At 38.4% G+C, this 72,089-nt stretch overlaps 1 protein-coding gene across 2 annotated transcripts; it reads right to left on the bottom strand.

The window, feature by feature from the left end:
- Nucleotides 1-40,975: 40,975 nt before the first annotated feature.
- Slc35b3 (solute carrier family 35 member B3) lies at nt 40,976-70,643 on the bottom strand. Of its 2 annotated transcripts, none has more exons than XM_042687151.1 (10): nt 70,536-70,643; nt 65,854-66,147; nt 63,102-63,223; nt 58,587-58,741; nt 56,491-56,598; nt 55,118-55,215; nt 44,675-44,767; nt 44,153-44,264; nt 42,871-42,940; nt 40,976-41,570 (listed from the first exon to the last, which is right to left on the bottom strand). In XM_042687151.1, exons 1-10 carry the CDS (start codon nt 70,608-70,610, stop codon nt 41,420-41,422), a joined length of 1,278 nt encoding a protein of 425 aa, XP_042543085.1. In that variant the 5' UTR covers nt 70,611-70,643; the 3' UTR covers nt 40,976-41,419. The 2 variants fall into 2 exon arrangements, with proteins under 2 accessions (XP_042543085.1, XP_042543086.1); XM_042687152.1 differs by having other exon boundaries at nt 41,481-42,654.
- Nucleotides 70,644-72,089: the final 1,446 nt, after the last annotated feature.

The following is a 72,089-nucleotide window of genomic DNA, read 5'->3' as shown; positions in this document are numbered from 1 at the left end:
AATGTCATTGATGTCAAAGGGCAGCTCCTTTAGGGACCCCAAGTCCTGTGAAAATTACTGACCAAATCCTTTAAGGGTCACATTTACACTTATCTAAGTATTGTCAATAGTAAAGTCGCACTGGGTTCTTCATTTGCTAGCCAGATCACAGAGACCAGAAGCAAGGAGCCTTGATCAGGCCATTTTTGTTAGAAGAAAATACTTACTGCACATCATGCATATGCTTAACTAAGATAAATTGTAACCAAGGTGGCAAGGCAAGTTATGATTCCCAGAGTGGGTCAGAGTTAAGCATGAATTATTGCATCGCAATCCTGGAGGGCAGGTGGGCAAGCCAGAGAGCAAGACTCTAGTTTCTGCATGTGGGGAGGGGTTCATCATGGAATTTCAGGCATGAGAACCCTGGACATCATCAAAGGCTTGCAGTTACCTGATTTGAAAATAAAATGGAATCTAGCTCCCCTCTCCAGGCACCTTTTTACAGAACGCTGCTTTGTTCCTTCTTGCTTTTTATAACAATGGAAGGTGTCAAAATGAATGATGTTGAAGTAGTTATTGGAAAAGTGCCATGTAGTACATTTGCGTGGTATTGTTAAAATGTAAATCAAGTCAACTTCATTACAATGCTTAGTCGTTTCAAAGCCAGGCCATTCCTAGGCTCAGATCCCAGCTGGAAGAGTAGCCTCTCTGCACAGCTGTCCCTTTGCCTCCTGGCTGGAAGCAGAGATGGCATTTGAATAGAGATTTGAATATATTGAGCAACTGACAACAATTCTCAGTACACATCTTATGTCAGTTTCCACATTAGGAAAATAAATTTTGTTCATTCAACTGACCTTGATAATCATATAAACTCTTGCTGCACGGGGTACTAGGGAAACATGAAATGGCACTGCTGTTCTCACCAATTATGGCCGTGTCACCATGGCCTTGGGTTTCAATTAGGCAGAGCAGTGAGCCCTGGGGCCAGGCAGCCTTAGGTGCAGTGCATGCTACAGAGGGAGGCCAGGCTATACTTCCCACTTGGCTGGAACTGCTTGAGCACAAGCTATCCATGGAGCAGTCCAGCATTGCCAGGATCCAGTCGTGAGCTGCAACTTGCCTTACAAAAATATCTCTAGCTTGATTGGCAGCAGGTCCGTAGTAGAAATTTGGGCTAATAGCTGGAGATATAACTTCCCCACACTTCTACCCACCCTTCCCCCCCACACAAAGGAATTGGTAAATGAGACAGAAAAGGGCAGGGAAAAGAAGAGGTAGGCTAACCAGGTTGATTTCATAACAAGAAAGTAGGGCCTAAAATGGAAAGGATGATCCTTGGTAACAAGGACTATACAATGCCAAGGTGTAGAAAACATTTGATTGCATTTGTCAATGAAGACATCACGGGTGACTTTAAAACAGGTGACCCATGGCTGGCTCCTGTCTTTGTATGGTGCAGAAGAACGGCCTTTATCAGTTTAATTATAAAGTGTTTAGTCGTGATCAGAGAGTAGCTACAAGATGGAAATCCCTCCTGGTCTGAAAGCCTGAAACATTGACAGTCTGGCCATTTACAGAACAAAGTTGGCTTCTGCTTGCTCTAAAGAGTGAAGGGCGAAGTGAAGTGGAAGAATCTAGAGGAACTTACCTCATTCCCCTCCATGCTTAGGGATGGGACTCAGGCTTCTTTACCATGGTGACAAGTGAGAAACTCTTGGAGAGTTTTTCCCCCCCTCTCCATCTCTGAATGTTTTGATCTTGATCTAAGAGTACTTCTAGTTTATTAACTGGTTGATCTGCGGTAGAATGTGGCATTGGTATTTGTTTTAAAGGCAGCAAACAGGGTAGAGGATAAAATGTGTAATGCTCCTAATGGAGCATTGTGTCAAGTCATCTAGAGTTGAATGAAAGGATTTTGGAGTAAATCTTTCTGGATCATCAGGAGAGTTTTACTACTTCTCCATCAACGTATAGTAAGGAGATGAGAGGTCAGACCGTCACTCAACAACTGTTTATTGAGTATCTCTATTAGATAGAGTACAAACAATGAATATTTGGATTGCATATGATTTTGACTGCTGTGAATAATCTATGAATACACATAAATTTTTTGTGTATGCCAATACTGGAGTTTGAACTCAGAGCCTGAATGCTGTCCTTTACCGTGTCTGCTTAAGGCTGGTGCTCTACCACTTGAGCCACACCTCCATTTCTGGCATTTTGGCGTTTAATTGGACTGTACCAGCTGGCTTTGAACTGTGATCCTCAGATATCAGCCTCCTGAGTAGCTAGGATTACAGGCATGAGCCACTAGCTCCTGGCTGAATGTATTACTCTTTTTTTTTTTTTTTGCCAGTCCTGGGGCTTGAACTCGGGGCCTGGGCTCTGTCCCTAAGCCTCTCTGTGCTCAAGGCTAGTGCTCTACCACTTGAGTCAGAGCATCACTTCCGGCTTTTTCTGTTTATGTGGCACTGAGGAATTGAACCCAGGGCTTCAGGCATGCTAGGCAGGCATTCTACCACTAAGCCACATTCCTAGTCTGAACGTATTACTCTTAAGGGGGAAGAGGAGAGGAAGGGAACAGGTATAATGTTACAGTTTAACTTTTTTTTTTTGGGGGGGGGATCTGGTTGTGTGGCCTGAACTCTGAGCCTGGGCACTGTCCCTCAGCTCTTCAGCTCAAGGCTAGCGCTCTACCATTTGAGCCACAGCGCCACTTCCGCCTTTTTTTTTTTTTTTGCTTATGTGGTACTGAGGAATCGAACCCAGGGCCTCATGCATGCAAGGCAAGCACTCTACCACTGAGCCACCTTCCCTGCCCTAAGTTTAACTTTTTAAATAAACTACTGAACTATTTTTCAAAGTGACTATGATATCTTATACTTTTCATCAGCAAGGTATGACAACCCTAAAGACATAGTTTTCAAAGTTCGAAAGAGAAAGAAGATCTTATACTATGTAAATGTAAGTGCTAAATTTCTATTCTCTGATACCAATGGTCTTCTATGATTCCCTTTTAAGGAAAAGATAAGGGGAGAATTCTTTGCCTGCCTTAAAGATTTCGTATTCCTGCATTTTACTGTTGGATAGGATGGTCCTCTCTTACCTCATTCAGTTCTGCTAATCCTGGGAAAGAAATCATGGGCTTATTCTTTCCTCATCACCTTAAAAGACCACCTAAAAGTGAAAAAAAGAACATATAATAAATAGAAATTCTCTCCTGAGGTCTGGAAAGAGAAGAGTTAATGCAGTTTGCAGCAATTATTGACTACAAGATCTGCAAATGATTGCATAAAATTTCTAAAATATGCCTGCAAGCTTCTATTATTGATGTGGTGCCCCCAGGGGTGCACGTATGGGTTTAAGTGTCTAAACTGTTTTATTAATTAAATTGCTATGATTTACCTCTCCCAAGCTAGCATTTACAGTTTATGAAACAGCCCTGTAATTAGAAAATGATGTACCAGTGTTTCTTGTTTACTTTGTGGGAAAATATTATATATGTGTGTATGTGTATATAAATATAAATATATACACACACATTCACATAGAAGCTGTATTTTCCCTGACCAACCCTCACAGGCTCCTTTATTTCTAATCCAATTAATAGGCAGCCTCCAGTGGTGCATTAAATTGCTTTTTAAGGGGAGGGGGTGATAGCTGAGAGGTTCATTATTCCTGCTGAGGTGTGTGATGGCATGTTTGTTTATTTGTTTTCCCTCTGTAGACAGAAAATTGAAACAGTAAAATTTTAGTTAAAAGAATCTGCTTAGAATAGCCTCGAGAAGCCTAGCAAATCCTAAAATTGTAGGCCTATTTTCTTGTACAGTATCTTACAATCTTCAACCTCCATTTGGAAGGTATGTTCAGGAATAGGTAGTACCAATGGCTTATACTATATAAACAATATCTAGAGTCCTCTACAAACTATAGACTTGTGCTGAACCCAGTGCTGGATAATCTATCAATTTTCTCAGTTGTGGGAAATATCCAACTTTTAACTTTGTCAGATTTTGACATGTCTCGTTCAAACATGTCAGAGGATACTGAACCTTAATGGGTTCAATGTTGCTCCCTTAGGGATATTTCTCATATTTAGGTAACGTTTTTGTGCTCTGCATGAATCAGCCATCATTGCCATTTCACATCTCTTTATAAGGACATAATGAATGCAATGGACCCTTCCTTATCTTGGGGCAATATTTTCTAAGACCCCCTGGAGATGCCTAAAACCATGAGTAGACCCCATCCCTATAGGTAATATGGTTTTCCTATATATAGACACACCTATGATAAATGCAGCAGTGATACTCACTGGACACTATGTTGAAAATGAACTATACAACCTGTGGGTGGGGGGTGAGAGGGAAAAACTGGGAGAAGGTAAAGGAAGCTGTGACATTGTCTAAAAGGAAATGTACTCCTCACATGACTTACGTAACCGTAAACCATCTGTACATCATTATGATAACAACACTAAAAATAAAAATAAACAATAATATTAAATGCTTGATAAGAAATGTACTCATTATCTTGCTCATATAATTGCAACCCCTCTGCACAGTATTTTCAGAATAAAAAAAAATAAAATAGAAGAACTATAGCCATCGTCTGTAACAAAAATGATTTGGAAACATGACTTTTTTACTTTTACAAAATTTTCACTTAATATTCTTTGACTCTGGTTGACTATAGGTTTCTGAAACTACCAAAATCAAAAGTACACATGAGAGGCTGTCACTTAGAACGTCTTTTCCAATCACTCCAGAATGGTTGGGTCTACCCACTTGAGTCTTCAACTCATGAGCCTTTTAGGGATACTTTATACACGATGCAAATTGCCATTATCCTGTGTTATTGAGGGAACCATGCCAAAAAGGATGTCTGTTAAATGGTGAAAGATTGATCCAGTATAAAGAGAAACCAAAGTATTTTTGGCATTCTGGGATTTGAATTCAGAGCCTTATGCTTGTTAGGAAAGTCCTCTATCATTTGAACTACACACTGAGCCCTAAAAGTCTATGAATATTCAGTACAAATGTTTTTTTTTTCTCTCATCTGGTTGAATCCCCAACTGTGGAACCTACAGGTATAAAGTACTAAACTGTATATACAAAAACAAACATGGAGGGAAACCATATATAACTGACATCTCTCTCTCTATCTCCTTTCCCCCTCACTCCTGTATGTAGGGGGTGAGAATTTGGAAAAAGGATAGGGGTGGAAAAGTGCCTTTTCACTTGTATGCACAGATAATTTTATGGGCTCAAAAAATCATCTTCTGTCATCATGCAGGTTCTGATTTTGCAGGTGTGGAACAGAGCTTGAAGGTTCTTCCTTTCTGAAAAACATTGTTTCCTCATTCATTTTTTTTTGTTGGTCATGGGGCCTGAACTCTGGGCCTGGGGGCTGTCCCTCAGCTCTTCAGCTCAAGGCTAGCACTCTACCACTTGAGCCACAGTACCACTTATGGCTTTTTCTGTTTATGTGATGTTGAGGAGTCGGACCCAGAGCCTCATGCATGCAAGGTAAGCACTCTACCACTAAGCTACCTTCCCAGCCCAAGTTTCCTCATTCTTAGTATCTAACAATGGGGACTGAATTTCAATGAGATTTTAGAAGGGACAATCCAAATTCAGCCCACCATAACAAATTTACCATCACCAAGTGAAAAAGTTTTTCACAACTGTTCACTTTTCTCACTTCAACTAACCAACAGAAGGCCCTAATATGTCTCATAAATTTTGCAAGGATCCCAACTGGATAACCTAGATGACCTTGTCGAAACAAGTCAAGATTAAATACTTCCATTAAATCCTTTCTGCTTACACCCAATGTCATAGTTCTTTGCTATATCTCAAAGGCCTTGTGTGACATGCCTACATCATCATAAGTCATTCTGCCTCATCTAATATCCTGGTCCCCTGTCTGCCTGCTTAGAGGTGGCTATCCTGTTTACCTCTGTCCTCTGGGTTTCAACTTAGGTGACCTCTCATCAACTATATCAGACCTGCAAAAAAAGGAAAAAGTCTCCCTATTTTTCATAGATTTTCATTTTTCATAGATTTCCTGCATAACATCAAGCACAGTGTAAGGAAATCAGTATTTCTGTCTGTAATTCTGAGTCTACTGCTACCTCCTCCAGGGACTTACCACATGGCTCCTTGCCTGACAAGAAGTATCTATTCCATGATACTCTATACCATAAAGACAGAAATGGTATCTGCCAGCATATGGCACATAGTAGCCATTCACAAAATGGTTAAAATTTACTGCGTGCTGTGTATGCTCAAACTCTGGGAACTGAATATGAATATTAGCTTTGAAATCTTACTAGTGCCACCTGGAGATGCAAACAGAGCAGCTGTGAGCTGCTAGGTATATTTGTTTTGCTGGTTTCCTCCAATGGAAGCATCACCTTGTGGGTCCTCTATCTCTTTTCCTCTGGAGTTCATAAGATACTTGGTCCTCCAAGGATACTGATGTGCTCCCTTGGAAATCAGCTGGAAAGATTGGGAGAGTTTTAGATTTTGCTTTCCTGTGTGAAAGCCATGCATTAGAAGCCAGATGGCCAGTCTTCTGACATTGAATTTAGAAGAACACAAAATTTGGGAGCTCATTTCCTCATGAATGACTTTCTTCCCTACCAGTAAAAAAGCCTATTTAAGAACATGTATTAGTTACACCTCCTAATTTCTCAATCTTAGTAAGACAAGGACTGAGGCCCTGCGTAGTTTCAAGTCACCAGCATGCAGACATACTTATTGTTTCCCAGCCTTCAGCTCCAAAAGGTCAGGCTACTCAGAGGTCAGGTTGCCAGTCTTGGTTTTGCAAATAAATAAACACAAAGCAAGATGAAAGTTGGCTCGTTTAACTACCAAAATAATATAAGTATGAGGGAAAACCTATCTTTGGTAAAGTAGACAGATATTTATTGCTGAGAAAAAATGGAAGTCTTAGCTTCTTAAACATGACTAGGATCATGCTGGCCTAGAACTGTCTAGCAGTTCATACCTCCACCATGTATGGTGATTGCAGATGCTCCATCCACACAGATTGGCTGAATGTAGCTTTGCCAGTGCATCTCAAAAATGGCAGAAGTCTACAACCAGAGAAATCTTGTGAACTGTTCTTGTGACAACTTTCCCATAGCAGAACATTTAGTAACTATATCTGATATCTAATTATAACTAGACATTTTTTGGATCCTTTATCTGATTAAGAAGTCCTGCATTTGGGAAAAAAATAAACCTAAAAGATCTCCTTGCTGGTAGAACCTGAAAAGAATGACCTTTTTCTTTCTGCTGCTATATGTAGGTGGAGCCTAGTGTGTTGCTTAATGAAATACAATTTCCTCCCTTCTCTGGGATCAGGATTAACATATGCAACCTATTTTTCCAAGACATACTGCAAGCTGGGTTTTTGGCCCTCAGCTCATACTGTGGACATTAATCACGTATGTGAGTGGACTCAATTAAAATTAGTAGGTCAGGAAAGTAAATGAGAAACTTGGCCAGTGGCTCTCTGTGGTACCAAGAAGGGGTTGCATAGATGATGTGAATTCCCCTGAAACTTGGGCCATGGATGTGTCATTGCACATGAGCAGAGCAGCCACGAAGGTAGGGGAGGAGAGCTTCTTGTTCGCTTACCTAATTAGGAGTTGTGACTGGGATGGATATCAACCACTATTCAGCTTTCCCCAATTTAGTTCGTGTCTTTAATGTTTTCTACCTATGCTTTAACTGTTAAACACTGGCAAGCTGGCCTATCGCTCTATCTGCCAGTTTCTTCTGACATCTTTCTCACCTCTCCACAACATAGTTTTACTCATTTAAAATTGTTCTGAAAGCTTAAAAGCAAAGGAAAATTGCTTTTCCTTGACATTAAAGTCACTAATTCTAAAGGTCAGGTACCTGAACAATGCATTATTCATATTCCACTAGCTTTGACAAAGATGACACTTCTGATGTGTGGGTGAAGGTGACAATGGTATCCTGGATTACTTTCAGGGACTTGATCCTGTGCAGAAATCTGATTGGTGATTTATTGGTGTCAGAGGCCTCAAAATGCCACTCCAGAAAATGCTAATAACCATTTATGAATATGTGTCCCATGAAAAGCCACACAACTGATTACACATACACAGACCACTGCTCAATTCCATTATATGTATTATGTTCTGTCATATACATGTGTGTGTGTGTGTGTGTGTGTGTGTGTGTGTAGTGGAATTTTACTCATTCATCAGGAAAGAATGACTTCATGTCATTGTTGGAAGTAGATGGACCTGGAAAAAAATTATGTTAAGTAAATCAAGATCAGAAAGACAAAAGATGCATGTTTCCTCTCATGGAAGTTAGCTCTAAGGCATGGTATACGCAGGGAAGGATTCCAATGCTGTAACTCCTTTGAACAACTAACTTACAGTTTAACAAAACGAATACCAGGAGATTAAAACATTTGTGGTTAGGGAGTGAGGTCAAGGGGAGGAGGGCAGATGGATGGAGAGGAAGGGTGGACAAATATAGTCATAATATTTAATGTATATATGTGAAAATGGAACCAGGTTAATTGAGGTGATAAGTGGGGTTGGAGGGATGGGGGAGGGGGAGGGAAGGGTGACATTGAGCAAAGTGCATTGTACTCACACACAGACATGCTGAATTTAAATCTCTTGGTACAATTAAAAGCTAATAAAAAAAAGGAATTAAAGCACCAAAATTATGGAAAGGGTATAGGTAAGAAAGTAGAAGGAATTATACCATTAATAGTACTTGCCTCTTGTCTCTTATTTCAATTCCTTCTGTTTCAATTATCGATAGTCACTGATATCTGAAAACATTATCACAGTACAATGAGAAATTAAGATGGCGAGAGAAAGACCACATTCCTATGATGTTTATTACAGAGTTTAGTTATAATTGTCCCATTTTATTATTAGTTCTTGCTAATTTCTTATGTGGCTAATCTATAAATTAAATATTATTATAGTTTTGTGGATGTAGGAAAAACATTGTGTATGTAGGATGGGGGTGTTATTTTCAGATTCAGGCATCCATGGCGGGGGGTACTTAGAATTAATTCCCTTCAGATAAGTCAGACTGTTGTTCTCACAATGCAACAAGATAGAAATTTTTTTTCTTATGGGTTATGAGGTTATGAGGGCCTGGGTGCTGTCCCTGAGCTCTTCAGCTCAAGGCTAGTGCTCTACCACTTGAGCCACAGTGCCACTTCCAACTTTCTGGGAGTTAATTGGACATCAGAGTATTGTGGACTTTTCTGCCCTGGCTGGCTTTGAACTGTGGTCCTCCGATCTCAGCTTCCTGGGTAGTTAGGATTACAGGCGTGAGCCACCGACTCCCGGCTAAGATAGACAATTTTTATGTTAGCTGTATTGCAGTGTCCTGTTGTCTTAAGAATTTTAAAGCACTTTCCCTCATTTCTAGCTGTGGCATTCATTTCCAGACAAACTTGGTGACCATCTGGCTGAGGTTAAGTAAGGAGGTGACAATTGTGAGCTATTGTGACAGACTGTGTTTCTTCAGCATCATTGTTATATGGTCCTTTGTGTTCGGCTGCCAGTGGGAGCAGACACCAGACACTGGCCTGAGACTCCTTCAAAGGATATTAGCAGGATCTTGTCTGAGCCTGGAGAGGGATTCTTGGAGGTGTCAAGGCAGTTCAGAAAAGGGAGAAGGGCTTCCTCACAAATGGCCACCTGTGAGAAATGCACCCCTCCCCCATTCCCTGGCTGGTGGAAAGAAGTAAAGAAGGCTGTAACAAGAATGTTTTCACTTCTGAAATGCAGAAAGGTAAATTTCCCAGGGACTATAAAACGACTCTTGTCTCCTATATTGATATTTTCCTCTGAAAAATAAATGTCTTTTTGCATTATTTAAATAGCACATAATTAAGTACTAGGGGCTCTCTGTTCCTTGTACCCAGAGCACAAGCACTGAGGTATGAAGGCCTAGAGGGCTATGGAAAGACATCATCTCTCTCAGAAAGGGAGAGAAAAGAAAAAAAAAACAATAAGAGAGAAAGAGACAGAGACCCAGGGCGGGAGGAGAAGAAGGAAATGTTTAACATTCAGAATTTGTCCACAGCTGATAATTTATTGGAACTCATCTGTAACAAGGCCTGGCACTGATTTATAAGTTGATTTGAAAAATAAATAAAAGTGATAGAAACCTGCATTTGGTTTTAATGATAGACTGTTGCAGCGTGAAAAGTAAGGATATGAAACATTGCAAGGAAATTAGATATTATGCCCTGAAGACAATTGCAGCTACCAGCCCATTAATTGTTAGATATTTATTATTAAAAATTTCTTTTCATGAGTGACTGCAGAATATTTGTGCTACTCAAGCTGTTGAATTCTGACATGAATGAAGTGTAGGGAGCTCATTTGTTTCTGTGTGTGTATGTGTGTGTGTGTGTGTGTGTGTGTGTGTGTGTGTGTGTGTGTGTGTGTGTGTGAAAGAGAGAGAGAGAGAGAGAGAGAGAGAGAGAGAGCACAGTTGACCAAAATAGGTTATAGATATTTTCACAGCATAACACCAACAGAATGCTGTCTCTTAAACAACTCAGCGTAGAGCAATGGTACCAGAGTACAAATCATATCTGAAGCCATCATCATCATCATCATCATCATCATCATCACTACAACCATCATCATCACTATCACCATCACCACCACTATTACAACAGCATCATCACTATTGTCCTAGTGAATAGGATGCTATTAGTATAGCATCATCCTCATCCTCACCAGCATCACCATCATCTTTACTAACTAACACCATTACCACCACCATCATCACCACCATCAGCGCTATTATCATTATTAACTCAAGTATAACTCCAAGTTTATGCACAAGTTAGATCTTTTGACATCAGAAAGCAATTCAGAAGACACTGACGATAGCATCCCTGAAAGACCTTATGTATTAAGAAAGCAACCTTGTTATCTCCTCTGTATTTAATTGATGATGTTTCAAGTTTGTTGGGGAACATCCAGAACATTGCCACCACCACGTATAATGGCTTAGATCACTGCACGTAATGAATATGCCCCCAGATAAGTATATAGCCCCCCTGAAGGATATACAGTGCCCAAAACTACTTCCTTTTAAAAAGGAACAGATCTTGTAATGTCTTTATTTTCCTATTGACGAAGAGTAGAGAGGGGGATTCCGTTAACTGAAAAATACTCATCGTTATAGACTAATACTATAAATGCTTCTCATTTCTTTCTCTTTCATTTTGTGAGGGAAGGGTTGAGGGACTGCTGGGGAGTCTTACTTTGTAGTTCAATTCTCCTGCTTGTGCCTCTTGAGTGCCTATGCCTGCAGGCATATGTCATCATGCCCATATAAATATACATAGTATATAACATAATATACACCCATAGAAATATATATCATAGATAATATCATATTTAATATATGCTTGTGTGTGCGGGTGCCAAAACAGAGACTTGAACTCAGGGCCTTCAGTTCTTTGCTTGTTTAGGGCTGTCTTGGCTCTTGAGCCAGGCGTCTAGTCCAGGGCATTTGGTTAATTAATCGGTGATGCAGCTTTTGAGGACTCTTCAGCCTAGGCTGGCTTCAAAAGTTTACTCCCAGATCTCAGCTACCTGAATAGTTAAGATTACATGTGTGAAACACTGGTACTTGGCTTGTCAGCCTCCTAAGTAGCAAGGATCACAGGCAGGAGCTATAAGCACCCCATGCCATTGACCTTTAATTGTGTTCTCTTATGTTTAAAGACTTCTTTGTGTATATCTCTGGGTTTCCACTTGCATTAAAAGTAAAGATGATGGTGGCTTCTAAAATAGCAAATGCTCTAGCATTCATTTCTCTGTTCTTAGCTGGTGATTGGTTAGTTTGCTTACTCTGAAGACTTTGTTTTTCTGGGCCTGAAAAATCAATCAAGAGGCATTTGCTGAATCCCTTTTCTCCTCCTTCTCCAAGGAAAAAAGAATTTCAGCTATTGCTGCACAAACCAAGCCCAGGGTTGCATCCTGTGTGGATGGCCTGGCCCAAGAGCTCTGTCAGCTGCTCTGCTCTTTCATTCCCTTAAGCTTCACCATTCCCTTCCTCATGGATCATTGCACCTGTCATTTCATTTAATTTCTTTGATATCATTCGACTATTCCTATCACCTCCAGTTTACTTTTCTTTTTCTTTTTTGTGTTGGTACCAGGGTTTGAACTCAGGGCCTGGGCTCTGAGCCTTAGCTCTGCTGCTCAAGGCTGGTGCTCTACCATTTGGGCCACAGTTCCATTTCTGTTTTTTTGCTGGACATGAGTCTCACTGACTTTGCTGACTAGGCTGGCTTGGAACTATAATCCTCAAATATCACCCTCCTGGGATTGCAGGGGTAAGCCACCAGCGGTTGGCCTTCTAGTTTTCTTTATATTTCCTTTCTTCTTTCTCCCGTCTCAGAGGAAAAAGAGTCTGCCTTCCGTAATTAGTTTATCTTCATTGGTATTGATTTTGTCCTAATTTTCTATGTCATTTCTCTCTTTTTCATGTCATTTCTTTCTTTTCATGTCTCTCTATTAGTTTCTGTATTTCCCTGCACACTTCAAGCTAACTCAAGTATCTCCACCATAGACTGGTATCTCCACGATAGAATGCTTATATAAACAGATTCTACTTTAAGCTGCCACCACAGTAAATCCACTTCTACAAAATAAACCAGTCCATGTTGTTGCCTCTCCCTCTTTACCATTCCTAGTTATTTTGAAATTTATCTCACAGCACAATATCAAGAAATCAGGTGGGCCAGATACCAGTGGCTCACACCTGTAATACGAGCTACTTAAGAGGCTGAGCTCTGAGTATTGCTGTTCTAAGCCAGCCAAGTCAGGAAAGTCTGTGATATTCTTATACCCAATTAATCACTCAAAAGCTGGAAGTGGAGCTGTGGCTTAAGTGGTAGGGCACTAGCCTTGAGAGAAAAAGCTGCAGGAGAGTGCATATGCCCTGAGTTCAACCCCTCCAGACTAGCACAAAGTAACAATCTGATGGGCTTTACAGTTTTTCTCCCAATACTTCTTGCATACTAACCAAGGACAAAGTTCTTCTATCCTTCTATTTATTTGTCTGCAACCAAACCCTACAATATTTCCCCACAATGCTTTGCCCTCTGATTATGCCCCCCTCCATGGCATACTTTTGTAACTACCATTTTTCTGTGAGTGACTCTAAAATATTTATATCTGCTCCCAGGAGTACCATATTTTCTTTATCCAGATCAGTTATCACATTGTTCCATAACCAAGCTACCTTTCTCACTTTTCTATTCGTTTATGGCATTACCATATGTCTGCACACACCTGGACTAGAAATATCACAAAAGTGTAAGCAGCATGGGTGTACTTCTCCCATCCTGTATTTTGGCAGCTTCTTAAATGCCTGAAATAATCAACTGACAAAGTAAAAAGATTTATTTTGACTTCTGATTTGGGTGGATTGGTCCACAATTAACTGGCCCTCCTGCTTTTGACTTGTGGCAAAGAGAAATTGCTCATTCATCATCAGAAAGAGAAAGAGAAGAGGAGGAAGCACAGGACAAAGAGGAGGAGGAGAAGGAAGAAATAGAAGAAGAGCAGAAGGAAGAGGAGGAGGAGGGGAGGAGGAAAAAGAGAAGGAAGTATTTTCTCCTATTTTTTTCTACTACCATATTTTTTTTGGCAGGGAGGGGGTCCAGTCGTGGGCCTGAACTCTGGGCCTGGGTGTTGTCCCTCAGCTCGTCAGCTCAAGGCTAGTGCTCTACCACTTGAGCTACAGTGCCACTTCTGGCTTTTTTTCTGCTTATGTGGTGCTGAGGAATCAGACCCAGGGTCTCAGGCATGCAAGGCAAGTGCTCTACCACTGGCCACCTTCCCAGCCCTACTATCATAAATTTTAAAAGCCTTTCCTTGGGGGCATTCAAGGTAGCATGACTCTGCTGATCTCTGATATACAAATTCCACCATGGCTCATTTGCTAATTATTGGCCCATAAAAGTGGTGGAACTTTAGCTATGGTGAAAACTAGTTCAAACAGAATCTTCAGAGGAATTCATTTGTTTAAAAAAATGCTGGGTTAAATTTATAAAGAATCTTAGAAGTCAGATAAAGCATATTTGTGTAGCTGGTGCTCTCACTTGTAATCCTAGCTACTCAGGAGACTGATATCTGAGGATCAAGATTCTTGCCTGGGCAAGAAAGTCTGTGAGATTCTTATCTTTAATTAAGCACCAAAAAGCCCTAAGAGCCATAGCTCACGTGGTAGACTGCTAGCTGTGAGAGTAAAGCTCAAGGACAATGTCCAGGTCCTGAGTACAAACCCCAAGACCAACACACACACACACACACACACACACACACACACACACACACACACACACACACAGTTTGTTTACAACTAAACTTTTGAGAAACTGTTCAGAGTTGACTTTCTCAGAGCATAACTCACCAAAAAACCATACTTCCCAATGTTTTTGACCAATCATGGTTTTTTTTTTCTTTTTTCTTTTTTTTTTCTGATGCTCATTTCTAAAGATTACAACTTGGTGTCTTCTGTTTTTAGTGTCATCTCAGACTTTGAACTCCTTTCTCTCATATATAATAGTCTCTCATGCCAAGCCCCACCTCATCAACTTCTTCATGCTGAAGGGTAGAAGATACAGTCTGGGGGTTATTGTGGCCCAGATTGCCTGACTACTCTCCATCTAGCCTGAATGAACCAATCAGGGTTGTCTGTCCTCCCTTGGCTCTTCCCAGCTCACTTCTCTCTCGAGTTGATCAGTTTCTGCCTTGTTTCCTGGAGGAATGGTGGATAGAAGTCCCTTTTTACCTCTTCAAAGCATGTAGGCTTATAAAATGAGTTCTTTGTTACTCCCCGCTCCTCTTTCAACTCCACTTTAATACCATCTGCTTACTGTGACTCCTCTCATGTGTTTGGCCACTCTATACCTTTCCAAAGCCACACAATCTTTTCCTCTCCTGTCTTGGTCATCAGAGTATAATTTTTTTTATAGTCATCATTATTTTCCTTCTTAAGTTTATAACACAGTGTTAGTTGATACTAGCAAGGTCTGTAGGGCAGGGCTTTGTACAGAGATAAATTCTCAGTAACTCTGTGTTGTATAATAAGTGACCGAATAGCTAAAAGTCCAAAAGAACAGCATGTGACCAGCACAAAAAGTTTGAGACCTTAAGTTTGGGTGAGAAGTTAGATATTCTCTGTAGTTTCTCTTCTTCATGAACACTTCACAAAATGATAAACTTTAATCTCGAATCATTAAGAGGAGTTATAAAGATTTTATAAACTATAAGAAACAAAAGTATATTTTTTTTTTGGTCAGTCGTGGGACCTGAACTCTGGGCCTGGGCACTGTCCCTCAGCTCTCCAGCTCAAGGCTAGCGCTCTACCACTTGAGCCACAGCACCACTTCCAGCTTTTTCTGCTTATGTGGTGCTGAGGAATCGAACCCAAGTCCTCATGCATGCAAGGCAAGCACTCTACCACTTAGCCACCTTCCCAGCCCAAAAGTATACATTTAACCAGTTAATTTAGAGACATCTTTTTCAAAGATGTGTTCCTTAGAACATTAGTTGAGCATGATGTTAATGGAGTATTTTTCAGGAAAAGGATTACACGGTTGATTAAGGAGACGCTCAACTGGGCTTTGAGAGTATCTGTATTATACTGGGGAAATGAGATGCAGCAAACAGTTTTAGAGTTATTTGTTGAGATATTTCTATTTCCTAGGTTCATTCTAATCATGAGCTGTTAATACACCATAAAACCTTCTTGTAATTTCCCAACGTCAGTTTCCAGGCTCTTCTTGGCAATGATGCGAAGGCAGGAAACACAAAGCTTGAGGAGACACAAAAGGAGGAAACACAAATGCTGAGCATAGCCCGCATGCAGACCACGACATTGACCAATTCATTCTAGACCATTTGCTTTATGTCACTACTCTCATTTACAGCTTCACAAACAAATGCCCGGTTCTTCACCTTCTTGCCCATTCTATATAGGCTCCTATCTTCAGCCTCCCCAAACATGGCTTCCAGCAAACTCTGCCCTGTCTATAAATATCAGTGCTTCTACTCTTTCTACAGTCACTTCTAACTTTTTCATTTGAAAATCACATTGATATCTCAACATATATTAGGAGGAAAAATTTCCCTTGCATCTTATAAAAAAATCCTAAATATAAACACATTGCTCTTAAGAACATGTTGTCAAACAAAGCACAAGTGCACACAGTTCGTTTTTTTCCCAGAAGTTGTTTTTGTTTTCAGACAGATTTCACCATGTAGCTTAGGCTAGTACACACTATAATTCCTCCTACTTCCACCTTCTAACTGCTGTGATTGCAGGTATATGCTACCACACCCAGCTTGTTTCCAGATTTTTTCCCCTGGAAATTGCTATTTATATTTTCTCTTTCTTTGGGTAAGTGTGTAATTTTTGTATGTGTGTGTAGTAGTGAGGATTGAACTCAGGGCCTTGTGTTTGTTAGGCAGATACTATACTCCTTGTGCTATGCCTTCAGTCCCGTTCTGCCTCATTTCTGAGATGGGATTTCACTTGCTCTTGCTAGCCTGGATTGTGATCTTCCTACTTGTTCTTCCCTATGTTACTGGGAATGACAGCAATGCCATTACGTCCAGCCACTCTGTTTTTCCTATAATTGGAATAACAGGGTTTTGCCACTGCATTCTACCACTGATTGAGATGGAGTCTCACAAACTTCCATGCCTCATCTGGCCTCAGACTGAAATTCTCTTCTCTCTGGCTCCTAAGTAGCTAGAACTTCAGGTTAAGTCACAGTGTCCAGCGAAGTGTGTAATTTTCAAAGAATGTTTTATCTCAAAGAATTGTGTTTGAAACAGTTCCACAGGATTCATTGCTCTGGTTTTCCTGTAAAATAGGAAAATGTATCCATCTATTTGGTTTGCTTGGTTTTTGCAAGATGTTTCTAATCTGACTTACAATCTGTGACAATACCACAGGACTAAGTCTAATCTCATCGCCTGTGCATCACGTGCTTTGATGACACACCCTTCTCCAGCTCTGCTCTCATTGCATTCTGAATCCTTTCTACTTAGTATGTGGCCTAGTGCATTAATCTCACAAACAGTGTATCAGAAGTATTGATACACAGCCCTGTGAAAACAAAATCCTATCTGTGCTTGAAAAAGATCCCTGGGTTCTTAGCAAGTTTGGAGGACACTGTGTGGCAGCAAACCACTCAAACTAAAGTTATCCAATTTATAAAGAATGGTCTTTTCCTCATAGGACTTCTGTGAAGATGAAATAATGCTATACGTGATGGTATTGAGAAACATATGGTTAATTTTTGAGTTCTTCTAGGCCAGCTTACTTACTGTCTCTGTATTCCTCTCCACCTTTGTGATGAACCTTTCATCTTCCAGGAGCATTTTTCTTCGATTCCTCTAAATATTAGAATTGCATCTGTCTATTATTGGAATTGCATCTGTCTATTATGGGCTGAATTGTATCTCTCCCAAACTCACATGTTGTAGTTCTTACTGCCAGTATGATTGTATTTGAGAGTGTCATTGAAAAAGAAATTAAGGTTGACTGAGGTTGTGTTTTTTTTTTTTTTTAGTGTGAGCTCTATGTCCTTATTCTTTTTTTTTTTTTTTTTTGGGTCCAGTCATGGGGCCTGAACTCTGGGCCTGGGCACAGTCCCTCAGCTCTTCAGCTCAAGGCTAGCGCTCTACCACTTGAGCCACAGTGCCACTTCTGGCTTTTTTCTTTTTGCTTATGTGGTGCTGAGGAATCGAACCCAGGGTCTCAGGCATGCAAGGCAAGCACTCTACCACTGAGCCACCTTCCCAGCCCTATGTCCTTATTCTTATAAGAAGAAATAAGGATACCGACACTCCTGGTGAGCAGTTCACATGAGGAATTTGGGAAAAGATTGCCAAGGACAGCAGTCTCAAGAGAAAACCAATCCTGCTGACACCTGATCTTGAACTTCCAGCCTCCAGAACTGTGAGGGAATAAAGTTCTGGTGTTTATGCCCCAGTCAGGGGTATTTTGTTAGAGTATCACTGCAAAATGGGGAGATTTAGACTGAAATAAGGAGATTTTGACTATTTGAGATTTCTGTTTTCCAGTCTCCCTGAGTTCCCTTGCCATAACTCTACAATATGGTTGGTTAATTTTAGTTAACTTGACACATGTACAAGCCATGTGTCTTCAAATATGTATTATGTTTCTAGAGACTGGGAAAATTTTATTCAATGTGCACCCTACTTGCCTGCAATGCTAGTTGATTGGTATTTCTCAGTGGATTAATTGAAATAAGAATATATTCCAGGTCTTCATAGTTCAAGTGGAACGTGCTAGCTAGCTGAAGAATTAACTCTTCTGGCTTCAGATTTTGTTTAGGGATTGTATTAAGCATATATTGGGACTTCTTATGACTGAATGTAAGTATTCTAAATTAAGGAGAGACCAGAGTGTGAAGATCAGTTAATCTCAATGATTTGCCTGCCAATTTGCTTTGGAAATTACTAATCCCTGAGTTTATTTGAGCTCCCGGACTCATTTCTTAATAAAGCAAAAATGCTGTGGTTCCTAGTCGAAAGATGCAAGATTTAAGGACAAAAAATTCAAGATTGCATTTCTTTTATGGTCAGAGATGCTGAACTTTTCTACATTTGTCTATGGCCATTCTTATATCTTCTTTTGAGAAGTCTTTCTTTAAGTCTTTAGGCAATTTATTAATTGGGTTGTTTCCTTGAGCATTTGTTTTTGGGAGGTTTAATTTGTTGAGCTCTAAGTATATTTTAGAATTGGGGTCCTTGTCTGATGCATACCAGGTTAAAAAAAAAAAAAGCTTCCCCCATTCTGTAGGCTTTCTGTTTATCTTGTTAACTATGCTTTGCCATGGAGAAACGCTTCAGATTGATGCAATCTCATTTATGTGGTCTACCTTTGTTTTGTTGTGATTCTGGATCTTTATGTAGGAGGTTTTGACCTGTACCCTAGTCTTTCCCCTACCTCTTCCTGTAATATTTTCATAGTTTCTGACCTTACATTGAAGTCTTTGATCCATTTGGAATTGATTATGGTGCAGAGTGCTATATCAGGAATTAGCTTCAATTTTCTGCATTCAATTTTCCCAGCACCATTTGTTGAAGAGGCTAGATTTCTTCTAACCTGTGTTTTTGGCTCTCTTATCAAATATTAGGTGGCTCTAAGTCTATGGGTTCATTTCTGGGTTTTCTATTCTATTCCATTGGTTCTCTGGCCTATTTAGAATGACCATTATCAAAAAAATTAACAATAACAACTGCTGACTGGGATGTGGACATTACCAAGAAAACTAACAATAACAAATGCTGACTAGAATGTGGCCAAAATGGAACACTACTATACTGTTGGTGGGACTGTAAACTTGTTCAACCTTCTGGAAATAGTACAGAGGTTCCTCAAAAGACTAAACATAGAGCTTTCCTATGACTCAGCAATTCCACTCCTGGGAATTTATCCAACAGAACACAAACCAGGCCATACTAAAGCTACCAGCACAATCATGTTCATTGCAACATTGTTTCCCATAGCCAAGATAGAATTGGCCCAGATGCCCCTCAGTGGACAAATGGATCAAGAAAATGTGGTATATATACACAATGGAATTCTACTCATCCACCAGAAAGAATGATGATATAAGGAAATGGAAAGACTTGGAAAAAAATGTATTAAGCAAAGTAAGCCAGACCCACAGAAACATAGATTGCATGTTTTCCCTCATTTGTGGTAACTAGAATGTGCCTATACATCTACAGGTGAACATACAGGATGGTAAAAGACCAAAAAATACAGTTGGACATGATAAATTATACAGGTCTCTAGGCATTATATTCTTAGGAGAGGATTACAAAAGCTCAATAGCTATGTGCATATGATCATATAAAATGATATTTATCAAAATGAAATTGAAGAAATGGAAACAAGTGTTTTTTTTCCTTTGTTCCTGTTTTTGTTTTCTGTACCTTTCGTCTTGTTTGTTCATCTGTCTTTGGGAGGGTAAGGGTGGCATAGATATGGTGGGACAAAGGGTAAAAAAAATGAAGCAGTGATACTCACTAAACACTATGTTGAAAATAAGCTATACAACTTGTGGATATGGGAGAGAAAAACTGGGAGAGAGTGAGGAAAGGGGTGAGATTTTTCAAAAAGATATGTATTCATTATCTGACTTATGTCTCTCCTCTGTACACAATAAATATATATATATGTATATATGAAATGTCATGAGACTAATGTAGTAGCAGTAATTAATTGCAATATGTGTTATAAAACTTTTGAAAATAATAAATATTTGAGGCAATTTGTATGTAATCTCAATTTAGCGATTCCACATTATATACACCTACACCATTTCAAGACATCATGTGATACTTGATAAATATATATGTATATATATCTAAGCTTAACTTTCAATTTAAAAATGAAAGATCAAGAGGCCTAAACATGACCCAGATTAGCTATTTGTATATGTAACAAACAGGAGGATCTTGGAAGTGTAATGATAAATTAGCTCTGTAATGATGTCATCAAGGTGGGGTCTTCATGAGAAGTAAAGAAAAAGCTCTCCACACTATACTTCTTCAAGAAAGTATGGAAGGAAGGAAGGGGAAAAGGAAAAATGAAAGAGAAAGGAAAAGGAAAGGAAAGCTGAAAATTCAAAGCCTGCATTTGAACAAGCCTGAAACCTTATTTTCATACTCTTTATGCAGCAACTTCTTAGATTTAAAACCAAAAATTGAAAGCAATCTCCATGGAATTTCTCTGGGGAGAAATGACCTACTTCAGCTTACATTACTCCCTGTAGTTGCTCTGAGCCTTGGGAATTACCTTGTCCATGTATTTTCATTCAGAATGAATGCTTTAATATATTTCTTTAATCATCTGTTGCATCAGAGAATATTGTTTCATGCATATTAAAGACCTGAGCATGTAATAGACTGGTGTTCTGACTAATAAATGTACTCAAAGCATGTCACTGGTCTTATTGCTTTTCTTAGCTTCAGGATAGATGTGTTTTATTTGGCAAATAATAATAATGAGGATGAAGATGAGGATGATGGCAGTTCTTCTATTAAACAAAGGAAACTTTTATTTTAAAATGGTGGCATGGCCTTACAGTCCATTATTCTTTTGAAATCTCTTCCCTGTTTCCAGTGTCTTATTTTCTACTCAGGCAATAAATGAATTAATGTTAAAAATGTCCACGTGCCCATCATGTGGCTGCACTGTGTTCATTTAATATATAAGAGTTTCACAAAATAAATTGTTAAAGGTACAAATCACATGCTGTAGGAAAAGAAAGAAGGGTAAGGTCTTTACAGACAAATAGAGATTGTATTAGGTTTAGGTAAAAGAAGATTAAGCTGGATAGAGCAAAGGATTTTGGGAAAGGGGAAAGAATATAAACATAGGCACAATGTTGGATGTGAGTATTGTCACTATTCCCTTCATCTGTCTAGGTGATGGAGTTGCAAAGGTAAAGGACATAGTCTTCATTCTAGAGTTAAAAGTTGAACAGTCAGTCATATACAGTGTGATGAGTCACTCTGAAACAGTCTATTTTTAACCTGATGTCCACAGAAGGTCACATGACTTTCAAGGAGATTTGGAATAATTTAGAGGGCAAAGAAAAATTCCCAGAGTTTATGCATACTTTAGGATAAAGAAAAACATGGTGAAACATATAAAAAGATGGTGAAAACATATAAAAGCCAGAATTATTATTTTTGGTAGTGGACATTCCAAGCAAATGTAATCTTTGGATGCAGAGAAAGATATTTTACACTGTACTTCATAAACATGTACAATTACTGCATATTAATGATGTGTGTGTGTGTGTGTGTGTGTGTGTGTGTGTGTGTGTGTGTTAATACCATGGCTTAAACTCAGAGCCTCTTATTCTTGCTTGGCTTTTCTACTCAAGACTGGTGTTCTACCACTTGAGTTATACCTCCATTTTTAGATTTTTTTTTATTGCTGGTTTATTGGAAATAAGCATTTCTTGTATTTGTCTGCCTGGGCTGGTTTCAGATTCTCAGATCTCAGCCTTTTGAGTAGCTAGGATTAAAAGCATGAGCCAATGGCACCTGGAAGTCTTAATGAATTTAAAAAGTTTAAAGGGATGGAAATATTAACCATCTTGGTTCAATTATATCATACATTGCACATATGTCTTGAATGATCACATTGCATCTTACACATTGGCATAATTAAATCTACAATTAATCAAAAATAGAAGAAAAAGGGAGCTCATCAAAACTTGATTTTGGCTGGAGGAAGGCTGCGTGCCTGAGGGCAGTGAGAGATAAGGTTGAAGACGCAGGCAGGGCTAAGCCAGGGAGAAGCTGGTAAGTCATATTAGGGATTTCCATTTTACCCTAAAAATAGCAGGAAACTGAATCCACTGAGAACCACAAAGCAAGAGAAGGACCATAAAGAGATATGAATACTAATAAAGCATGGCCTGGTAGCTCGTGCCTGTTACGCCAGCACGCGGAAGGCAGAGTCAGGAGGATGGCAGGCTTTCACTCTGAGACAATGTCTCAAAGAGAGGAGGGGGTAGGGATGGAAGGAGTGAGAAAGGGAGGAATGAAAGGAAATGGGGAAGGAGGGAAAAAGGGAAGGAAGGAAACCAGGACACAGGAAGGAAGGGAGAGAGGTAGAGAGGGAGAGAAGAAGGGAGAGAAGAAGGAAGAAGGAAGGAAGGAAGACAGGAAGGAGTAGAGAGGGAGAGAAGAAGGGAGAGAAGAAGGAAGAAGGAAGGAAGGAAGACAGGAAGGAAGGCAGGAAGGAAAGAAGGAAGGGAGGGAGGGAGAGAGGGAGGGATTAAGGAAGGAAGGAAGGAAGGAAGGAAAGTACTGGCTGATGTTTTACTTTAGAAGATGATCAGAGTCCATGTTCTTGGTCTGGCATTTATCTTTGTGAGGGGTGTTTGATGTGAGTCTTATTTGGTTAATAACATGCAGTCCAAATGATCAACCCTATATTGTATGAGTAGGCCAGTGAAGTCATCACCTGATTTAGCTAGCAGCATGTAATGATGACAAGTAGAAAATTAATGTTGTGCCCTTAATGATCTCTACTAATGCCAATCTTTCTCCAATAATTAGCTTTGTAGCACTTTCTGATGTGTTTAAAGTCCTTGCACTGTATAGTATAACTTACATTGTGGTGAATGGGATTTTCATAATTGCATTTTCCCTGTATTTCAAATTCCTATTTGTAGATTTAATAATCTCTAAAGAGTTGCATTCACCAAGACTGTTACAACATCAAAAATTCTGTAGACATCGTCTTCCTAGATTTCAATTGATCAAGAATATTAGGATGACTTTAAACAACAAGGAAAACAGAAATGTGAAAGAAATATTTCATTTATATCCTTTACATGTTTCTGAAAATAAATTCACACATCCTTGCCATTTAGTTTACTAGCCTACAAAATATCCTTAAAGTTTTTCCACACAGATGCCCTAAGGATGCATGATGCAACAAATGTCAATTTCTTATATTACTCAGGTTTTATTGGTAAAATTGATATGCTGTCCTTGAGAGGTTTTATGTATTTTCAAGAGTGAGTAAAAAAGCATTGTCAGTATTGATGCTTTTATACCTTAGAAGTAGGGTCTGGAGATGATCAAGGAAGAAACTTGTTAATCTCTTTAACAGTATCAGGAGACAGACAAAAATTATCTTCAGGAAGTTTTAAGGATAATACAGAATGAAATTAAACTCTTTAAAAGCCTTATATAGTGGAGAATTTATTTATCAGAGGAAACAGATTAAAATGGTTTAATCTATAATACACATCACATATTAAATATGTGAAACATGACTAAATGAGAAATAATTATAAACTCCAGTACCAGCACACACACACACACACACACACACACACACACACACACACACACACAAGTGGCTTAGTGTGGCTTAGCTGTTCCTTTGGTTTACTTGTTCCCAGAGCTGGTATTTGTGAGTTACTGAGATAATTATAAATGACAAACATTTGTTCAAGGTTATTAGAAAAATGTGGCAAAGAGTTTCATTGCAGAAAGAAACATAAACCATGTATATACAAATAATATTTATAAATACAGACACTGAGGCTGAGGGTAACTAACCCCGCTTTTATGAAACCCTGAGTTCAATCTTCAGCACTACAAAAATAAAAATAAATAATAAGAAAAGTTTGGACACTACAGAATGAAAATAAAATGTATACTGTAGTAAGTTCTAGAGATCTGTTTTTATCTCTCTCACTAGAGATGTCTTGCACAGGTGGCCCAGAAGACATTTTTTTTTCTTTTTGCCAGTCCTGGGGCTTGAACTCTGCATTTGGGTGTGTCCCTGAGATTCTTTTTCTCAAGGCTAGTGCTCCACCAACTTGGGTGACAGTACCACTTCTGGCTTTTTCTGAGTAGTTTATTGGAGATAAGAGTCTCATGGCCTTTCCTGCCCAGGCTGGTTTTGAATAGCAGTACTCAGATCTCAGCCTCCTGAGTAGGAAGGATTACAGGCATGAGCCACTGGTGGCAGGCATTCTTAACATCTCACAGCAGACTGTAAATCTTGCTGGTTGTATCACTCTTCTGAGTCTGTAACAACACTGACCGCATGGTTTAACTAACAGGCCATTGATTTGTTTCAACTTTCTGGAGGATGACAATCTAAGATCAAAGTGCCAAAGCTAAAGATCTTAAGATCTTCTCCTTGGGTCATCTTCTCATGTGTCTTCATATGGTCTCTTCCTCTTCTGTGTGGAGAAGAAAATGGCTCTCCAGTGTCTCTCCCTCTTCTTATAAGGACATTGCTACTATCAGATTAGAAATGAACCATGACCTCATTTTCCCTCTCTCATCTGTACACAGGCCCTGTTTCCAGATACCATCATATGAGTGTGTGTGTGTGGGGGGGGGAAGTGGGGGTTCAGTCAAATCTTCAACACAAGAATGGGAAGTGGAGGACACGATTCAGTCTATAACGCTCATAAATATCAACTCTGAGAACAGCTAAACCACAATAAATTACCTCTCTCCCTCTCTCTCTCTCTCTGTTGTAACTGGAGCTTGAACTCAGGACCTTACATTCTTGGCATTTTCATCATGCTGGCACTCAACGATGGGAGCCATACCTCCACTTTCAGTCTTTTGCTGGTACATTGTGAAGTAGGGAGAACAGGTCTGGCCACTGCTATCTTGGCCACATGGTGGATGGTTGGGTCTGGCATCTTGTCTTCATGGTGGGAGGTGAAGCCCCCACCTTCCAGGTAATGGGCCTGCCTGAATCCCTGGAGGCAGGGGCTGGCACTTGGCTGATAGGTTAATGAACCTGTCAGTCCAGTGTCTGGGACTGGGAGCTTCCTGTGACCCTGCCCTCTGACCTTAGGCCCAGACCAGTTCAGGTGCCATTATGCCATGCCATGTGCTGGGATCCGGTCCTGTTTCCTGGATGTTCTTGGGTCACCTTAGTGTCCCAATTCAGCTTTCCATTGGAGCTGAATCGGTTTGTTGGTATTGTTTTAGTTCTTTCTTTCCTCTCTGGCCTGTTTTCTTACTGTATTAAGTGTATTTGAAGGCTGCAGGCCTTTGTAACAACTGGTTTTCTGCAGACTGCTAGCACCCTAAAAAAGACTCCAAGATTTGACATCTCAAAATGTAGCCTCATTGGTTTTTCCTACCATACAACAATTGGAGGTAAGAATCTCACACTTTTTCTGCCTGGATTGGCTTCTAACTGTGATCCTTAGATCTCAGCCTCCTTGAGTAGCTAGGATTGCAGGTATGAATCCTCAGAGCTTGGAAAGTAAGCCATTCTTACTACACTACTAAGAAGAATATGGTGCTGTCTTACATCTATCTATCTATCTATCTATCTATCTATCTATCTATCTATCTATCTATCTATCTATCTATCTATCTATCTATCTTTCTATCTACCAGTGTGTACACATAAAGTTATTTTAATTTCATAACTCCTTATGTCAGGTATGATTTGTGATCTTATCAGCGAGTCTGAAATGTTCCTTTGGAGATTGAAGGGTAAGAAATCTACACAGGGGAGAGGTGTGTAGTGGAGGAGAGTTTTAGCAAAGGAGAAAAAGCTAGCTGGTTTGAAATGGGAATCAGGAGCAGTGTGTGAGCTAAGGAAACCCTGCTTTAACATGCTTCTTTAAGAAGCACAACAGATTTGCAGTTTAAAGATTCTTTTTCATTATTTGTTTATTGTTCAGAGCTCTTTGGTGGAAATCATGGCTTCACAAAAGGCAGCTCTTTTGAGAGACCCTAAGAACCACCTTCTGCCAGTCCTGCAAATAACTTAGAGCAATCCTTTAAACAGCAGAGTCCTTAGTGACCTCACTTTTCTCTTTTATGAAAGAAGATGTTGAATGCTATAAAATCCTCTTCTGTTCTTAGCTGTCTGGTTTCTGTGATGATAAAACCTATTTTTGGAGAATGTGTATGCTGATTCGATCTTTCTGGAACTTTTACATGTAGCCCATGAAAACCTTTTCCCTGTTACCTATAGGAGGCTGTTTAATACCAAGTCTTATTCCCAGCCTTAAACTCTGAAGTACACTCTGGAAACCACTCTAATCTGATAAGAAGGAAGAAGAAAAGCACAGCAGAAAAACTCAAGCAAATGCTTTATTTCCATGATGCCATTATGTAGTTAGCTTGTTTATTTAGAAGTAGTCTCATTTTAATTACTCCCAATATGCTTCCTGTAATGTTCATGTTAGAAAGGAAGAATAAATCTAAGTTCTCTGTGCTGAGAAGAGAATGTTTTCTTTCCGAACTCAGAGTTTTATTTAGTAAATGCTATTTTATTTTTAGCTTATTAGGCAATTCATAGGATATATGTCACATGGTCCAGACTTGCTGTCACCATGGAATTACTGAGCAAAGACATTTCTTATCACTACATGGCCAGCACTTACACTTCAGAGAGGAACTTCTGTATATGGCACCCTGTTAGACAGGCCTTAACCAAGTTACTTGCATTGCTCAAACGGTCCTTTTCTTTCTCAGAGATTATCTCCCACAATCCTCACCAGTCAATATTGTTTGGGAGGCTCACTTAATGCAAGATAGGCCAGTCTTCCAATTTGGTCAGAGAAATTTTGAAGTCGGACATTTGTATGACTTGCAGTGTCACTTAGACCTAGGACGTTGGGTCTCATTTAGGAGTAATTTTGATTGGAGAAGGAATAGAGGAAGCTGCTCTCCAGGAAGGAATGAGAGAAGCAAGAAGCTGGGGATAGAAGCAGCACAAAGAACTGCCAGAGGTCCCTAGGGTTTGCTTTGCCTCATCTCTGGAGGCAAACCATCTGAGATTTTACCAAATTTTACTAGCTTGCTTTCTTTTTTATTGTGAAAATACCGTAGAGAGGGGTTACAATTACATGGGCAAGATAACAAGTACATTCCTTTTTTTTTTTTGTGGGGGGGTCCGGTCGTGGGGCCTGAACTCTGGGCCTGGGCGCTGTCCCTCAGCTCTTCAGCTCAAGGCTAGCGCTCTACCACTTGAGCCACAGCGCCACTTCGGCTTTTTTCTTTTTGTTTATGTGGTGCTGAGGAATCAAACCCAGGGCCTCATGCATGCAAGGCAAGTGCTCTACCACTGAGCCACCTTCCCAGCCCCCATGAGTACATTTCTTATCAAACATTGTTGCCTCCTCCTTTGTTTCCCCTTCCCATCCCCCCCAGCCGATCCTCCCCCCCTAACCAAAGTTGTAAAGTTTGTTTTTTGACATAACATCTTATACATCTCATTGTTGCAATGGGTCCACCTGTATCCCTATTTAAATGATTTGTTTTTTTCCCTTCCCCTCCACAAATTATAACAACATGAAATACAATGAAAGCAGGGTTATACCGTGGGGGAGGGACATACAAAGCAACATAGAAATCATTTTATAAATATGTTAGAAACAATTGCATGAAAGAAAAAAAAATTTGAATACTTATCTTGGGGTTCATTTCACCTAACATCAACTTATCTGACCTTTTCTGCTTGACTCATTTGGTTATTTGACTCAATTTGGTTATTGCAAATAAGGGAAACCCTGGGACCTATGTTTCTTTGGGCCTGGCTTACTTCATTTAGTGTCACCTAATGTGTCCCTTCCCCAAGTAAGTCTATACAATTTCTCATTTGACAATACTGTATTTATCTGGGTTAAGATATTAATCTGGGTTCAGTTCCACAAACGGAACTGAACAAACTATTAACCCTAGTAAGTGATATGGCTAAATTTACAAAATTGCCCATTGGTTAAAAAAATTGGGGATTAAACTTCAAGATACACTTTTCACTCCAGATCTACCACCACCACCGGAAATCCAACTGAAAAGTTCCAGTGGATATAAATTAATAGTGTCAGCATATAAAGTGAGTTAGTTATTTGCCATTCTGTCTAATCTATTAAATAGTTTATGCTCACAAATGCCTAACAGTGATTCCCAAACTTCAGTAGGAACAAAGCTGCTCAGGGAAGCTTTCTAAATGTAAATCTCTAGGTCTACATCAAATAGTCTATGTGAGATGAAGTCTGGGAATATGAATATTTGCATATTTATAATTCTCTAGGTGAGAAACCAGGTGATTGAAAAAATTCTATGTGATTGAAAAATCATCCAGGTTTGAGGATCTCTATGTTAGAGTGCATATTATTTCCATGAGGAAATTCATAATTGAACACAACTCTAATCAATGTAGAAAGATCTGTAGTAAGGAGACAATTTAAAAAAATGAAAGACTTGACATTATCAAAGAAGATATACAGATGATAAATACACATACTTAGCATCATCACTAGAGAAATGCACCTTAAAACTATGAGCTATGAGGAGCCAGCACCTGTGGCTCCCGCCCACAATCCCAGATACTCAGAGGATGAGATCTGAAGATCTCAATTTGAAGCCAGCCAGGGCAGAAAGATCCATGAGACTTTTATCTCCAATTAACCACAAAAGGCTTGAAGTGGAGATGTGGCTCAAGTGGTAAAGCATTAGTCTTGAGCACAAAAGCTCCGGGACAGTACCCAGACCCTGAGTTCAAGCCCCAGGGTCAGCACATACACAAAAAATTGTACATGTAGTTTGATCGCATTTTATACCTCATTCTCTGAAAGACCACAGTATACAAGCAGAAAGCATTGATTTCCAGAAGTTGATTGGCTATGAGAGGATGAAAATATTCTGTTCATCTCTTTATAATGCTGAGACTATATTTTGTACTTCTCTGTGTTTGTGACAATTCATACAGATGTATATGGAAAGAGTGAAATTCATTAAATTATGGTTATATAACAATAAATCTACCTAAAAAAGAATAACAGAATAAAACAAAAAACATTCCAGCAAAGTATGCCAGGTTTGATTGTTTCTAAAGCCAAATTATCTTTATTCCCCCCTCCCTAAAAATGGCTAAGGTAACCCAATGGGCTGCTAACTTTCCCTTTCATGGGAATTTTTTTTATTTTAATTTTTTTTAATTTTTTGTCGGTCATGGGGCTCAACTCTGGGCCTGGGCGCTGTTCCTGAGCTCTTCAGTTCAAGGCTAGTGCTCTACCACTTGAGCAACAACACCACTTCTGGTGTTTCCGTTTATTTGGTGCTGAGGAATCGAAACCAGGGCCTTATGCATGTGAGGCAAGTACTCTACCACTGAGCCACCTTCCCAGCCCCTTTCATGGGAAATTTAAGGAGAGTGCATTACATACAATCTGTTGGGAACTGTGCTGAGTTTTATGCATTGGCCAATTTTATAACAAAACTTCGGACATAATGGTGTGGTCACCTTCTAGCTGGTTGAGATATAAATCATCTGGGATCATCAAGAAGAGGAAACCCTTTGCTTTTTTTTCTATTACATATCAACCTGTGGGATGGAACAGACATTTAACAAACCTACGGATTATGAATTTGAAGGTGTCAGTTTTTCACAAAATCTAGGATCTAATTAAAATACTAAGTTGCAAGAAGAGTTGAAGGGGAAGGGAGTAGATAAATGGAGAGAGAAAGGCTGGGTGAACAGAATCATAGAGCTCATTATGTACATATCATAATGGAACTAGGAAAATTGAGAGGGTGGGTGATGTTGGGAGAGATGAATGATGAAAGAGATGACATTGATCAAGACCCATTACACTTATAAACTGACATGTTGAAATGTGATCCTTGTGTACAACCAATTAAAGATAATAAAATATAAGTTAAAAAGAATACAAGAAACAGCAATAACCAAAAGAACTCTAAGTAACGTAACATGGTACACATATACAATGTTTTCTTTATTTATTCCTGGGTTGGACATTTAGGTTGAGTTCACTTCTTGGATAAGTAACATTGCAAGGGAAACGTGCATGCAGAAAATATGATTTCTTTTAAAAGGGTTATTGGAGGTTGTCAGCCAGTTGACTTCTTCTTATGTCTGCATCAGAATCTTCAGAGAAACTGGAAACTTCTGTGAACTCAGGGATTTCTGTGTGCTGCCTCTAATTAGGCATTATACTAAAATAAAGAACTGGTTTTTAATCTCTAGGATACCACCAAATTTTCTAGCTTGGCAATATGCAGTGAGTATTCATTGAATTCTAAAAGATAATTATACACAATTTGATTAATTTCAAACATTCCCCATCACTTTGTTGGAACTCAGTGAGGTTAAACAATTCACCCACAGCTGGTATGTGGCAGGAATCATATTTAAACTCAGATCTTGTGACTGAAAAGGTTACTTACTGTACATTGTATTGCTTTACTTTTCCTCTTAGAAGTTCACAAATGTACAGGCCATGAAGGTGTGGTAAATCATACGGAGAGATGGCAGCAGTATTTCTTCTCTTAGGCTTAGTGCTGTGAAGTCGAGTACAACAATTTTTAAATTAATTCTTACTTGGCACTCCATTATCATTAGATTGATTTAACTCAGCTACATTTTTAATATTTCAAAGTTAGAAGATATATGACACATGGTTTCATTTTCTTTTATGACTTCTTAAAATACTGGAAAAATGAAGAAGGAAAAATACTTGGTGGCATTCTTCAGCAGCACATAACATTTCTTTTCTCTTGCTTTCCATGGTATCAGCTTCCTGATTCTCTCTCTCTCTCTCTTTGTACGTCAGAGTTCTGTCTCCAGTCTCCTTCCTTCTGCATGGATATGAGTGGACTGTGTCCTAGCTGATATGCTTCATTCAGTTTTCACTGGCATGTCTAGATGGGGACTTCATCTCTGCCCCCCAGTGTTTTCAATGGTATCTGGAGCTCACATTCTCTTCTTGTCTAGCTATTCATCCAGTATTATTGATTTCTCCCTTTGACAACTCTCAGAACCTTCTCCTATTCTATATCCCTTCATACCGCTTTCATCAAGTCATATTTGCATTATTTTCTTTTGTATTCATTGTGCTGGGCCTGGGGCCTGAACTCAAGGCCCAAGCGTTGTCCTATAGCTTTTTTTGCTCCAAACTGGCACTCTACCACTTGAGCCAGAAAAACTTCTAGCTTTCTGGTGTCTAACTTGAGGTAAGAGTCTCATAGACTTTACTGCCTTGGCTGACTTTGAACCTGAATCCCCAGCTTTCAGCTTCCTGAATAGCTGGGATTATAGAAGTAAACCAATCATGCTCAACTGAAATCTGCTTTATTCTAGTCCATTTCCTCCAGACTCTCACGTCAGCTCTGTACTCAATAATTTCTGAGGCGTGCCCTCGCATCATGTGACTTCTAGAAATTCCATAATGGCTGATTTCATATGCAGCATACATAGAACCACCTGCAGATCTCTGAACCTACTTTGCCCTTCATCACCCGCAATTGCATGCTGCTTACTGTGTCCATCCTCTTGGTGTTGGCGCGGTTTGTAATATTCCAGTCATTATGAATTGTATATCATTTTGCATTTAAAAACTGTTATTTACTTTCACTTTTCTCCTGCTCAATTTTTCACAATAAGCAAGCAAATCCTTAAAAACGAGAGCATAAACATTGATTAAAATGTTCAAATGAATGACGAGTATCTTTTTCCCTTTTCTGTTTTTCTGATACGATTCAGATGAGTAAAGGACTTGAAATATTTTTTAAAATATTGATTTTAGGTCTATTTGTGTTTGTAAAGTTTTCAATGTTATGGATAAATCACATAATTTGGGTGCAAATTTGAGGGATATGGATCTAAAGGAACAAAACTTTCCCTGTCTATGGTGGTTGCCTTCTCCTACTCTTCTTCCTCCTATTTCTCTCTATCCTCCTCCTCCTCTATCTACTCCTCCTCTCTTCTTTTTCTTCTCTCCCCTCCTCCTCCTCCACTTCTACCTCCTTCTCCTCTCTCCACCAGTATCAGGTCTTGAATTCAGGATCTCCAGTTCTCATGAGACTTTACCACTTAAACCACACCTTCATCTGTTTGTGTGTGTGTGTGTGTGTGTGTGTGTGTGTGTGTGTGTGTGTTATTTTTGGTTAAGATAGTCTCATAGATTTACTTGCCCAGTTTGGCTTTCAATCCTGATCCTCAGACCTCCTGAACAGTTAGGATTATAGGCATGAGCTACTAGGGCCTGGCCCGCCCCTCCCTCCCTCCCTTTCTTCCTCCCTCCCTCCCTCCTTTCCTCCCTCCCTTCCTTCCTTCCTTCCTTCCTTCCTTCCTTCCTTCCTTCCTTCCTTCCTTCCTTCCTTCCTTCCTTCCTTCCTTCCTTCCTTCCTCTTCTTTTCCTTCCTCCTCCATTCCTTCCTTACTTCTAATAATTAATAGACTTTTAAAAGTCCAATTTAAGATTTACAGAATAGTATACAGAGTTCCATGTACATTGCCTAATCTGACCCATACATTATTTAGTATTAATACCTTGTACTAGTGCAATACATTTGCTTAAATGAATATATCAACATCAGTCTAGTCTTCTTACATTATGGCTCACTGGTAGTTGTGTGGTCTGTGGGTTTCCCACAATGGGGACAGAATAGGACTGTGGTGCTTTGCCTGTTTGTATTTCCATTCCCTTCTTCTCTTCAGCCCTACACAACTACTGAACTTTTTTTGTCTTTAAAGTTTGCTTCTACATTGTATTTCAAGCCAACATTTTCATTAGCTTTTTAGGAAGATCTCGTTCTGTTTGCTTGAGATAAAGAAAATATGTCTTCATGAAATCTGAATTACATTGCAGTGTTAGTTATCCCAAAGTCCATTTTGCATGTTCTAATCCCATGAACCCACACTGAATTTATCTTGGACCAAGTGAAAGTTATAGGAGGAAGAAATACTCTTAAGGAATAGATGAGGAGTCTAACAAGAAATTCTCATGAAGGAAATTGATTTCATTTTCCTATTGCCATATTTCAAATAGTTTCACTGTTGACATAGATCAAAAGCTTGTCAGTTTCCTACAAACAACAATAACAAGATAAGTTGATATGCTATTTTGGAAATTAACTTGGTCCTAATACCCATTTCCTTTACTTTGTCATCAGAGAACCACGTGAGCTTGGACTCTAGCCCTTTTTGCAGTAATTTTTCAGGTAGTTTTACATTTTTTGCCTAAGGCTGGTCTCAAACTTTGGCCCTCATACCTATGTAGCTAGGAATGCAGGCATATGCCACTACACTTAGGTTGCTGATGGTAGCTCTCATTTTTTCTTGCTAGGTTGTCTTTGAACCAAGATTTTTCCAATCTCTATTTCCTGAATAGATGGGATTACAGGAATGGCCATTACACTGGGATTTTACTTTGTTTCTTGATGTCATTCCCATTTAAATTTGACAGCACTCATATCAAAGTAATGATATGTGCATTCATCATAATTTATTTTGGAGTACATTATCCTAGTGCCAGTTTAATAAATCAGACATATTACCACACTACAGGTACATGGCAGTGTTATTTGCAGTGATTTGATGGAAAATAATTTTAAGGCAACATTGCTTAATCAGAAGTTAATATGAGATACGGCCAGTGTTAAAAGGAACTGCCTGTGTTGGAAGCAGAGTGGATGGACCTCTGATGAAAGGGGAGAGTGTGGCCAGGAGAAAGAGCAAAGGACCATAATGTTCTCACAGTGCTTCAGAGTCTTGTGTGTGTGTGTGTGTGTGTGTGTGTGTGTGCCTGTCTTGGGCTTGAACTCAGGGCCTGGGCTCTGTCCCTAAGCTTATTTTTTTCTCAAGGCTAGTGTGCTACTACTTGAACCACAGCTCCACATTTAGTTTTTAGGTGTTTAATTGGAGATAAGAGTCTCGTGGACTTTTCTGTCTGGTATGGCTTTGAACTGTGATCCTCAGATCTCAGCCTCCTGAGTAGGTAGGATTATAGGTATGAGCCATCAGTGCCTGGGTACTTGATGGGTTTCTGATACCTCTTTCCTACCGATTTCTGTTCAAGACATTCCTTTGAAATGTTACTGATACAGTGTCTTAAGATGCTGAAAATCTGCAGCAGAGAACAGATTAGAGTGACCAGAAATCCTGTAGTGAAAAATATGTTGGTTTCCCCTCCAGCTTTGTACAGGGAAATGCTCTAAAGCTGACCCCTTCTCAGTCGAAAGTATGATCTGCAATTCCAAAACTATTTTAATCTCAGCAGAGATGGAGGTTTGTGTGCATATTTTCTATAACCAGGGCTGATTCCCATTAGGGGTGGAAATAAAGCATATGATTCATATGAAGAGATTGCTGCCTCTGAAATCACTTCCTACCGTAATACTGACCACTTCATTACAGTGGCAATTAGAGAGGGAAAAAACCAGAAATAGCCATTTGAGGGGAAATTAGTGCTTAATTTCCAAGACTGTTTTGTTTTAATGGATACAACTCTGGCTAGATTTTATATTTAAATTGCAAACCTCAGAATGATAAGGCTAGTGATTTTGATATATCTTCTAAATGGAAAACACTCCTGCACATGATGACAAAGTATCTAATGACTGAATACATCCCATAAAATCAAGCATACTGTCTCTGAAGGAAACTTTTAAGATAAACATATATGTAGGTATGTGTGGGTATAAATTAAGTTTCTGCTTTCCTTACTTTGAGCTTGCTAAAGATGTTAGTCAAGAATAAAAGAAAGCATGATTAAAAGGAAATTTCAAATTTTATTGAAAATATCTGATGCAGCCAGGTGCTAGTCACTCACTCCTGTAACCCTAGCTACTGAGGAGGTTGAGATATGAGGATTATAGCTCAAAACTAGCCTGGGCAGAAAAGTCCATGAGACTCTTAACTCCAATTAAACACCCCTCCATTCCAAAAAAAAAAAAAAAGCTGGAAGTGGAGGTGTGGCAAAATAGCCCAAAGACAGCACCCAGAGTTAAAGCTCTAGTGCCAGACACACACACACACACACACACACACACACACACACACATGCACGCGCACACACACACACACACACATCCAATGCAGCCAGGTGCTATGTCACCTGGTATTCAGGAGGCTGAGATCTGAGGATCAAGGTTTTGAAAGCAGCCAAGGTAGACAAATCTAAGAGATTCTTATCTACAATTAACTAGCAAAAAGCCAGAAATCAAAGTGTAGCTTAAGAGCACCAGCCTTGATCATAAAACCTAAGCAAGAGTGAAGGCTCTTGGGCCAGTGCACACACACGTGTGCACACACATGTGTGCAACACACACACACACATGCACACACGCACACCACAAACAAAACCAATCTGATCACTCGCAAAGGAAGGAATGGAGGGGCTGGGAAGGTGGCTCAGTGGTAGAGTGCTTGCCTTGCATGCATGAGACCCAGGGTTCAATTCCTCAGCACCATATAAGCAGAAAAAGCCAGAAGTGGCGCTGTGGCTCAAGTAGTAGAGCGCTAGCCTTGAGCTAAAGAGTTGAGGGACAGCGCCCAGGCCCAGAGTTCAGGCTTCACGACTGACAAAAAAAGAAAAAGAAAAAAAAAAAAAAAGGAAGGAATGGATCTCTTCTTTGGAGAGCAAAACACAAGACAAAGACATAATCACTTTTTAAAGAGATCTAGAAAGTTAGCGTCTTAAGTTTTCTCATTTGGAAAACTCTGTCATAGAGGAATGTGTAACTATACTGTGTTAGTCATTTAAAAAAATTATTACTATGACAAAGTACCTGAGAGGATCAAGTTAAAATGAGGAAAAACTCACTGTGGTTCATGGTTTCAGAGGGTTCGGGACATACCCTATCCAGTATCTTTACTGTTGCTTCAGGCCTGTGGCAGTGCAGTGTGTGCACTGGGCGCCTGCAGTGCCCAGTGCAGAGGAGCCCTGTGGTGAAGGAAGTTTGGTTCCCTCATGGTGGCTGGAAAGACAAGGGGGTGAAAGAGGGGAACTGGAAGAAAGAAGAGCCCCTCCTCAGATTCTCTTCAAGGGCTCATCTCTACTCACCGAACTTCTTCCTTCTATGCTCCACCTCCTACCAGCTCCATCAATAGTGTCATGAGCTAGCAACTAAGCCTTTATATAGCTCATGGGCCTTTGGGGAAACACTTGAGATCATGTCAGTCTTGCGTTGTAAATGCACTCAGTCTGTCTGACTTTGAGAATCCTCCAAGGCTTAACTTTTCTGTCACTGTTGCAAAGTGTCCTCTGAATCTCAAAGATAACTCAACTGTGAGTCCTTAGAAAAATCAGAAGCAAGTGACATACTTTCACGATGGAGGGCAAGCATCCCCGTTTCAAGGAATGAAGAAAGTGATAAAGGGGTAATAGACCAATGCAAAGCAGAATAAATATTAAATGATATAGTTCATGAGCAGCATTGGGGCATATGGTAGCACAAAGTGTGCTCTGGAGGGCTTTTGTAATACCACCAACTGTGCCTCAGTGGTGGCTGCCCCTCTCTTCCTCTGGCTCTGCCTGTGGCCTGCAGCTTTTCTCAGCAAGTGTTCTGTATTCCAGGCCCCTCAGCTAGGTCTCTTGCAGCTTGGCCTCACTATCTCCGCATCACTCATTGCTCTGTTGGGTGCTGTTTGTATGACATAACCCTGCCATACATACTACCCACTGTCCCAGGCTTTTTTTTCTGACATCTTGTCAGAAACTTCCAGCTCTTTAACTTTTGCATATTATGCATCTGTATAAAACCATCTATTGTATCTATCTATCTATCTATCTATCTATCTATCTATCTATCTATCTATCTATCTATCTATCTATCTATCTATCTATCTATCTATCTATCTATCTATAGCATGCCTGAATATCTGCTACAAGTCTTTGAATGTATTGGAAGCTGAAATGGGGAAAGAAACCCTGGGAATAGAGTTTCCCTAAGTGGAATGTTTTCTTATCCTGGGGCTCTCTACTCAAAGGAAAAGTCTTTTTCAAAGAGTTTACTTGTCACACCTTTAGTTTATAATGGGTGTGATTTTGCTGATGACTCAGATGCCCTCAACTTTCGCAGGTAAGGTACTTAGCTTTTTCCTGGTATTAATCTCCCTGACCACTTGAGGCTTGCGTGGCAGCACCTTTAAGGACACTCCTTTCCTGACCAAACTGCAATTGTTTTTCACATTTTGTCCACTCAGTTCCTCATTGTTCCTCAGTTCCTCACAGTCTATTTGGAAAAAGTAGACAGAAACCTCTATGAAGCTGCCGAGGAATTTCTTGTCAGATGAAATCCAGTTCGGCAACCTGGAGTTCAGTTTCACAAAGTTTTGAGAGGATCTCAACTCGATGATGAAATATTATCGTTTCAATATAACCCTGGACGTGTTTAATATTGTATCATATATTCCTGCTTATGTTTGTGAGGGCATGGACCAGGAATTTTCCTTTCTCGTGATGTCCTCATTTGGTTGTTTTCAAGATTCTGCTAGTTTCATCTAAGAATTCATAAGGATTTGTTTTTGATTTTTCAGATAAGCTGAGGGATTGGCAGTATTTCTTTTCTTAAATATCTTATAGCTTTTCCTTGTAGGAGATCTTCTAATTACACTACACACACACACACACACACACACACACACACACACACACACACACACACAATTTGACCTACTTTAATAAAACAAACACATGTGGAGATAATCAGACTTCCTGGTTTCAGTTTTGGTATACAATTTCTGTTGAAATTTGTTACTTAAATGTTCAAATTTGTTGGATTATAGTATCTCAAAATAATCTTTTTAAAAAATATTCATAGGAATGACTCTGATCAAAACGCACTGTATTTGTTATTGAGACCATTTTGTATAAAACTTCTTGAAACAAAAAAGAAAATATCCATAAGATATGCAACAATATCCCTCTTCTCATTTACTCTATTTCTTATTTTTTTTCTTTTCAATTTATCAGACATCCAGGTTTATTTCAATAAATTTTTTAGATAGAAGCAAGCTTTCTCTTACTTCTATCATTTATAATTTAATTTCTATTCTTATATGGCTCTGTTCTTCACGGAATTATTAATTTAAAATACCTGTAGTACAATAATCATTAATACAAATGGGCTATTTTTTATGTACATCATTGTGTTTGATTTTTCAACATCACTTTGCAAAGGTATGTTAATTCCATTTTTTTTCTTGATTAAACAGAAGGCAACCATGAAGCTGGAATTCAAATTAGCTCTATTTTTATATGTGAAGTCTATATGCTTTAAACATTTTGATTTTAAATATGACTAATATACATTTTTAGTTTCTTCACAAATGGCATTTTATAATAGAAGAAACATTTAGAATATAGAGAACTTCAATAGAAATAGGCTGGATTCAATAAAAATTTAATTTTTAGAATCCACTGAAGATACTTAACAAGTTTTACAGTTGTCTACAATAGTTTGACATTTGCCCATTTGTCTCTGTCTCTCCTTTTAGCTTCTTGGAGCTCGTACTTTCCTCCTCTGGCTGCTTACTGTCCATTTCTTTGGGTTTCTTGTGCTTTGCCTACCTTAAGTATCTGGGTTTGCTAGGTCCTTGCAAACATTCTTTTATATTACAAAAAGACTTTTTTTTTTTTAAACTGCCACCATCCAGCTGGCTCTCAAATACATGACTACTCAACTTCAATAATCTAATGTCTTCTGGAATTGTTAGTCAACAGCTTCCCAGAGCTTTACATATAATCATGTCCAAAGCTATTGCTTGTGTGTGTGCTTGTATATTTTAGTATATATGTATATAATTTCCCAGGAGCTGTGTAAATTGCCTAGTTTATTTGGTCAGTGACTATCACTAGTATAAAGATGAAGCTGGGGAGGAGGGAAAGATGAATGAAGGGGAAAAAGGGGGAGTAAGAATGCAGTAATGAATTCATTGGATTAGGAGGGTGAGGATGAAAGAGGTGAGAGATTGTGGCATTGTATTCACAAACTGTTTTGCTGAATGGCAATCTCTTCGTACAATGATTTAAAGACGCTAAGATACTTTTTTTTTCTTTTTTGTCGGTCGTGGGGCTTGAACTCTGGGCCTGGGCGCTGTCCCTCAGCTCTTCAGCTCAAGGCGAGCGCTCTACCACTTGAGCTACAGCGCCACTTCCGGTTTTCTGGTGGTTTATTGGAGATAGGAGTCTCACGGTCTCTCCTGCCCGGGCTGGCTTTGAACTGAGATCCTCAGATCTCAGCCTCCTGAGTAGCTAGGATTACAGGTGTGAGCCACCAGCGCCCGGCAGTAAGATACTTTTTAAAAGATGAAGAAGCTGAGTATTTTGTTAGTGATAATTCGTTTTCGGTGGAAAACACATTTTCATGTGAGTTTTTCTGAAAAGCATATAGGTCAGAGGGGACTATTAATTCCAGTGCATTTGTGTCAATTCCACTTAGTGAAGGCAGAAGTGGAGCTAAACCATTCATCAGATGATGCCCGGAAGTCTGTGTTCATGTGGCTGAAATGAAGCCTTCTGAAACTGTGGCCACTTCATTTGAACAGTCATACCAATTTGGGAGATATTAAAGTCATAATACTATTGAAGCTGTACACTTAGAGACACTTAGAATCATAAACTTTTAGTATTTAATATTGTATTATATAATATTGTCTATTTCAATTGTACAACTGCATTGTATTATTCAATTATATTAGTGGATATTGTATAATTCAAACTTTATGCCACCTATTCACACAATTATCATAAGAAGAGAATCAATTGTATTTTTAATAACCCTTTTTCAATGTGGTGAGTGAAGACTGTGGTGAATCAAGTGATTTTTGCTAACTGTATCACATTACTGACAATTCTAGATTCCAGCTAAAAGGGGTGTTATACACAAAATCATTAAGTAAAACTTCTGATTTGACTTACATTCCAAATTTTAAGTACAGTAGATCCTCAGTATCATGGGAATCAGAGACCACCTAAGAGCAGAAACTGTACATGCTCAGGAAACAGAGTTCAATATACTGTATTGTGGGTGCCTGTTATATTTTCGCACAAAACCATTCAATTTCTCCAAATGACATTCACCTTTCAATAAATTTGAAGTTTACACTTTATCACTTCAATTGGCTTTGGGTATATTTCTTTTTGGGAAGTCATATTTTCATGAAATTAGGGGTAGGAAAATGCTCAACAGATCACTGACCATACATGGCACTGTCAGCTTTCTGTATCAGCTGAACTGCATACATGCAAATGTAAAATTTTCATTTTGGAAGTTTTGATTTTTATAAATTATCTATTATTATTATAATTATTATATTTTATTTCATGCCAGTTCTGGGGCTTGAGCTCATGCTCTTGCTTGGTTTTTGTACTTAAGGCTGCTGCTGTTCTGCTTGAGACATATATCCACTTCTGGCTTTTTGCTGTTTAAATGGAGATAAGAGTCTCTCAGATTTGTCTGCTGGGTTGTGTTTGAACTTCCATTCTCCTGAATATCTAGGATTACAGTCTTGAGCCACTGGTGCTTGGCTAAAATCTAAGTTTTAAAGCTTACGTTAAGTCTTACTCTAACCTCCAACTTCCTCTTTATAACAAAATTCTATTGACACACTTAAAAAAAAAATCACAGAATAATTTTATTTATAATGGATGCTATTCTCCCAGGCTTTAAATAATCAGTTTACTCTTAGAACAGAGAATTGATTTAAATAACAAAACAAAATGGAAGAAAGGTAAAACAGTGTGCATTACATATCAACTGATATGTCATAATGATATTCAAATCAGTCTGGTAGCATGGTCCATGTCCAGTGGAATTTTCAAGAAAAGTATAGTCCTTCATACTGACATTTTCTTGTAGGGCGTGCTAGGTGCAGCTCTTGAGTGCTTCAGAAGTCAGTCCAAGAAATGTTCTGAGGAGGCCAGGAATCCACTTCATATGTAATCCAGCTAAGTGGACAGTATGCCTTCAGATCCTTTGGTTTTCATAGCAATCCTTTTGGGAAGTTAATTAAGGATTGTTCCTATAAAATTTTATTTTAACAGGATGAATCCATGCCTATACAGTTTGTGCCAGTGTCCTTGACTTCCTTACTTCCCCTGCTCTGCTTACCAGATCATATGGTGAGGGCAGTCGTATTTTATCCATATTTTTACTGTAAACATTAAGAAAAATACCAAGGACAACTAATAGACCAGACCATACATACCTAAGAGAAAGAAAAATAGAGAAGAACAGTTTAACAAGTTAACAATTTAGCATTAACAATAGTTTGCTCAGTGGTCCACAGTAATTTTTCAATGATAAAATTTTGCTATTAGGCTGATAATGATAGTATTAAAATAAAATAGTATTTATAGTATTTTTAGATTAGATAAAATGCAGTATCTTTATGTTGAGAGTACATCACTCTACATATAGGCTGCAAATAAAGAATAGGTATTTTACAAAAAATTATACAAATGAGGTTCATATAGACATTGAAAATAATAGCATATTCCAAGTCCAGGCCTTTTCATTGTCTTAAGACTATATTTAAAACATTGAATATAGAATTCCACCAAAGACTACTTTAGGAATTTAAATCAGCTGTCTGAATAGTTGTTCTAAATTATAAAGGATGACATGGGACACAGTCCTGAAAAAGCAGAGAAATAATCATAATCACAATAAAAGATACCTAGCATATACAGGAAAAAAGTATAGACAAAAATGATCTGTGACACATTCACAGAAATTTATTTTATGTTAGCCTTTGAAATTATGTTATTAAGTATTGAGATGTCAAAATTAAAAACTGTTCTCAACTAAATGGTTCATTAGGATACAACTTACAGAAAACTTCTCCACCTTAAATCCTTGACGAAAAGAAAAAGTAAACAGTTTTCAAAACTTTGGCTGCAAACATGTAATTTATTCATTTTCACTGAAATACCTTTAATCCAGTAAAGTTAGAATGCACACGCCACTGTACCAGTCACACTGGAATGTATGTATACAGCATTCATATTTAGTCACAGTGAATGTACACAGCACTCACATTTAGTCACAATCGAACGACACAGCATTTACGTTCACTCACAACTGGATGTACACAGCACTAAAATTCAGTCACAATGAAATGTAACAGCACTCACATTGAGTCACAACTGAATGTATGCAGCTCTCACATTTAGTAACAATTGCAAGACACAGCACTCACATTCAGTCACACTGGAACATCGGTTATATTGGAACATACATGCCACTCATATTCAGTCATATTGGTAAGAGGCTCACATTTTCATTAGGCTCTGGAGAAGTAATTTAAATATAAAAAGTGGTAAGTTTAAAATAACAAATTAAAAAGATTTCTGAAAAATAAATCAATAGTCAAGAAGTCAAAATATGAAAAGATTTTTTTTATAGAATAACATAGGAAAATTACTGCAAAAATGTAAAAATTAAGTTTAAAGAAAAGAGTGAAATATACTGTACAAGTGGAGACACTAGAATTAAAGAGTACTTACTGAAATGTGAACGGTTTAGCAAAGCATATAAATGAAAGTACTATGGTCATTGCTTTTCTTCCAGTTGTCACTGCAGGGGCAAAAATTGGTTTGGAATGTGCCTTATTACTTTGGTAATATTTTAGATACTTTTTATTCAACAGATATTTACAGCTGATTAGATGACAGAATTTGTGTGAGGTGACAGGTCTGAGTAAAAACCCACTCACCTACCCACCCACCAACCAATCAGTCACAGATTCTGCTGTTTATGGAGTTTACTATTTTTAGGGAACAGATATTAAATAATACAGTGAAATGTTAAAATATAACTATAATAAGTACACAAAAAGAGACAACAGTACTAGGGAACTAAAATCTTCCTGCCTCCCAAGTGGTCAGATTACAGGTATGCACCACTATGCCAAGAGCACTGAATTGTTGCAGTCCAGTTTACACAGTTGTATCAAGTTTTTTTCCTACACTCTCAGGTATTACACTTGGAAGTCTGTCACATAATAGGTCTTATTTAACACTTTTGAGGATTATTATGAGAATAAAATGACTAATAGACAAAATACCCAGAGTAGCATTGTTCAGAGCTACTAGTAATAATAGCTTCTGTCTTTCTTCTATATGAAAGAAGAAAAAAAAACCCAAACTCCAACTACACTGAGAGAATGAGGCCTGCCTCTCAGTCACTGGCTCCCTTCCCACAGCTGCATACTCCTCAAAGCCGAACAAATACAACTTTCATTCCTATAAAGTATCAGGCAAAGTTGTTGCAAAGAGCAGGTGCAGAATTATCATTAACCAAGAGAGAAGTTTATTTGGTTATTGATGTAGAAAAGGTACAAGTGAAAGGCCTAAACAAATAATTTAAAATACATTTCCATATTTTTTATAATAAATTACATGTCTATAAAGGGTAGCATTTTCTTTGAAGGTATTTATCCCATCATGGTTTGATAGCAATAATGGATATTACTAATATATTGAAAAGTTACTATATTCAGGTAAATGTATACACTTGACTTTTAAATTAAACCTCCAAAACTATAGAAAGTCGCTTACTAGGAGAGCAATTGCCTAGATTCCATTCTCGGCACTGAAAAAAATTTAAAACTTCAGGACAGAAAAATATAAAACAGTTCTTTAGAATTAAAACAGTAGGTGAAAGAATAAACTGGAAAAATATGACAATGTTTTTAATGAAGATTTAGTTTTGTTCTTATGTTTTGGAAAATGTTTATTTTTAAAAACGTTAGTATTTATTTCACATCTAAGCAGCTTAAATTCTTACCTGTTACAGCAAGAAGAGCACCAAAAATTTTAATCAGTGCCAGTACAAAGGAGATTCCAAAGTACCCAGTAAGGGAAAAGAGGAAAGCGTAACCATAGGTCTGGACTGGATTCTGCAATAAATCAAACAGCCCATTAGAAAAATAGAAAATAAACCTTGAGGTATTACACATAAAAGAAGGCAAAGATTTTAATCAATTTCTTGAGCAGTAATAAGCTATTTAACAGTGCAGTCAAGCAAGGATTAGTTTTGATTTGATGGGAAAATGATAAAATTAAAAACACTCAACTTCTACATTACAAACTGCTTAAAAATTAACTTACAGCATTTAACAAGTATAAAATCAATTTAAATACCAATCATTTCATTTCTGAGAAAGTTTCTGATCTATAATACTGTATTATAGAAGGTATCGAATTAAATCAAGAACAGTCTCTTTTGAAGCAAAAGAAATAAGAAATATTTAGAGAAAATTCTATAATGGAAGATGTTCATTGCTAAAAAAATGTGATGAGTGTTTACCTTTGAACAGAATGCTACAGCAGGGCCTAATCCACTAGTGCAGGTCAGTCCCAATAAAATGTACACAAAACCAATTGAGTATGAATACAAAACCTACAGCAGATAAAAATAAAGAGGGAAAATACCATCAAGTCAGTAGCAGAAAATTGAGGGGATACATAGATAGCTACATTAATCTACTTTATTAATTTTGTAAAACAAAACTTTTTTGTTTGTGCCAGTCCTGGGGATTGAACTCTCTGGGTCTGTGGGCACTGTCCCTAAGCTTTTTTTGCTCAAGGCTAGCACTCTACCACTTGAGCCACAGCTCCACTTCTGGCTTTATTGGTTAATTGAACGTAAGAATCTGGTAATCCAGGAAGAGTTCCGGGAAGATGGCGGAGGAGAAGCTGGAATCTGAACAAGCTCTTGCATAGAAAACAGTTTCAGAGTTCCAGTGAACAGTCCCAAGCCAGAGAATCACACCAAGTGTGCCATCACAGAACAGAGAGTTAGTCAAGAGAGGGGAAGCCAAGCAGACACATCTGAGCAGCTGCCGCTGCGGCGGCAGGGTCGCAGCGGCGACCACCGCCGCGGAGGCATACCTGAGACGCAGTCCGGGACAAAGGAGCCAGACGCAGCGGACGAGCGGATTCTACTCAACACCAGCAAGAACCGACAAGGAGCGGACAACTTCATCCTGCACTTTGCAGACCAGAGACGACCCGGGATCCAAGACTCCCCGTGAGTAGAAGCCCCGCTTCCTCACTCCTTCTCTGGGAGCAGAGGAGGGAAGGCCACCCCTCCCCCCCCCAGCACCGGTGATCTCCATCTTGGATACCGACAAAGCTCGGAGGAGCGGCTAGCTCCAGCTCAGGCCTTGGAATAGAGCTAGTCATTTGGCAGTTCACGGGAACAGACTCAGTTCCATCCAGGGAGGGGTCGCCCAGCTCAGGCACCAGCCATTGGAGTGGCTCTCCTCGCTGGGTGGCCAGAGCCAGAGGCTGCCCCTCCCTCTAGCAGCCACCACAATCAATTGAAAAACAGAAACCCTGAGAATGGCTCCAGGCTGGGTGCTGTGAGTTTTTTTTTTCACAAAATAGCCCCAGGGAAAAGCTACTGTTCCTTGAAAGACCTCAACTCTACCCAGAACCTAGCCTCATCACTGCATCCCCCTCTTTTGTGATTCTCAAAGCAGATCACCCTCCCAGTAAACTAACCTGGGAGGGGGATCTCAAAATCTTGGGTAAAGCAGAGCATTTTTCTGCCTGTTCCAACAAACTGACTTAAGAAACCAATCAAGCCACAGGACCTCAAGCTGACCAGAGACTCCAACCAGACTCTGGTTACAGACAAAAGGGAGATACAGGACTCTTCCCACCCCTCCCAAAAAAAAAAAAAAAAAAAAAATCAAAGAACTTTTTTTTTTTTTTCTTCTTCTTCTTTTCTTTTTTTCTTTTTCTTGTTTTGTTTTTTTTTCGTTTTTTGTTACCTTATATATATATAAAAACATTTTTTTTTTGCTTTTCTAAAACTTTTATTAATCTTTAATTTTTGCCTCTTCTGAAAAAATAATTGTTTTCCATTAATTTTTTTTTTCTCCTCTTATAATTTTTATTTTAGGAATACGTGAATGTGTGTTTTCTTTTCTTTTCTTGTCTTTTTTCTCTTTTTCATTCATTCTTAATTATCTTTTTGTTTTTGTTTTTTTTCTAGCTCTACTGAACTTCTGATCTTTTCTTCTCACTTTCCTATCCTTTCCAACTTTTCCTCTTTGTTCACCTTTATGTGACTTAACTCTTGTCCTGCACATCCTCAGATAAACCCGTAGTTAACCAGTAGACCCTATCCCCCATTGTGTACACACTTAATCCACAAACTTATTACTCAATTCAAAACCTCTGAGACTTAAATTCATTAATAACAGTACTACCTCTTTATACCTATATAATATTTTAAGCATTTTTTAAAAGTTTTTCTCATCTCCTCTATGTCCCTCCCTTTCTCTCAACATATTCATATCCCTCTATAAATAGATGGTCTTTTAATCTCTAAAATAACATTAATTTTTACGTCTCTATTTTTTTTCTGGTCTCTTTTCATTCCCCTTTCCCTTTCTTCCCTTTTCTCTCTCTCTCTACTTACATCCTACCCAACCTATTTCCTGCATTGTGGTTAGGACATAGTTAACTCTCCCTGTGCCTTCCCACACCAATCTATTCCTATTTTTTACCCACATCTCTCCCTAACCCTAATAACTTCTGGTTTTCCAAATTCTTCTCTGCGGTTCAAAGTCCTTTAACATATAGTTGTTTGATGTCGAATAGATGTATCTGTTGAACTAGATTGTATCTGTAGACTATTGACTGTACAAATGCAAACTTTGGTTGATGGTTGCCTTAAGATAGTGTTCTAGCACAAAACTGGTGCTATCTTCATCTCAAATGGGCAGAGTAAGCCGGAAAAACACAAGAAAAATGGCAAATTCGGGTATCTCAATTCCCAATCCTGATAATCAGGGGTTAGAACAGATAATGAATAATCCAGAGGAGAGTTCCCAAACAGCTCTACAAACACTGCTGGCAAACATGATAAATGAAAAGTTTGACAACGTACAAAGGACTCTGTATGAGCGTGATAGGGAGAGAGAGGAGGCATCCCAGAAGTTTATACAGGAATATCATAAGCGTGAGGAAGCTACTCAAAAACTGATACAGGATTTGCGTGAACAACTTGAGAATACTCAAAGAGAAAGGGAGGAATGGCGTGAGCAGGCTGAGAACACTCAAAGAGATCTGCAGGAATCCCGCGAACGGGAGGAAGCTAATCAAAGAGTAATACAGGAATTGAGAGACCAGGTAGAGAACACACAAAGATCACTAAAGGCATTCATGGAATCCATTAACAAAGAGATGAAGGAAGTCAGGGAGACCACAAAGGGAATGCTGAAGGGAACCCAACAGAAGGAATGGGAGCCCAAAGAAACCATAACCAATCAACTAAGTGATTTGAGGACAAACACTGAACACCAAATTAAGGAAGTAAAGAAATTCATACAAGACCTAAAACAGAGCTTCAACAAAGAACTTGAAGCCATCAAAGCTGACCAACTAGAAGGAAAAGAGATAAAAAACAAAGTAGAGAGTCTTGACAGCAGGTTAGACCATGCAGAAGATCGAATCTCAGGGATTGAAGACAGCCTAGATATTATAGAGAAAGAACATACAACCATCCAAGACAAGTCCAAGAAATATGATAGATCTATCCAACACCTGGAAGACACCATCAGAAGGCCAAATCTAAGGATAATGGGTGTAGAGGAGCACCTAGAAACAGAAGTTAATGGTCTAGGAAATCTGTTTAACAGGATCCTAGCAGAGAACTTCCCAAACATGCAAAAAGATAGGCCTGTCCAGATACAAGAAGCCTTTAGAACCCCAAATAGACCAGACCAGAATAGGACATCCCACCGTCACATAATAATCCACACAGGATCAACTCAGAACAAGGAAAAGATCCTTAAAGCTGTCAGAGAGAAAAGGGTAATCACTTATAAAGGGAAACCAATTAGAATCACCTCAGATTTCTCAGCAGAGACAATCAAAGCAAGAAGAGCCTGGAATGATGTATGCCATGCCCTAAAAACAAACAACTATCAACCAAGAATACTGTACCCAGCTAAACTCTCCTTCATAACTGAAGGCCAAATAAAAACCTTCGATAGCAAAGAAAAATTGAAACAATACATCTCCACCAAACCAGCCCTACAAAAGATTCTTAAAGATGTCCTACACATAGAAAACCAACAAGACCGCAATAAAGGCCAAGAAACTGCACCCAAACTGAGAATCCAAGAACCATAGGAAGAACCCAGTTTTCGGAGCCCCCAAGAAGATAGATAACATGGCAGGAACTCCCAAATACCTCTCAGTCCTATCTCTTAATGTTAACGGACTGAACTCTCCAATTAAGCGACATAGACTGTCTAGTTGGATTAAAAAACAAGACCCTTCTATCTGCTGCCTGCAGGAGTCACATCTTGCCCGTAAAAACAAACACATTTTCAATGTTAAAGGCTGGAACAAAATCTACCAAGCAAACGGACCGCATAAACAGGCGGGAGTTGCAATCCTAATATCAGATAAAATAGATTTCAAATTAAAATTCGTGAAAAGAGATAAAGAAGGTCGCTACATACTAATTAAAGGATCTCTCCTTCAGGAGGATATTACAATTCTAAATATCTATTCGCCAAACAATGGAGCACCCAAATTTATCAAAGAAACACTACTTTCCCTCAAATCCCATATAGATCCAAAGACATTAATCGTTGGGGATTTTAACACACCACTCTCCCCACTAGATAGATCAACTCGGCAAAAACTCAACAGAGAAACCGCAGATCTAAACAGCTGCATAGATCAACTAGACTTAACAGACATTTACCGAACATTTCACCCAGCAGCATCAGAATACACGTTTTTCTCAGCAGCACATGGAACGTTTTCTAAAATAGACCACATTTTAGGCCACAAAGCAAACTTGTCTAAATTCAGAAACATTGAAGTTATACCTTGCATTCTCTCTGACCACAAGGGAATAAAGTTAGAACTCAACACCAAAAGCCACCAAAGAAAGTCCGGTATCACATGGAGGCTGAACAACACACTGCTGAATCATGAGTGGGTCATGGAAGAGATTAGAAAGGAAATTCAAATGTTCATGCTATTCAACAAAAATGAACACACAAAATACCAGCTCCTCTGGGACACAGCAAAGGCAGTACTCAGAGGCAAGTTTATAGCTCTGAGCTCCTACATCAACAAATTGGAAAGATCTGAAACTAACAATTTAATGACACATCTAAACCTCCTTGAAAAAGAGCAGCAAGATAAACCCCAATCCAGTAGACGGAAAGAAATAATCAAAATTAAATCAGAATTAAATGAATTAGAATCCAAAAAAACTATAGAAAGAATCAACAAAACAAAGAGTTGGTTCTTCGAAAAACTCAACAAAATTGACAGACCCTTAGCAAATCTTATCAGAAAAAGAAGAGAACACACCCAAATTAATAAACTCAGAGATGAGAATGGAAACATCACCACGGAAACAAGCAAGATTCAGAACATTATAAGGGAATACTTCTCAAAACTTTATGCTAATAAGTTTGAGAACTTGACAGAAATGGACCTCTTCCTAGCAAATATTGACATGCCAAAACTAAACCAAGATGAGGTAAACTATCTTAACAGGCCCATATCAAGCATTGAAATAGAAACAGCAATAAGAGACCTCCCAGCTAAGAAAAGTCCAGGACCAGATGGTTTTACAGCGGAATTTTACAAGGCCTTCAAAGCAGAGCTCACACCAATTCTCCTCCAACTCTTCAATGAAATTGAAAGAGAAAGCTCACTACCGAACACATTCTATGAAGCCATCATAACCCTCATCCCAAAACCAGGCAGGGACTCATCAAAGAAAGAGAACTATAGACCCATTTCTTTGATGAACATTGATGCAAAACTTCTCAACAAAATTTTGGCCAACCGACTTCAACAATTCATCCAAAAAATCATACACCACGATCAAACAGGATTCATTTCAGGGATGCAAAGCTGGTTCAATATACGCAAATCAATTAATATTATTCATCACATCAACAGGAGCAAGAATAAGAACCACATGGTTATCTCAATAGACGCAGAAAAAGCATTCGACAAGATCCAACACCCCTTTATGATGAAGGTTTTGAAAAAATTAGGAATCCATGGAACATTCCTCAATACAATAAAGGCTGTATATGACAAACCTACAGCCAGCATTATACTCAATGGTGAAAAACTAAAGCCATTTCCTCTTAACTCAGGAACAAGACAAGGATGCCCACTCTCTCCACTTCTCTTCAATCTAGTATTAGAATGCCTAGCTACAGCAATAAGACAAGATGCAGACATAAAGGGGATCCAAATAGGGAAAGAAGAAATAAAACTCTCCCTCTTTGCAGATGACATGATCTTGTATTTAAAGAATCCCATAGACTCCACTCCCAAATTACTCAAGCTGATTCAAAACTTTGGCAAAGTAGCAGGTTATAAAATTAACCCACAAAAATCAATGGCTTTTCTGTATGCCAACAATGAGAAAAGTGTGGCTGAAATTAGGAAAGCAACTCCATTTGTAATAGCCCCACAAAAAATAAAATACCTAGGAATTAACTTAACTAAAGAAGTGAAGGACCTATATGATGAAAACTTTAAAATCTTGAAAAAGGAAATCAACACAGAACTTAAAAAATGGCAAAACCTCCCATGCTCCTGGATTGGAAAGATTAACATCGTGAAAATGGCAATACTTCCCAAGGCTATCTACAAATTCAACGCAATACCTATCAAAATTCCACCCTCATTCTTCAAGGAAATAGAAGAGGCAATCCAAAAATTCATATGGAACAATAAAAGACCCCGAATAGCAAAAACGCTCCTCAACGGAAAGAACACTGCTGGAGGAATATCAGTACCAAATTTCAAACTCTACTATAAAGCCATAGTAATCAAAACAGCTTGGTATTGGCATAAGAACAGACCTCAGGACCAATGGAATAGAATTGAAAACCCAGAAATGAACCTACAGACCTATAGCCATCTAATCTTCGATAAGGGAGCTAAAACAATAGAATGGAAGACAGACAGCCTCTTCAGTAAATGGTGCTGGCAAAACTGGTTAACTACATGTAGAAAACTAAAGCTAGATCCTTATATATCACCCTGCACCAGAATCAACTCCAAATGGATCAAAGACCTTGAACTCAAAGCAGACACTCTGAAAACATTACAGGATGGAATAGGAGAAACCCTGGGTCTCCTTGGCACAGGCCGAAATTTTCTGAATAAAGACCCGGAAACACAACAAATCAAAGAAAGGCTGGACAAATGGGATTGTATAAGGTTGCAGAGCTTCTGCAGGGCAAATGACATAGCTAGCAAGATCAATAGAAAGCCCACGGACTGGGAGAAGATCTTTACTAGCCATACAACGGACAAGGGTCTCATATCTAAAATATACTTGGAACTCAAAAAATTAAACCACCCAACAACAAATCCTCAAAGAAACAACTGCCCAATAAGTAAGTGGGCGAAAGACTTAAAGAGAAGCTTCTCTGAAGAAGAAAGAAGGATGGCCAATAGACACATGAAGAAATGTTCAACATCCCTAGCCATAAAAGAAATGCAAATCAAAACAACATTGAGATATCACCTCACTCCAGTTAGAACAGCAAAAATCAAGAACTCTAACAACAACAGATGCTGGAGGGGATGTGGACAGAAAGGAACCTTACTTCATTGTTGGTGGGAATGTAAACTTGTTCAACCACTTTGGAAAGCAGTATGGAGGTTCCTCAAAAGACTCCACATAGAGCTCCCCAATGACCCAGCAATCCCACTTTTGGGCATTTACCCAAATGATCACAAACAAGGCCACACTAAAGCTACCAGCACAACTATGTTTATTGCAGCATTATTTACCATAGCTAAGACATGGAACCAACCCAGATGCCCCTCAGTAGATGAATGGATCAAGAAGATGTGGTATATATACACAATGGAATTCTATGCCTCCATCAGAAAGAATGACATTTCCCCATTTGTTAGGAAATGGAAAGGCTTGGAAAAAATTATATTAAGTGAAGTAAGCCAGGCCCAAAGAAACATAGGTCCCATGGTTTCCCTTATTTGCAATATCTAGTATAGGTATGAGTCAAGCGGAAAAAGTCAAATAATGTGATGTTAGGAAAACGAAACCTCAAATATGTATTTTAATGTTTTTGTTTCTTTCATGCATGTGTTTCTAACGCATTTATAAGATTATCTCTTTGTTGCTTTGTATGTCCCTCCCCCACAGTGTAACCCCCGCTTTCACTATATTTGATGTCAGTATAACATGTGGAGGAGATGGGGACAAACAAGTCGTTTAAGGATTCAGGTGGACCTGTTGCAACAATGAGAAGTACAAAATGTCATGTCAAAACCAGCTTTACAATGTCGGGGGGGGGGGGGGGAGGGGGGGTATGATTGGGTGGGAGGGAGGGGGGAGGCTGGGAAGGGAGGTGAAGGGTAAACAAAGGAGGAGGCTGCAATGCTTGGTAAGAAATGTATGCATTATCCTGCCCATGTAATTGTAACCCCTCTGTACAGTATGTTCTCAAATAAAATAAAATTAAATTAAAAAAAAAAAAAAAAAAAAAAAAAAAAGAATCTGGTAATCCATGATTTTCGCATCCCAGCCTCTTGGGTAGCCAGGATTACAGGCATGGGCCACCAACACCAGGATAAACAAAACATTTTTTTTTTTTCTTTTTTGGGTCCGGTCGTGGGGCCTGAACTCTGGGTCTGGGTGCTGTCCCTCAGCTCTTCAGCTCAAGGCCAGCGCTCTACTACTTGAGCCACAGCACCACTTCTGGCTTTTTTCTTTTTGCTTATGTGGTGCTGAGGAATTGAACCCAAGGCCTCAGGCATGCAATGCAAGTGCTCTACCACTGAGCCAACTTCCCAGCCCTAGACAAAACATTTTTAAAGTAACATCATTTCTATATGGTCGATTTTAAGTTCTTAAGTATACATCTTACTAAATAACCCAACATAATTGATATGCTGAAATAGTTTTACACTTTTGCCTGACTTAATTATTGAACTCAAGCAGATGTCAATGTTATCATAGTAAAACTATACAAACAAATCTTTAAAGCTATTTATAAAAGATGAAGCAACCCTGAACATTGCAAAAGATATTCAAATAAAATGAAAATAAGCAGCTGCTAACTTACTGCTTTACTTATTGTCTTACTTCTCTATTTTCCTACCAACTCTTAAATCCCCTTGCACAGGCTTCGCACACAGTGCTAGTGGAATAAGAGCAGCACTGCAAGCGCTGCTAGGGGTCAAGTGCTGCTCTCTTGGTGATCTAAGTGGATTGCCCCACTCATTTCTCACCACCAACTTCTAAGAGAGGTGCTTGTGACGCAGTGCTACTTACCCAGTTTTCAAACGAACAAACTAAAACTTAAGAGATTTTAAGAAAAGTTCTCTAAATGAGAGCTGTTAAGATAGGATAGGAACTGAGAGTATCATTTTAAGCACTATAGCATATTAACTTTTCAATCATCTGCACTCCCTCAATTCTCTCTGAAGTGATCCTTACCTTATCAAGAGAGTAGTGATAATGACCAAGAAAATTCCTGATCAAGATTAGCTGTTATGTTTCTAGGATGTTACTTAGGTGCCTCCACCTTGATATGAGAGTGAAATATATTTCTATGTGGCCTTAATGCAATATGTTCTGTCTAGCAAAATGGCTGGTTATAAAATTAATGTAAACACACTTTGTACATATGAAAAAAGCTCAGAAGATATAGTGAAAGATTGTTTACAATAACAGCAAAAAGAAGAAGCATCTAAAATAACCTCAATAAAAAACATGCTGAATTTATATAAAGAAGACTTTAAATTCTAATGGACATAAAAAAAAAACTTGAATAAAAGAAAAGTCATACCTGAGTCTTGGACTGAAAGAATCAAGTGTACAGATGCCATTTTCCCTAAATTAATTTATAATTCAGTGCCACACCCATCACAATACCAATGCCATTTCTAGTTAATTTGGGGGTATGAACACCCAAGAATAACTACGGGGAGTGATATTCTGAAAAAGAAAAGGAACAATGGTGGCTAGTCCTAACAGATGCTAAATGTAGGATAAAGCTGCTGCTGCTGTATGTACAGGCACAAGAATAAATCCTGAAGAATTCAATTCTGAAATCTACATTAGAATGTGATATGATAAAGAAGGCTTTTAAAATAACCTGGTAAAGCAGATTACTCAGTAATGTTATTGGGACAATTGGGTAGCCAAATAGAACAGATTTTTAGACTGGATTAGGATTTAATAAAAAGGAAATCATAAAACAACTAAGTAACGTAAGCAAAAACTTAAAATCTTAAGGGGTGAGAAACTCTTTCAATCATACAAAAAAAGCAAAGATAAATTAGATCAATACACATTATAAACATCCACATGGAAAATAAAATCAAATACAAAAAAAGGGGGAAAAGTGTAGAAAAAGACTTTTTTTTTTGTCGGTCATGGGGCTTGAACTCTGGGCTTGGGCGCTGTCCCTCAGCTCTTCACTCAAGGCGAGTGCTCTACCACTTGAGCTACAGCGCCACTTCCTAGAAAAAGACTTTTTAAAAGATTATAAAAAATCAATTAAGAAAAGAATGGATCACATACACAATAAGAATAGTAATGGTTTTAAAAATAATGTCTGAGTGCATTACTTTGATGTGAACAATGATAAACTAGTTTTAAACTATGATGCAGGTCCTTTGGTACTATATTCCATAAAATTAGGAAAAATTATCATTTTTTAGTCTGCCCTATGGAAAGAAAGAGCACTGGATCATTTACCATTTCAGAATTAGAAGCATTATGGAGTTTCATAGCCTTCTCTTGGACATTTCCAATGACTGCATCTGCACAGAGTGCCAGGGAAATAAGCATCACGCCTTCAAGGTAGAAAAGAAGCAACCACTTTATTTACCACATGTGCTAAGTTTAAAAGACAAAAGCATATCTTCAACCCATTTGCTCCATAATGCTTACACATTAGCACAAAGATGATATTAAAACAGCTGTAATAAGCACAAAGATGATGATATCAAAACAAAAAAGAATAACATGAAGAAATTGAGTTGATTGCTGCCTTTACTGTGCTTCACTATTACATTAAATAAAGTTCCACTTTAACCTTAGATTATCTGGTTGAAGGTAATATCAAACCAGCATAGAAGACATTCTTTGAAGATCAATTGGGATAAGTGGCTAGTTGGCTAAATTAAGGAAAAAAACCCCAAACAGATGGAGAGAAAAATCATATCCCTGCCTGCATTACTAAAATGTTTAGTTTTCAACACATAACCCAGTAGAGGCAGTTGCCACATATCTCTCTGAGTATGGCTCCTGTGTAGAACTCTGTATTTTCTCTTTTATGCAAATCATATTCACAATATATACTCTCTATGCTTGCTAAGTTTTTGAAAAGTTTATTTTTTATGAGTTCTCTCTGTGAGTTCTCTTAATTTTCAGCTTTTGCCCACATTTAATTTCAGTGATTTTACTGACTTGTCAAGTGGTTTCAATTAATTTAGCTGTCACAGAATCAATTCTATCCATCTAATATTCATTTTTAATAGCTTAAGTAATATTAAGTTATCACATAATTACATACTTTAAATATTATTTTGTCAAGTTAGAAGATGAAATGTCACTAGTTTTAATAAAATTATTTACAAAATTTTAGGAAAATATTGTAATATAAACATTAAAAGTACCCCAAAACAATTTCTCCAAAAGATCATTAAAATAAAAGCAAGACTTCAATCCTTACATTTTATTCTGATTTCTGAAAACACTGCAATACCTATTTTTCTTTTGAAAAAAAATCTCCATTTATCTTAAAAAATTTAGATTATTGTAGGATTGAGAAAACACGGTGAAATTTTGTGTGCTCTATGATGATATCTGTATATTTTACATTTTAATAGTAAAGTACATACTTTTCATTTTTCTCTAGAGCAATGACAAATGTTAAGTTTTAAAGTTTTTTTAAATTAGAAAAATAGTTTTATTTTTAGAATGGTGAATTTTTGACTACAATTAATATGGAAAGTCTGAGAGGCTTATACTACATGGGAGAATCACCAGTGTCATATGTAAGTTAAAATCCTTGAACTTTTAAAACTGCCTGTAAAATCTAAGAATATAATAAATAAATTTCTTACCTGTCAGGTTGAAGTTTGGTGCAATTGTGCTGTCAGCAAGAGTAAACCAGATCAGGCCAAGGCTCATACACACCGCAGCAGACACATCTGCAATATTGTATCGCTTCCCTACAGGAAACAGGCAAGACAGCCTCAGTAGAAGTAACTGCACATCCTAGTGTTAAATCTATGCACTTAACCAAGGATAGTAGGAATTGTTCATTTCTAAAGCATAAACTGAAAAACACTTAGCTCAAGGCACAAGACAGTCAAAGAAGGGCTTCTGAAAATTATTATGTACCAATATACATTTAGAGGTTAGAAGGGAGATCTTATTTTTGTTATGAGAGTGAATCAGTCATTCATTGTTTAATGGTGAGGACACTTTAATGTCCTTGCTATATAGAGCATCATAAAGTACACTTAGATAATGACAGCTGTAATGCCACTTGGCAATGTTCTTTCAAGACCTCCTCTGTATATGTGGTCCATTATGCATGACAGTATGTGGACAGAAACTAATGAGTATAACATATCCACAAAATTTTTTCCTTTTTTTTTTGTTGGTCGTAGGGCTTGAACTCTGGGCCTAGGCGCTATCCCTCGGCTCTTCAGCTCAAGGCGAGCGCTCTATCACTTGAGCCACAGAGCCACTTCCCACAAAAATTTTTATAGTGGTATCTCTTTAATGTACAGTAAAAGGCTATATACTTTACTGCATTAGCATTTAAAAATGATGTGTGGTGTAACTTTGCTAGGATTTATAAGGAAATTTATGTGCCAAGTCAAACTGGTAAATGTGGTTTGTAACAGGAATTTTGGGTAAATTTTTCTTCCTACAGAACCACCATTGTAAAATAATTGAAGTTGTTGATTTACACACTTTTACTTTTAAAGATGTATTTATATACCTATGTGTATATAAACTTATTGATAGCCAGGTGCTAGTGGTTCACAACTATAATCCTAGTTACCCCTGAGGCTGAGTATCACAGTTTGGAGCAAGCCCAGAAAGACAAATCTGAGACTCTTATCTCTACTTAAACAGCAAAAAGTTGGAAGCAGAGGTAGGTTCAAATGGTAGAGTACCAGCCATAAATGGAAAAGCTGAGAGAGGACACAAGGACCTGAACTGGAGATCCATTACTAGCAAAAGATATGTCCCTCCAAAAAACACTTGGTTATCAAAACACAATTGTTTTTATAGCAGCTAATTTGATGTATTACTTATTCTGCTGCTTGTTGCTACAATTGGCTTCCCCTCCCTCATACTTTATAAACTATAAACTTATAAGCTAACTGAAACTTTAAGACATCAGTAAGTGGGGAGGGTTAGTACAGAAGAATAGTTCTAGCTGGGCTCTAGTGACTCACCTATAATTCTAACTACTCAGGAGGCTAAGATTTGAGAACCAACATTTGAAGCTAGCCTGTACAGGAAAGTGTCTGTGAGACTCTTATCTCTAATTAATCAGCAAAAAGCTGTAAATGAGCAATAGCTCAAGTGGTAGAGAGCTAGCACAACATTTGAAGCTAGCCTGTACAGGAAAGTGTCTGTGAGACTCTTATCTCTAATTAATCAGCAAAAAGCTGTAAATGAGCAATAGCTCAAGTGGTAGAGAGCTAGCATTGAGCAAAAAAGCTCAGGGACAGCACCAGGCTCTGAATCCAAGCCCTAGGACCAGATTTTTAAAAAATTAGTTCTGCTTTATTAATTCCAGAATTGCCCACTCTACAAGGGAGATAGATTATATTCTAATGCTCTGAAACATTACAAGAATAAAAGTATTGAGAAAAAGGAATTTTCCATGTACTTTTGATTGAAGATTTCAATGTATATTCAATATATGAATATAGTACTGCCAGAACTGTGTTAAGATAATAAAGCAGTTAATCTTTTCTTTTCCCCAAGTCCAAATTATTGGTCCCAGATACTTACATCAAAGCAATGTCAATGTTTTTAGAATACATTTTTTTGTGAGATAGCACTTAGAATTGTTGCATGATGTACAGTGCTCATGAAAATTAAAAAAATGGATGTTTAATTTTTCCTAATGCCAGATGCCAAATTGTATCCTATTTGTTTCAAATAGTATGAAAATATATCATTACTATACCTTGGATAAAAACTCCGCCTATCATAACAGGAATCAATTTGCAGCACTTGAAGATGACTTGGGTAGGGTAATTCAGGTAGCCCAAGGAAGTGTTTGATAACCCCATAGTACCCACAGTTAGAAAAGCTATTATCATGTAGGTTTTTCCTGGTATTCTGTAAAAGACAATTTTTAAAATCTTCATTTTGAGACCCAATTCATACTAACTTAAGATAATGTGTTTACAATGTCTAACTGCTTTTCTAAGTTCTGGTCAATATTTGTGGAAGTATCAGAAAAAAACATCAAAGTGGTAACACTATATGTATAAAAGAATGTAGATAAAATAATTTACCTTTATTAATTAATCCTAAATAAGGATTCTCAACTACGTGAAAAAGTAATGTATTAAGAAAGCTACTCCTTGCCCATGTAATTGTAACTCCTCTGTACGATATTCTCACAATAAAAAAAAAAAAGCTACTCAAATGCTTGCTGAAGATATAATGGTAATGATTTTTTTTAAATATTTTTTATTGTAAAGATATTGTACAGAGGGGTTCCAGTTATATGAGTAATGATGCCCAGTTCTAATAAAAAACTATCTTGATTTGATTAAAAAAAGATAATTTAAAAATATTGTCCTCTATAATAGTAAAAGGTACTTTATAACTTTATGAACTAAAACATTTACTGTTAGATTTTTTCCTCCTGTGCCATCTTCATTCACAGATACAATATATTTTAATAGTATAAATCCTCCAACAATCTCTTACCTATTATTTTAAACTTTTTAACTTCTAAATTGTTGTTCTGTTTCCTATTTCCATCTAGCATTAGGAAAAATGCAGCTATCTATTCCACTAGAAAAAGCAGAGCAGAATTTCTCTAGAAAACATATATACTTTAATATTTTATACATTTTTTATAATAACAATTACTTTTCTGCATTCTATAAAATGATATAATAACTAACTTTAAGATGAATTATCTGGCTGTCTGTTTTTTACTTTGGTTCTATCTGGATTTCCTCTAATTAAAAAAAAATTAGTTCTTTTCTTCAAGTTCAAAGGGTTTTCAACTCAGTTTACAAGTATAATGGATTTCCTAAAGAAGACACTCGACATCTTTAGAATTTGGAGCTATTATCGTGGACATATGCTCACTTTGGCTAGTTAATGGTCTAATATAATTACCCTATGCACTGGAGGTTGAGCACAATGAGGCATCACTCATATAAATTGATTATGCCACACACTTAGATATAATTTACATGTGGGATTTGTAATGCAGTTTAAATGAAAATATTGAAATTTTCTACATCTTTTATATGGTCAGATATAAGCTAAAATAATGTACTAGAAAACTGCCACTAAAATGCATTCATTATTGTTCAACTTTGAAGGCTTTTCAATTTAGGTACTAATCCAATAGTCAGAATTTATAATCCATTGGAAATACAGGGCATGCCTATGTGTTTCTATGCACACAGACATTTTTCACTTGTCCAAGGGCCTGATCCTTCACTTTTCCAATCAATGGATGAGGACAGTAACATCCAGGTAATAATACAAATCCATAGTAGCTTCAGATCCTCAAAGATAAACAGTAATGGCCAGGAAATTAAAATTCCAGCCAGAAAAATAATGATTAGAAAAGCAGCATAGTACAGCCTGAAACTCAGGGGACCTAAATTCAAAAGATTCCCACTGGAAGAACAATTTGCTATTATCTCATTAAAAAAAATAATCCCAATGCTCCTTGAGGTCTTTTGTTTTCTTATTGGTCAAATGACAAGGTTGGATTTTATCAGCTTTCATCTAGGATTCTCATTATTTTCTATTTTATTACCTCAATGGTCTACTTTGGGAATGGTGGAGAAATTACAATTAAAAAAGCCTTTCAAAACCAATTTGACAGGTCTCCTTTATTAAACACATATTATAACCATTTATTTATTAGTAAATAGTTATAAGATATTTTTGGGTGAAAAGCAGGAACTAATGTATTTGGGATATTATAGTTTACAATGTGCTTTTGCACATATGACCATATTTGAATCTCTAAAGTGAAGAAACCTTCATAAGGTCCTGACAGTAGTAGTGCCACAACACAAACTCATGCTTTCTAACTCCAAATCCTGTTCACATGACCTTAAGGAGACAAAAAAACAAACCAACACTACACACAGAGTTTAGCTAAGTTACAGGGCAAATGAGCAGTAGTACATAAATAGATTCAGAAGAGGCTACATATTCAAAAGTAAAGAAATATGAGTCTGGCTGGGTATCTGTCCATTGTGACATACTTTTTTTTTTCTTTCTTTTTTTTTTTTGGGTCCTGTTGAGGGGCCTGAACTTTGGGCTTGGATGCTGTCCCTCAGCTCTTCAGCTCAAGGCTAGCGCTCTACCACTTGAGCCACAGAGCCACTTCTGGCTTTTTTCTTTTTGCTTATGTGGTGCTGAGGAATCAAACCCAGGGCCTCAGGCATGCAAGGCAAGCGCTCTACCACTGAGCCACCTTCCCAGCCCATTGTGACATACTTTTAAGGACTTAAAAAGATTAATGTGCCCTGCACAGAAAAAGTTTTAATTCATAATTATATTTATTTTTAGTTTATAAATTCTTCCAAATCATTTTACTTAAATCTTCAAATACCTTAAGGTCATTTGGCTTAAAGGTGGGATGTGCCCCTTCAATATCTCATCTGGGTAGCTGATAGGCAGGTGTTTCTTAAACATGTGAGATATCATTATGTAACAAAGACAACATTAATGTCTTTCAACTTAGCCACAATTAAGAGGTCTTGCAGTTTGAAGTTGGTAGTGAAATCATCAGGCTTCCTTGCACACTACTTTTGACAAATATATTTTGTTTCTTTCTCTACTGTTATCATGGCTATACGTTATAGACTCACAACATGAAAATAATGATGACTTTCTCAGATTCAAATCTTTTTGCTAGAACTGTATAAAAATCTGTTGGCAATAAAGAGTTTGGGAAGCAAATCTATATCCATGAAAAATCATATTAAGAATTAAAATTGTACTTTTACTTCTAGACACATTTCAAAACAATTTTATACAGAATAAAAACCTGTCAAAAATTTTTATTTTCACTGATGGACTTAAATACTTATAAAAAGAAAATGTATTATCAGTATTAGTCTTTATTATTTTTAAACTGTCAAATAAATACATAAAACATAGACGCATTATGGTATGATATGAGAAGACGGTATATCTTGTATTTACTCAAAGCATTTACTGTGCAAATTACAACCACCTTCTGTGATACACCAGTCTTTTTGTTTTTATGACATTAAATATATGAAAATATTTTCACATAGATGGTTTTAAATTTCAATGCTAGTGTCAGCCAATGAGCAATTTTGGTCTTAATGGAAAGAAATGCAAGGTGTTTCTCTAATGTTTAAAAATGCAAATTTCCATACTGGAAGCATGGCTCCAGGCTAGAAGGCTAGCTAAGAAAGTAAGCCAAGCAATCAAGCTAGGTGAGCCAGCAAAAGTCCCTAAGTTCAAACATTAGGAGCAGAAAAAGCAAGAAAAAAGAATGCAAATTTCAGTTACTGGACATATCATGACGACGTCAGCTGGATATATTCTACAAAACATTGACTTCACACTGCTATCAGTAAAATTTAAAGAAATATATTGTGTATCTGAAAATTTGAGGAAATACATTGTGTATCTGGATATATATATGTATATTCAGATGAATATACATATATATATATATATATATATATATATATTCAGATACAGCAGTAGTGGAGTTTGAACTCAGGGTCTTAGGGTAGCTAGGCAGGTACTCTACCACTTAGCCATGTTTTAATTATTTTTCAGATAATGTCTTGGACTTTTTGCTGGGGCCAAGTCTTGGACCATGATCTTTCCATCTACTCTTCCTGAGTAGCTAGGACTGCAGTTGAGACCCACCATGTTCAGTTTCTTAGTTGAGAGCATACTTAGAGGCTCTAGCCAGGGAGTGAAGCTACTCATATACCCTTGACTAAAGAACAACCCCCTTCACTGGGGACAGTGGTGCTCTTCAACCCAGCATGCAGCTTTAGGAGTGACACACATTGAGTGCTAAGGGAGGATGGGGACACCTACTTAGCTAGCCAGATCAGTCAATTCAACCCTACTGATCAATGGAGTGGCAGAGCTCAACCACATATGGAGCTTATTATTTGAGATGGACTCTCATTAACTTTTCTGCATTTCTGCCTCCTCAGTAGTTGGAACTACTGATAGGTGCCACCACTAAGTTTTACACTTACTATAAATTAAACCTATAATACATACATATACATGTATATATATGTATATATGTTTTGTTTTTATAACATTACACTTAAAGAGATGTCACTTTTATCAGTGCATTTAGTTCATGATTACATACGTTAATCAGACGTGTAAATTTCATGCATACTCAACATGTTAAAAATTTCTTTTAAAGATTCAACTAATATTAGTGAATTTAACTACTAAGAAAACCAAACAAACCACATACCTTCTCCTTTTGTCCTGAATAAGCTGAAGTTCTATTAGGCCAAATATGGAGTAAAATGCAAACTGCACTAAAGTAAGGTACCAGCCAAAGGACTTAAAACCCTCCACTGAAAATATTAATTCCTGTTAAAAGACACATGAATACTGTTAATTTCATTGGAATAGACTGACTTTCTCACAGTAATTATTATAAGCACATATTAAAAAAAAAAAACAAGTTACAAACACACTAAAAAAAGGGGGATTAAAAAAAAAATCAAATCATAAGGCTCCTCATAGGAAACTTGAGAGGTCAGAATCCTTTCCAAAAAAGGACACCAAATTACAGGTATTAAAACTAACATAAAAAGAACTAAAAAAAAATAATAATAAAAAGACACAAAGTAAAACTTGTTCAAAACAATGAAAAAGGTAATTGATTAAAAAGCTCTAATAAAAATTTTCTTTCACTAGGTATCTGACATCTGTTCTATTTATAAGAATGTCAGTTCATGTCACTATTGTTTTTTGAAGTTCTTAGGTCAGGTTATGTAAAATTTCTCCTCTATAATGGATATTTAATATGTTTAAATACAATATTAGCAAATAAGATTTACATCAACTTTTTTTTGTTGTTGTTGGTCGTGAGGCTTGAACTCTGGGCCTGGCCACTCGCCCTGAGGTCTTCAGCTTTAGTTGAGCCACAGCACCACTTCCAGTTTTCTAGTGGTTAATTGGAGATAAGAGTCTCACAGACTTTCTGGCCCGAGCTACTTTGAACTGTGATCCTCAGATCTCAGCCTCCTGAGTAGCTAGGATTACAGGCATGAGCCACCAATGCCCAGCTACATCAATTATTAATAGACCATTTCAACAAGTTATTAAGAGGTAGTCTTATAAAGTTCTCTGGCTATATTTTGGTCAGATAAATATAACTTTGTATAGGTGTGCAGAGAAGTATGTAACATTTACATTACCAAGTCCCAACCACTTTCCTTGAGCTATTTTGACATGCAATTACATGTGAAAAGTTGGTAAAAATGTCAGTCTTCAGGAAGTGCAAGTGGCAGAGCTACAAACATAATTAGCCATGGCTTTCACAGCTTAAAATAAAACTGCACACATTAAGTATAAATTAAAATATCTGATTATTGATCAAACACTCTAGCTAATGAAATTTATAGGTATATTTCTAATTCATTTTCCTTTGCAATGGCTGCCTTTTGTCTCAATCTATTTGAAACAGTGCAATACAAAGGAAAAATGTGTCTCTCAAAAGAAATTACAAAATCAAACAAAATGTGTTGCTCAAACATACCTGCCTGACAAAGTGAGGCATTGAGTTAACACCTTTGTGCCCCAAGAGAGAGAATAAAAACTATTTTAAATTACAGTCATCATGCAAGTTTTTGATCACCTTCTAGTGGGAGATCAGTTATAAATATGTTGAATTCATGTTTTTATTTTGTATTAATATTTTCATGGCATTCTTGTAAGCTAAATAATATAGTTATTTAGATAACTTATTTACAAATAACTTATAATTCATCTCTATATGACAATGAGAAGGAACAAATTTTTTTCAGGTTATTAGGCTAACTTATTAGCCTAATGAATACTAGAAATATTACCAATTTTAATCATTTTCCCTCTCTTGAATTATAAAAGCTCCTTTATATTATATAGTTTTATAAGAAAAATCTAAATTGAAAGTGGAGCTGTGGTTTAAGTGGTAGAGTACTAACCTTGAGCAAAAAAACTCAGAGATAGTACCTATGTCCTGAATTCAAGCCTCAGGATTAGCACTCAAAAGAAAAGAAGAAAAATCTGAGTGGTAATTGGCAGGACTGAAATTATTCATTAAGTAAGTGGTCATTGACACTGTTAGTCCTGTGTATTTCTGTTTACACAAATCTAGATCCTCACTCATCCAATCCATGTTTTTGAAGGTCAGGAATTTGCTGCTGCTCACATGTGTCCCTCAACAGAAGTATGAACACACTGTTAAAATGTCAGAAACATTTTTCAGAAATAAAAATCATACAAAATAAGCAAAGTTTACAGAGAAAACCAACAAGAATCAGAACACAACCAGATACTTATGTAAATAAAAAAATGATTCAATGTTAGAGGATTAGAGAGCCAGCTTTACAAAAAACATACTGATATTTTTATACCACTGAGCTTTAAGAATCAAGAGTAAGGCATGCGATTGTTCATTTTTACTGGATTAGCTCCTAGATTCCAGTATTTGTTTCTTTTAAAAACTTACACCTGGCAAATATTACTTAAATTTTGTTAAATGTTTACAATTTTATTTTTGTATTTTTTCCCAAGATTTCTACATATCCCTTCTTACTACCTGAAACATTTGATATGAAATTTTAATCTTTTTTTTAGTAGTCTTTTTTTTGTGGGGGGGAGGGGGTTCTGGTCCTGGGGCCTGAACTCTAGGTCTGGGAGCTGTCCCTCAGCTCTTCAGCTCAAGGCTAGCGCTCTACCATTTGAGCCACAGCACCACTTTCGGCTTTTTTCTTTTTGCTTATGTAGTGCTGAGGAATCGAACCCAGGGCCTCAGGCATGCAAGGCAAGTGCTCTACCACTGAGCTACCTTCCCAGCCCCCTTTAGTAGTCTTCTTATGAAGCTCTTTTCTATTACTCTATTAATCTGAAAACTGAATCAACCAGTAATCCTGTAGGTAAAAGTAGGTTGGAATTAGTGAATACCTAGATTGACACTGCCATAAATCATTAATAAATAGCTACATTTTTACCTGTAAGTATCCATAGATTAGGTAAAATACAAAAACTCCAGCAACACATATGAAAAACTGAGTAAGTTTGTTAAATTTGCTGAGGTTTATGCCGAGCACTACAACATCATCAACTGACTTGATGTGTGGTGACATCGTCTGAGTCCTGGGTGGCACAGTGATAGAGATGTATTTCCTGGAGTTGTTGAACTTGAGATCCATTGTTCTTATTTTGCAACATTCAGTGCTTTCAAAGTTATCTTTCTTGCTTTCTTCTTTTTCATTCACTGGAAATTTTGTTTGCTGTGCCAAGATCTAGAGAAGGTAATCAGCAATTAAAGCAAAATGTTTAGTTCAGAATGTGTTATATGCCAAATAGTAATTCAAACTATACTTAAAATTATGTAGATGTAGACTTTCTCTGGATATTAATACATTAACTCTCACATCCCAGCTTCCAAGAAACCTACTCTGCAGACTATCTCCCCTGACAAAGATCACTCTACTGGACATGAAATCATAGTTATTTCCACATCAAAAGACCAAAGCAAACCTAGTATTATTTATTCATCAAAGAACTAAACATGATACATTTTTGTATTTAGTGAATTTATAATCCTTTTTTTTTCCTTTTCTTTTTCAGTCATGGGCTTGAATTCAGCGGCTGGGCACTGTCCCTGAGCTTTTTCCAGTCAAGGCTAATACTCTACCACTTTGAGCCACAGCCCTACTTCTGTTTTTCTGGTGGTTCACTTAAAAGTCTCATAGGCTTTTGTGCCTGGACTGGCTTTCAACCATGATACTTAGATCTCAACCTCTTGGGTAGCTAGGATTATAGGTGTAAGCCACTAGCACCTTGTTCAAATTTATAATTCTTAAAGCCCTCAATAGAGACATCTCTAAGCTTTGTCAACAAAGGCCTGGAGCATTCATGCTCTGTTCTTGAAATGCACCATGGACTTTCTAACACCCTTGCATTTGCTCATGGTCTCTTTTCTGCTCAGGTTCAAGTATTGCGGTTCAGCTTTAATGTGCTCTGCTTTGTCCCTTTAATGTTCCTAATGCTCCCAGAAGAGAAGAAAAAGGGAAGACTCAAGTCTTATTGCTCTGCATCCTATTATCTGGCAAGTAATTTGCTCCCAGTACTCAGCAAACTTCAGTTTGTAATCACTCATCTTCTATGTAGATAGGATTTTCGAAAGAAGCTGTGGTGTTAGAAAACTTTATGGGTTAACTGAAACTTCTATAGACAACCGATTGGAAGAAAATTACAATCAGGTATTTATTCATAGTTACACAGAACAACTAAAACTTAGAGCATTTTCCCCTGCTTTTACTGTTCAAAACATTTCTCCAGAAGGTAACTTTTTTGCAAAGTCACCTTCTTCTGAGATTCTTAGAATTTAACAAAATGACAAGCACTACTGTACTGGCTCAATTCAATTACAGCTCAAATAATAAGGAAGTACTAGCATAGGGTTTCCCCTATGCTTTTGAACTCTGGCAGATCTGAGTTCCAGATCTGGCTTTACTGAAGAATCCTGGGTAAATTAATCTTTTTCAACTTTAGGTTCTGCATATCTAAGAGGGTGGAGGGAATTAAAACATGCTGATTATAGGAGTTTTGACAGTGTTCTTTGACATAAATATAGAACTGCCTGGCATATATACATATGTGTTAGTTAACATTATTTAGCTTTTTTGAAATAGTCCCGGGGTCATCTGCTGAGCTGAAAGTCATCCATACCCTGGGAGTAGTTGGAAACAAGAACTGAGATTTGTGACACAGTACTGGGATTTGAACTCTGGGCCCTACACTTCTAGGCAGGTGCTCTGCTCTAACACTTCAGTCAAGCCTCAACCCATTTTCCTTTGTTTTTTCAGGTAAGGTCTCAGTGCTTTTTGTCCTGGGCAGCTTTTTTTTTCTTCCCTGGTAGCCTCCAACAGCAATCTTTTGACCTCTAATTCTGTGGGATTAAAGCCCACATAACATATCGATCTTATTTTGGGAGGATTTCACTAACATTTTACTCAGACTGGCTTCAAACCACCATTATCCAATATAGTTAGGATTATCGGCATGCACTCACTACCATGCCCAACTCCAAGTTTCCTTGATACTAGTACTTGTAAGCTCTACAGGCATTTCAAATTAAAATTGCCAAACTTTAATTATTCCCCTCCCAACCCCAAAATAAATCTTTTTCTACATTCCCCAAGTCATTAATGGTCACTAGTATTGATACACAAGCTAAGAACCAGAGTTCTGTCAAGAACTTTGCTATTCCTCACATTTATATTTTCCAGATACCACTGTTGACTCTACATTCATAAGTACATGTAAAATCTGGTTTTGCTACCACTAGAAGGATTTTTCAATTCAAAGAAAATTTACTTTTTCTTTTAGAGTAAACCTAAGGAAAAAGAAGCCATTTTCTCTTGGTCAGATCACTAGATTCGCCTGTAATCTTTCTCTCTTTCTTTTTCTGTCTACCTCTTAACACTGTTCAGCATGAAAACTGACCCTGATATACCCTCAACCAAGGCACTGTAAGTTAAAAACTATTTGATATCCTGGACTTCCTTAGTATAGTACAGTTTTGCAAATATCGAAGTCATAATGTATAACCTTTTGTTTTCATGCTTGCTTCTCTACAAGTGTACGAATTTTTATTTTGTTGTAAAGAGGTTGTACAGAGGTGTTAAAGTTGCATGAGTAAGGTGATGAGTACATTTCCTGTCGAACACTGTTAGCCACTCCTTTTTCTCCTACCATCTCTTGCCTCCTTCACTCGTCCCCTCTTCCCAAGTTGTACAGTTCATTTCCAGCATGGTGTCTTGCAAGTATCGTTGTTTATTTTTTTGCCGGTCCTGGGGCAAATTCAGGGCCTGGGAGCTGCCCCTGAGCCCCTCTGTGCTCCAGGCTAGTATTCTACCACTTGGGTCACAGTACCATCTCTGGCTTTTTCTAAGTAGTTTACTGGAGATGAATCTTACAGATTTTTCTGCCCAGGCTGGCTTTGAACTGAATCCTCAGATCTCAGCCCCTCGAGTAGCTAGGATTACAGGTGTGAGTTATCAGTGCCCAGTTGTATAAGAATTTTTTTAAAGCAAGAGATGGTAATGCCACCTCATGATGTTCTAGCACATAACAAAATGTCAGAAATCAAAGGACTCTTGAAGTTTTAAGTCCATGTAACCAAGATTAGCTTTTACCCACTAATATAAATCTCATAACACATTTCTCAGCTGCAGATTTGGGCCACAAATACACTTCCTTTTATAAACATACTGCTAAATACCTACATCTCTCCTGAATTCCCCACAAAATATCTGAAAGGTACATGCAAATGAGCTCATTTCCATTGCCCTCTGATACTCAGAGATTGTGATCTCCAATGTCAACCATCTCCCCTTCCATTTCAAACATTAATGACAGATACTACCTATCACTTCAGAAAACTGAGACAAAGTCCTGTAGGGCAGGAGGGGGAAAAAACCAAATGTAATTAAAACTAATTTTCATTATAAGATGACCATCATTTTGCTTTGCTTTACAAGGTCCCATCCCTTGAAAGTAAAGAGGAAAAAAAAAAATTCCACAGGTGTGAATCTTTGCCTGAGGACCTCTTCATAGATTTGAAACAGACATTTCATTTTAGATCTTTCCAAGTACAAATCATCAGTAAACGGGAATTTAAACGCTCAAACAACTGCGCTTATTTATGAAAGTTACTTAGCTAACATTAGGATTTATGGCTGTTAAGTAAAAATAATGCTAAAAATGGTGCCCATAGCTGTTTTCCAAGTTCCAAACTGTCTCAAGTCACTTTGGAAAAATTAATTAACATTCTGGACCTGCTATAACCTTCTGTAGAAGAAATGCAAACGAAACGCCCACTTTCTTCTTGTGGTGGTGGTGGTGATTATTCGGAAGCAGTGAGGTTCGAACTCAGGGGCATCATCCCTCCTAGGCAGGTGCGCGACCGCCGAAGCCACGCCTCCAGATGATGTCTAATACTACAACGTTCTATTCGCACAACACATCGCGCCACCAGTGACTTCCAATATTCCCATGAAAGGAAGAGGAGAGAAAGCAGGATCGAGGAGAGAATTCATCGGCGAGGACGGGCGGAGCCTGCGGAGCTCTCAGGGCCCCGAGCTAAGGCCCGTGAGGACCGCGGTCACTTAACACCAGAGTACCCGGGGGGATGCCCTCACTTCAACCCAGAACCCGGAAGTGGTTCTCAACTGCGGCCGCGCCGCGGCGAGCCCTGGATGCTCACCGCGCTCTCCCCTTCCCACCCGCAAACGGCTCCCAGACTCCCAGGAAAGGCGATCCCGTCCCCAGCCCGCCTACAGGCCGGGCCCGACGGAGGCCTGGCCGGCCCAACCGACGTCCACGGGCCGGGGGAGGGCAGGGGGCTCCTTCCGGGAAGCCGCGGCCGCAGCTGTCCGCTCATTAGCGGAGGAAGTTCCACCTGCCATCCGGCCGCCACCCTCTGGCCCGGCGGCCCCGCCGAGGACGCGGGCGGCGGGCGGCGGTGTCCGCGGAGGCCGGGGTCCCGCACGCGCGCGGAGGGCGTCGGGCCACGCCCACTCACAAGCAGGTGTGCCCGTCACCCGGGGGCGTGACCCCAGCCCAGGACGCCGCCACGCATCCCGGCGGCGTGTGCCCCCCTCCCCACGCCCGTCGCCATCACCTGGGCTTCCTCCGTCTCCACTCCGCCTTCCGCACTTTCCGCAGCCTCCTGGGCCTCCGGGGAAGGTACTCGCATCCCCCGCGCCCGCCCTCCGCTTCCGCCTATGTGTCTTTGCGCGCCTGCGCAGAGGCGTGGCTCCGCCTCCTGGCCAGCGGGGGGAATGGACGTGGGCGTGCGTGGTGCCGTTACCCTTCACGCGCGCGCATGCTCGGTGCGTTCCCGACGTGGGGCCGTGGCTGTTTCTCATCCCCGGTCTGTGAAGACCCGGGTCACAGGCCCCTCGCTGATGAGTGACGGACGAATCCTTGGGCTCAGAGAGAGATGGCACGGCGTGGGACACCCTTCAGTGCTGGACGCCCTGGCCCGAATCTTAGCTACTTGGAGTCATTCTCAGGGCCGCTTCGGACGCAATCCCGCCCGTTGCTCCCGTGGCCCTGGCCCTTCGACGTGTCCGAATGGCCCCAGCACGTGTTCTGACACCGACACGGGCGTGGGACCTTGAGGCCTAGAGCTTGGCGATCCGTCCTCCCCAAAACTTCCTGTTAAACTCGGGCCCGCACCGAGCTACGCCTGTACCCACTGAAGAGCCATGAGGTGAACGCCGAGATGGGATCAGGGATGACGTCTGATGACGTGACGACGTGAAGAGATGACATAACCAACGTGGACATCCCAAAGGGATAAACTGGATGAACCCAGTCTTTAGAATCCAGGCAGGTACAGCCTGCAGAATTCCACAGGCGTGTAGGAAAAACATTTTTGCCTTGTGTTGGGAATGAGAGTTGATATGGAATCAAAGCAGCCCCTACTCTTAAGTAGTGGTTAAGAAAAAGGGTATGGTTAGACATTTTCATTTAAGACTTAACGTCCTTGTAAGGCCCATGTTGTCAGCATTTTGATAAAAAAAAAAAAGGTTGAAACGAATATGCAAACAAACTTTTTTCTCTCTCTCTAAAGATAAAGTAAATGATAGCTTGGCTCTGGAGGCTCATGCTTGTAATCCTAGCCACTCAGCCAAATTCTATAGGATCACATAGTCTGAGGCCAATCCTAGCAGGAAAACATTACTAGACTATCTCCAAAATAACCAGAAAAGGTCAGGCTGGAGGTATGACTCAAGTAGCCAGCCCAGCAGATACAAGGCCCTTAGTTTATAAATAAAGGAAGGAAGGAAGAAAGGGAGGAAAAGATGGAAGGAGGAAAAGGTAAGGCCTTTCAGTGATGCTATTTGTCACTGAATAATGTGAATTTCATATTATTAATCACCGAAACAATAATTGTCAACACTTGTTGAATTGGAATATGTATAGATCACATAATCTGTACATTATGAATGCGAGTCTCTGCTCCCAAGAAATTATGAAATACACATGAGAAGGCAAATGATAGTATCAAACAACTACAGGACATTGTATAATGTCATAAGATGCCATCCACCCATGTGTAAACTATTGCAGTAATCTTCAAAGAAGAGTTTCAACTTCCTCTGTGTTTTATGGGTGCTGGTCCTGAGGCTCAAACTCAGGGCCTGGGTACTGTCCCTCAGCTCTTTTT

Source organism: Dipodomys spectabilis, unplaced genomic scaffold (assembly GCF_019054845.1).
Source record: "Dipodomys spectabilis isolate Male_0828 unplaced genomic scaffold, ASM1905484v1 ptg000104l, whole genome shotgun sequence".
Classification (NCBI taxonomy): Eukaryota; Metazoa; Chordata; class Mammalia; order Rodentia; family Heteromyidae; genus Dipodomys; species Dipodomys spectabilis.
This window is presented reverse-complemented; position numbering and strand designations above follow the sequence as displayed.

What these genes read in the sequence shown, in the direction of transcription:
- Slc35b3 (XM_042687151.1), bottom strand. Translation starts at nt 70,610, where the DNA reads ATGCGAGTACCTTCCCCGGAGGCCCAGGAGGCTGCGGAAAGTGCGGAA. An exon ending in TGGAGACGGAGGAAGCCCAG is followed by an intron (nt 66,148 to 70,535) that starts GTGATGGCGACG and finishes TACCTTCTCTAG; the next exon opens with ATCTTGGCACAGCAAACAAA. An exon ending in AGGCGGAGTTTTTATCCAAG is followed by an intron (nt 56,599 to 58,586) that starts GTATAGTAATGA and finishes TGTTTCCTGTAG; the next exon opens with GGAAGCGATACAATATTGCA.